Below are 60,948 nucleotides of genomic sequence, written 5' to 3' on the forward strand. Positions count from 1 at the left end.
ATAACCAAAATATTTTTAAAAATATCAAAATTGGGTGTACTTCCTGTGACGACCGGAAGTTACGCCGGATAAAACAAAATAGTGTTAACACATGTAGATACATAGGTCTATCATCCCACAAAGTTTGGTAGTTCAAGTCGTTCCCGTTTTTGAGATCTCGTCGAAATGAGATTTTTTGTCTCGGTACAGGAAACGGGAAAACGGAAGTGTTCAATGTAAATTGTATTAAATATTTCTTGTATACTTGCCTTTTGTACATTAGTTTTCATTTATCTAACTAAAAATATTAAAGGAAAACAGTTAATCTGATTAACAGATCGATTTGTTTGAACTCTTCCGGTGTGGACCGGAAGTGACGGAAGACAAAATGAAACCGGTTAAACACATCTTCAATCAAATGTCTATCATCCATGATAGTTTCGTGTCTTGATCAATTATAGTTTCTGAGATCTCGCGGGTACAAAATATGTTTTAAAAAAGCTACCTGAGATGATTGAGATGTCTCACCGGAAGTAGAATTTTTTTGTTGATTTTACATCGCATAGATGACATATTTAAGGATCTATACTAATATCTTTATTTTACGGAAAATAAATTAAATACCTAAAAACAAAAAAAAAATTGAAGTGCTTCCGGTGACGACCGGAAGTTACGCCGAACAAAACAAAAATGTTTAAACACATCTACATCTATAGGTCTATCATCCCTCAAAGTTTGGATGTTCAAGTCTTTATCGTTTCTGACATCTCGATGTGACAAGCTTTTTGTCGCGGGACAGGAAACGGACGAACGGAAGTGAATTTAGAAAATCTTTTACAAGAAACCTCTAGATGTTTATATTTTCAGTCATTCCTGAAAATGTTTTAAGAATTCATCAAGACATCTCTGAGAAATTCAAAAGACAAAAAGGGGAAAAAAATAATAATAATAATAATAAAAAGAAACATTACAATCACTATAAGGTCTTCCGTTGGAAACGGAAGACCTTAAATATTTATTAAAGATTCGTGTTTATTTACATGTATAATGCATTGGTAAGGTGCTGGTTATTTTGTCAGGTGAAAGTTAGATATTCATTACACGGGTTGCAACTGACCGATGTAACCGCCGAAAGTTATAAAAGCGCTTAAAGGGCTTTTTCAGTGCATATAACTTATATCCCGTCTCATCCATCATTGCTTCTTTTGTTTATTGAAATACCATTTTGAAAATCTTGCTTTTTTGATAAGGAAGATATAGAATTATTTATTAGAAGTTAATTACTCTATCAGAATTCTTATAAGTGTTTGTGTTTAATGTAGAAGCAGAAATATTCATTGAGGATTTAATTTCGTTATTTTCGTTGGCAGTATAAATTAACAAATTTTGCCTTTTTGATAAGAAAGATATAGAAAAGATGTTTTTTATTAGAAGTTAATTACTCTATCAGAATTCTTTTAAGTGTTTGTGTTTAATGTAGAAGCAGAACTATTCATTGAGGATTTAATTTCGTTATTTTCTTTGGCAGTATAAATTAACCACTTTAAATACAAGAGGAATTTTTAACCCAAGTATTAATACAAGAGATAACGATATAACGAAATTAAATGTCAACGAAATTGTATTTGATTTAAAAACAACGGAATTTGGACCCAAAGAAAATATGTGCTTCTACAGTATTATATAAGTTATCTTGGTTTGTTTGAGTAAAGCGAATAATAACATAAAATTCAATATCAACATCAGGTCAAAAATATGTTTTCTTTCTATGTATAAATTTTGCAACACATCATGTTTAACAAATTTCCGTTTCAATTTTTTAGGTAAAAACTCCGAAATACATACTCCGAGCATAAAAATATCAGATATAGATAAAAACAGTATTTGGATATAGTGTTCAATGTTCGAAAATAAATCAGCGTATTGAAATACATACGTTTCAGATCCATATGCATTATTTTTTTTCCCGCCAAGTAATCAAGAACAGATGCCATCTGTTTGGCGACAATCCAAATCAATGGTTCTTCTATCTCTATTCCTTCTTGAACGGTTTTCTGGACAAATTTCTCCAAATTCAGACCTGCAACATAAAACTAGTATGCATGAGATGTATGACCTTGTACATAATGACTTAACTAAGTTTTAAAAAGATATTACCCAACGCCAATTATAGTGTCATTTCTTTCGGGTTCATTTCAAAGTTTATTTTTTTTGAAACGTCATTGGAAATAGCGAAGGTGAGTTATAATATCTGTTATTTGGTCAATTACAAAACGTTACCCTGCAAAATATAAGTTGCTCACTTTTTCCATAATTATAATATTTAAAATACAACAATGGTGTTGTGAATTTATATAAAACATAAAACTATTCAAGGCATGACCAGTGATTTATAGGATGAGTCCGTTCCCAACCACTTTCAAAAACGATGCAACGTGCCTGTCAAGGTTTTAAAAGTCTGACCTGTGTACTCCATGAATATTTCGGAGTATCCTTTCCCTTTGATATATCCAAATAGTTTGGGTATGCTCGGGTGTTCCAGGAGAAGCAGACATTTTACTTCATTTTCTCTGAAACCCTTCTCAATCTTTAAATTAGATAACATATAAGAAATGCATGATAATATGAAAAAGAGGAGTAAGACATAATTTTTAATGGCAAATGTTTTATACATATTTTACCTTCTTCTTTACAAAATACAGAGTCATCCCAGAGTTTTCCATAACACACAAGTCAACATTTCCATAGGCACCGGACCCAACTTTTCCAATAATTCGACATTTTGCTAAATCTATGACCTGAAACATACACCAATAATTTCTTAAGTTATGTCTCTCAAATAAGACAGAACACTCTGTGATTAATGTATATCTGATTAAAAATCAATTACGGGTCACCATAAGGCAGTCAGTAAGTTATCATTAACTGTGCGTTTCTGTCTAGTAATTATAAACAGGTCTTGTTCAACCAGATGTTTTATCTATACAACACTATTATTGTATGAGGTTGACACCTCTTTGCTCATATGTCTGTTGGTGGAAATTTTAGAGAATGTAAATTTCATGTTATAAAAGCATTTTTTAAAATTTAAATTTTTTTTTTTGGCAAAAAGTAAACTAAATCATTTCTTCCACCGTCCAGTGGGATTCACATTGAAATTTTGGGCCAAATATTGTGCTATCACTAGCTGCTCTAGCAAAGGCAATTGTTACAAATGAAGTTCCAAGAAGCAAGTCGCAGACACAAAACTGATGTAATTGTGCTGCTGATTGGACTTGTATTTTTTATACAATGTTTGTGATCTAGTTTTACCCTGTCCTTGTACTTGCGTGCTGTTACAGGCGCGCTATTGGAAGTTTAACATCAGATTAACTTGCGGCAAGAGCGCTTTTCGTGTCCTTATAACTATTGACATTAAGTCGTGCTTTAAACCTGATGCACTGCAACTGGCGTCAGAAGCGGGATCCGAGCGTCACATACATGTACAACGAAAACGGATATAATAGTTGTTTTCAAAGGTTTTTCTTCCAGTACTGGACAACCGATACGCTGAGTCTGACACAGTGTCGTGGTAATGTACGTGGACAAAAAGTGGGAGTATCTCGAGGTAAAATCGATTAGATAGATATTTTTGGTCAATATTCATCACGCTGTATGTTTTTCGTTCAATGAAAAAGTAAAATACTCTGCAGATGTAAACATTGGTACAGGGTGTCCTTAAAGGGGCATGGTCACGATTTTGGTCTAAATTTATTTTCTGTTTTTGTTATTTGTAATGCTTTAGGAATGCATTTGTAATAATTACACAAAATTTTAGAGTCGGTTGTAAAGTTATAAGCAAGATACAGTGCCCACAGGTCTTTGTCATGTAAACATGGCTTGTGTCCTGTTTTTGTTTACAAATGTTCATACATAGTCAAAACGAAATATATCCCCCTTGAGCGTTATAACGTCATTCTAAGAGTTTTATGACGTCAAGTTTAGTACTCAATTTGAAACTTGTAGTATTGTTATGAAAGCTTGATTTTCATTGTGTTTTTTTTTTTTACTTTTTATCATTAAAACAATGGCCATTAGGAAGATATAATCGTTACATGGTTTGTAGTTAACCTAATATGGCTAATTATACATGTTCAGTAAATTCTCTACGTATGGACAATTTCTAAAACAAAGCAAGCTACTGACAAATAAGTTTATAAAAAATTAATCAACAGTCTCGACTGAAGACATCATTTTTAGCTTTACTATTTAATACTTTATAGTATTAGGCGTTGCATTTGCAAGATATGAATATGAAAAGATGTCTCAGACACTGTGGGATATCTTTTACTTCAAGTTAGCTGGGACATATCGAGTCGATGTAAGAATGCAAGTAACAATTGTTAAATTATAATACGTCGTCGATATAACTTAATGTCTAGCTGAAGGCCACAGTGAGTGGTTTCTTTTTTTTATGTATAAATTTTTCGAAAAAAGTCTGCTCAACATGAATAAAGAAATAGGTCTGTTAACAATGGCGCGCAGTTGCTACCTATGAGAATTTAAATGTGCTTCCCTAACGTAAGTGTTTCCTATGTTGGTCTCATGCTTTCCACAGCAGTCCTGAGTTGTGTAACAAAAGTGTACTTTGAATTTTGATAATTTTTTCTCTTTTTCTTGCATGATTTGAAGTATTTGACCGTAGGGCTTAAAAATAAACTGTGAATAGCTTTAAATATCTAATTGCCTGGAATATTTTTCGTTAAATATTTATAATAATGCGTTAATAATATCTATTTTTTGTCATAGGGTGATACGTTTAAAAAAATATGCGTGAAACTGGAAGACCCTATTTATCAATAAGATTTTAATATACATGTGAAATAAGTATTCTAAAAAAACACCCGCTTAGAACCGATATCGCAACATATAAAAATGGCCCAATGCAATGTTGAAGACTTAAATAAAACATATATATTACGGGTAATAAAAATATCAAAAGTTATTCACATAACTTTTGATATTTTTATTTTATTATGGAATAAGGCTACCACAAAAATCGACTTATAGTAAAACAGAGGAAATTCGGACTACATTGGGCAGATTTTGTTTTCCCCTTCAATATTTTTGGCAGTACTGTTATGTCAAATTCAAGCATTAGCAAGCAATGCAAAAATATTGAAAAATGCTTACAAGCGATAAAAAACACCAAATCTTAAAAATTGTGATCGATGACCTCATATTAATTTTATGCCAACAGAATAAGGTCAATATAACTAGTTAAATACTATTTAAGTATTATATTTTAATTATTCAATTTTCTTTATATTGAATAAAAATTGGTAAGCATTTGAAAACTGATAGAAGAAATTTGGACTTGAATATTTTTGAAAGATTGTTACTAAAAACTTATTGTTTTGTATATGTTAATTGTCACTGCCATTTATACACTGTATTTCATTTTTTAAAGCATTAAATTATTTAAAGTATTTTCACAATTCATAAATTTTCAACCGAAGTGTGAAATTTCAAGGGATTTTTCTAAATTTTTCAAAAAAATATTCAAGGGCCATTTACTCAACAAGAGGCCCATGGGGCCACATTGCTCACCTGTTCAAAGGATATTGTGCCATATGGCCTCTCGGTAGAAAAAAAAAGAATACCATAAAGTAAACTGTATCAAAATTGACACTGTACCCTTATGAAACAATATTTTTACCAAAAACAAGATTCTCTGCAAGATATAAAACTAAATTTTTGACAGTGGTACACCGTTAACTTCCAATTCCTTTTATTTCAGCCCCCCCCCCCTCACTTCATAAGACGATCAAATTATATATGAGAGTATGCATATAGGTACATGATTATCTTCAACTACCTTGTACTAGCTAGTTATTGTATTTTATTAAAAGGATTTTTATATATGATAGAAATTTGTACCTCAACGCGCTCAAATTAAGAACATTTAATGCACAGGCGTCGGAACAAGGGGGGGGGGGGGGTCCATAAACTTTTTTTTGCAAAGTTAGACATAGCCGTACTCAAAATCATTTCTGATAAGGGTAGCCCCCCGCCCCCACCCCTTTAATGAGCCTCCGACTGCAATGTATTGACAGGTATTGACATTTTACTAAGGCCCACTCTTTATTTTCATCTTTATTCAAAATCAACGTTAACAAATGGCTACAAATCAAGATGATTTTCCGCTGTTATACTTTCTTAAGAATAACGATTATACATTTATCCTCGTAACAGTAATGTTTTAAATTGTTTTAAAGAGGTCGTTTTTATTTAATTGTGTCTGAAAAACTATAAAAATTGGTGTAGATTCATCGGATAACGAGGGGCCCTAGAAAGTTGTTGCAGCATATCATCCTTTTAATTTTTCTGTACAAGTATTCAACGTTTAGTGAGATATTTCTAGTGATAAATCAAAATATCAGTGTCAATAATATAAGCAAGATGCAGAACTCACAATTCTGCTTGGTTTGAGTCAATTTTTGTTCACAAGACTTTATTACATTCAACTTAAGATTTTTAAACTTGGTATTTCCTATTCAGAATAAACAAAAGCATGGCCTCAGTTCTGTGAGCAAAGCTCTGCATCTTACTTATAATTCGAAACTTGACAAAGCTAAATATGGTCAGTAAAGAGAAAATTGTAAACAATTAAAACAGAAGAAACATGCACTAAAAGTAAGAAAGAGCACAATTTATTCTTCATAATATATATATATATATATATATATATATATATATATATATATATATATATATATATATATATATATATATATATCAGCGAAAACAATCTCCGTTTAGACTGAAAATGCAGAGCATCTTAGCAATACACGTTGCAGTAATCAACCATTACGTAGAGATAGTACCGAATTACCAATAGAATGTTTAGTATTTATAATATAATACGTTGTTAGTGCATCAGATTTTGGTCATTTTGCGCAGGTAAACAATTAACTGTCTGATTTACCGAAGTCTATATTTGATTCAATAGGTTAAAATTCCAAAATACTGGCGATAGTTTTCCTCAAGTTAAAAAGCATAATTTACGAAAATGAAGCGAAATTCAAAACAATATAAAACCACTGTCTCAAGTGAAAATGTCAACGCATTGAAAGATTTAACCTCAATTTACTTCACGTAATCAGCACAAATATATTTTCCATGTTTCAAGTATCCCTTCGCACGCAAACTGTTGCACGTCTTTGTCAGTTTAACCGTTTGTCATGCGTAAACATTCACATATGGCTGCTTTAAAAAAAGAACTCTCGTTTTTGATATGAAATACCGGACCTGAAGTTATAAAGTGATTGACCGCGGTTATCTCTTTATTTTTAAATTCATAAATTACTCAAATATGAAACAGAATTCGACGATAATTTTTGCAATTTATATTTTCCTTTCCATAAGGATTATTTATGCTAAATTACGTTGAATTTCTTAAGAAGAAGAATTTTTTTAAAATGCGCCCCCCCCCCCCTTTTCTACAATTTCGAGGTTTTTCCGTTTTAAATAAAAATCGGTCTTTCATTTCTACAATTTATAATGACCTTTTTATAGGGATACTTGGTTGAAATTGGCCAAGTGGTTTTAGAGAAGAAGTTTAAAATGTGAAAAGTTTACAGACGGACGGACAGACGGACGACGGACAAAATGTGATTAAAAAAACTCATTTGAGCTTTCAGCTCAGGTGAGCTAAAAGTAGGCCATTGACCTACTATTTTGAAAACGTAAAATAACACTACAATCAAAGGTCTATAACATACAATTGATGGTTTTTCATTATCATCAGTGGATTTTTTTTTGTTATTTTGATTATTCGACATCCTTAAACTCTAAAAAGTCAGGAATATCATTGTATTTTGTTGATAGATAAAGGCATATAGCAGGTTACCCTGCAATCAATAATTTAAACAATTGAAAATTATTAGCAAGAATTGCAAATTGTTAGAACACAATTTGATGAGGCAAAACCATATTGCAGGCTACCCTACAATCAATAATTAAATCAATTGAAAAAAATCACAAGGATTAATTAGAACATAATTTGAATTGGCAACAAACCGGGGAAAGAACTCCAGTTGGTAACTTTTTTAAATTGTCGCCATCGTTCAAAAGGTCATAAACGGCCCTTTGTGAACCATATACCAATTTCCTAAATAAAGATATAAAAAAGATATTGACTATATTCCATTTAAAGGCAAGACTATTTAAACATGATAAACAAAATATTAAAGAATGAAATCAAAGCCTTTAAAACCCGGATAATTTCAATATTGTAATCTATGTCTACGATAAAACCTTTTCAACACATTAAAAATACATTAATAGCCTTTCATATTTAATTTTTTGAATATATAAATGTCAGTGTTTGGTCAAGTCATTTAAATAAATGTAATTTTTTTCAATATTTATATCTTTATTGAATATTGTCCTATATAGAGCAGTTGTATTTATACTCATTTTTCATGATTTTTTTTCTAATTTCTTATACAATTGCTGGCCAGATAACATTCGAGAAACAAGAGTTTTACATAAATACCTATGCCTTTTTGTTACATAAAACAGCTAAATATAGCTGCGTGCCAAGTGACCAAGAGTATATACTAGAAGCAAATTTTCAAGAAATCTAATATCTAGATTTACCCTTCTTCATACGTTTCCTTGATATGTTTTTCCTCTTCTATGGGCCTGACTGATTTCGATTTGACTGCTTCATTTGAAGGACCCTGGGGACAATAATCTTTGGTATCATTGATGGCCAAAACTATTCTTTTTTCATCGTTATTTTCCGGTTGCCGGTGATTCAGTCTCCATGAAAAATTTTCCATTTCTTTGAACTGTAAAAAGATTTTAATTCTTGCGTTATTGCGTTACAGAATCTATTATTTTTTCCGTTGTTTAGTTTACCACACTTTTATAAATATATAAAATCAAAGTAGGACAGCTGCTAGGAATGGGGCCATAAGACCAATTATATAAAATAGCAGTATACTACTGCATTTTGCAGAAAGCATATTTATGTACTTTTGTTTCTATCATTTAGTACATTGCTTAAATTACATTTGCCAAAAATTAACATTTTAATTGGAATGGACAAAATATTGATAAGAACATTGCATTTTGATTGAAATTACTTATTTTTTATTATTCTGATTACCAAAGGAGAATAATAAATAATATCTGTATCTTCAGATATAGATTTTGTTAACATTGTACTGTGGTTTCATTAATATTTGAGGGTATCAATTTCGTGGATAAAGTGAAAATCACAGTTTCAAGGATAGGTAAATTCGTGGCCAATGGCCCTATTAATACAAAATGTTAATAGAAATTGCACTTTGATGAACATTTAATTTCATGGATCAACTAATCTACGAAATCCACGAAAATTGGTATTCAATGAATATTGATGAAACCACAGTAGTATTTGATTAAGTATTTGTCCCTTGATAAAATACTCAGTATATAGATTCTCTTTCAAAAACATTGTCTGAGTTATTGCATTATCAAATTATAACTATTGTTGTTTTGTCCTTTTTCTCATTTTCTTATTGTCATAATGTAATTGTAATACCTTACAATTATTAGTTAAAAGCTTTTAATACACAAAAAAACAGCAAGATATAAACATCTTTGCTTTAAAAAATGTAAGAAAAAGATTTTTTCATTCATAGAGAGCAAAATAAAATAAACCAGATGTCGAAATAATCTATAACATGCTTTGTTGGTATCAAAGTTATATCTCGTTATACTTAAAAATTCAATGTCCTTATCAATTGTTTTGTGGATGAAATAAGAATCAATATTTATAGTTTATGTTTTTGGAAAAATGTAGTCTTTTACAATGCCTAACGTTATTTTGGCAAAAAGCTACATTCCCATTTTATTCATTCCATTTTACAATTTCGATGTGCTGCGAAATTAGCGGAAATCTTTTAATTAGTTACTCAATCATTTTCATTTTTTTCTATTTGAATAACGAAACATATTATACTAGACTTTTGGAATGCACTTGTTTTCGACCTTTTAAATCGACACAGAGAATTTCTCAAGCGAATCTTCTATTATAAAGTAAACATGACAGGGTACTTGCAATGTAGTAAATATAATCGCTCTTTTTTTAAAACATGTGATCCTAAATGAACGAAAAATTAGCCGTATGTGGTATCTGAAATAGGTATACCATCCAGACATATAGGCACAACATGTAGACTGATACCTGACCTGCTGTATTGTTTTGATTTAAAAACGAGCTGTGTGTTTGCTTAAACTAAAGGTATATTATTCTTAAGATAATAAATACCGAAAGGGGACACGATATTAATGATTTAAGCTTGTAAAACGTACAACGTTACTATTTAAACATTGGAAAATAAATATATCAGAGCAATGAAAAGACGTCTCTTACCAAAGTTCGCCCGGAAGTGATATAATCGTTTGTGAAAATAAAAATAAAATGTATTGTGAAATACATCCGGTCACTTTTAAAAATTTTCATTTTAAATCTGAACTTTTAATTTCAGCAATTTCTTAAAAATGATCGTTTGGGTTTGTCATAATTTTTTTTTGTGATAGTTTAATGTGCGGGTGCGTCTGTTTACCCCAATGAACCCAAATGTACATCAATCAACCAATATTCATTCCTATAGATAAGGACATTGTGCAAAAAACTACGAACTTCTAGTACCGGAGTAACTGCTAACACCTATTTACCACGTGTGACATGATGTGCGTAAACTATAAAAAAAATTTACACGATGGGTATTTATTGCGACCTTAAAAACCTACTTTCATTTTCGATTAACCATGCAGTCAAATGAGAGTAAGGTGGTGGACACGCGTTGGTGGATCTAAGTCAGTGAATTCAAAATATATACATGCATTCCTCAATTGAAAATGAAATAAAAAATTAAATAAAAATAACGACTACTCCTTTTCATATGTAAGCTGTGAAAATAATAAAATTTATAAATACCTTCCCTGTTTTAACGACATTTTATGCATGTGTAGTAACTTACTGGATAGCTATCCCTAGCAACAGATTTGGATCAATGATTATGGATATTGCTTATCATCGGCTTTTTAAACCAACACAAACAGAAAATACCGCTCACGCAACACGTTATTTTTTCAAACTTCAGTATGCCAACAAGGAAATCGATGTTGTTAATAAAAGCAATATTCTTAATACCAAAAAATTCAATCCTGTATTCCGCCATATTTCAAGATAAAGTCAACCCCTTGTATTTCCTACAATTATATTCAACCATTGCTTCCAAAGTCTTCAATTTCAAACAAACTCTAAAAACCTTACTATCGAACAGCTGAAAGATTATCCTCCAACGTGCTCATGTTCTTCTTCGCCTTACAACTACAGTCCTGTCGGAGACGTCATTACTGGTGATGTTAATTTAGTAACAAGGAAGATCTAAAATCACCTTTTATGAAAAGACCAAAATTTAGGGAACCTAGATCCCTCACATTGCGTTATATTTTTTATACATATTATGAATTCTGTTGAAGATTACGCCAAGCGATGGGCAAAATCTGGAAAAAGAAGACCTCGATATCTTGTCAGAGTGGGTTAAAAGCATCAGATGTATATTAAAAAATCGTAATAAACGACTGAGAGGTCAAATTAAAACCATCTACGCTTCTGCTTTCAATAAAGCAGAAGTGAGAAAAGAACTAAATAGATTACACGATCAGTATGTATTGGTCTCTGCTGATAAGGCGAGTGACAACATTGTCTTTCTTTGTAAGGTGCATTATATTAGTTGTATTTTCAAAGAATTAGGTTTCGATTCTACAAATGGTAGTCCTACTTACACCCAAAGCAGCGTTTCCAAGCATGAAATAAACTTTAAAATCATAAATCAGTTATGGATATATTTAATATCCCCAATAAACAAAATGAATCTGATTTACCTTATTTTTACTGGATTCCAAAGCTTCACAAAAGTCCTTACAAACATAGATATATAGCAGGTTCCAGTAAATGTTCTACCAAACCTCTCTCTTTACGCCTTACTAAAATTCTTACAGTAGTGAAGGGGAAACGTCAAGAGTACTGTACAACAAAATACTCCAGAAGTGGTGTGAATCAGATGTGGATACTAAAACACTAAAAAACTAAGAATTATTAGAAACTTTGAGGTCGCAAAATCTCACCGAAATCAATACCAAAAAAACCCTACGATTTTTCAACACTTTAAACAACCATTCTCAATGACAAATTATTATCTAGGCTTTTTGATATTATTAACAGTTGCTTTTTTAACAAAAATTGAAGTCGTAAAAATGCTAACATTGTCGTAGGAAATTTAAAAAATATTTTTTTTAAAAACCATTCTGATTGTACACACAAGTTCTCTGAAGTCGACATTAAAAATATGATTGAGTTTCTGATAGACAACATCTATTTAGTTTTTGGAAATCAAGTCTTCCAACAATCTTTTGGAATTCTCATAGGTACCAATTGTGCCCCATTGTACGCAGACCTATTTTTATAATTTATGAAGCAGCATTTATTCAAAACTTGTACGTGTTGTGGCCTTCAACTCACCATTCATGTACGAGGGTCAATAAAAAAATACGAAGACAATGTGGCTCTCTATCATATATATTTCAAGAAAGTCATACTTAACAGATTAATATGTGCAACAACACCTATGTTATTGATATGCGAAGTTTAAGTCCATTTGATGAAACGGTATTTTTTACCCCTTTTTAAAAACAACATGTTTTGTCACCACGGCGCACGGTAACGTTCAAAACATGATGTCAAGATTAAACCTGCACAGTTTAAAGATATATCCATCTTTATATCACGCTTAGTCTCTTTTGCCTTTCTCCTTACAATTTTAAATTGCACTGAACCACTCAACATCTTATTTGCACACATTTGTTCTAGAATCATAAGTTAGTTCTTCAAAGTTTTCATTTTCTAACCGTGTATCTATTAGTTAGCAGTAAGGATTACCCTGAACGTTGGTTGAGGTTAATTATTTTTCGACCATATGTTTACAGATATTCTACTCTCTTTCAGATTGTTTTATATTCAAAATAACAATTACCACCACCCCCACAAAATTTATTACAGTGAAACACAAACTTGAAAATAATTGTTGACTTATTTTTGCACCATTGAGCATTTTCACAGCTTGTGTCGGCTTTTACCTCGGTTAAATTCATTTTGTTTGTACCTGTCGTTGCGCCGTGACGTCCGGCGACGTCGATGTTTTTAGTCAATTCTAAAGAGGACAATATGTCTTTAGATACTAATATCTGTTCGACAAAACAATATATCCCGTCATTATTTGGAACATAGAATACCAAGACAAAACTGAATTTGAGGTTTTAATATTATTTGGTTTTAAGCCCAATTTATAGAGATATTACTTTCAACATTGTATGGTTTATTGTTGACATAACACAAATTTTGACCGTGCGCCGTGACCTCATTTTGGCAGGATTAGATTCTAAATAATTCTTAGAAAAAAAGGAATTTATTAACTTTTTTTCTTGCAAATTGTTTGAAACTATTGCTAAATTATGTCTACCAAATTTAGTAATGATATGACGTTAAGTAACACAGCTATGACAAAAGTCTTCGTATTTTTTTATTGACCCTCGTATATCGACGACGTATTATCAATGAACAATTGTTATTTCCATACTTAAGTCGACTCGATATATCCCAGTGAACTTGAAATAAAAGATAACACAGAGTCTCCGTCATTTGTTTCATATTTGGATATTTTATTGGAAATGGACATTAAGGTAACCTAACAGCAGAACTTTATGATAAACGCAATGACTTCAATTTTTCTATAGTCAACTTTCCTTATTTATGTAGCAATATACCTTCACCACATGCATAAGGTGTTTTTGTCTAGTTAATTAGATACGCAAAGGCATGCTATTCGAATGAACAGTTTTTAAGGCGAGGCAAGCTACTGACAAACAAGTTGATAAAACAGGACTATCAACAGATTTTTTTGGGGGGAGGGGTACTTTAACATTTATACCAAAAGTAACATCATAAGAGAGGAAGGCAAAAACCTTTGAATTCTTAGTCAAATAACATGGCCATGTGGATTTACATAAGTGAAGGGTTGTTTTCAAACTTCTAAAGATTAGAATAATAAAATTTAAATGTTGCGTTACAACCACTTTAATTAGCAAATACCTATAGAGGTTCTCTCCGCTCTTTATGTTTAGATCCATAGGGATATCGGGAAAATGACGATGAAATTAAAGACTTTTCTTTGATTTTATTATCAAAATAGTTACGGAATTCATTTTTTTCCAAAGTTTAAAGGTATATAAAAGACACCTACTAGACACATTATATTATTTTAAGAAGTAGATTCATTCTAATAGAACATTTGAAAAAATATTCAATCAAAAATAAGTTTAGTTAGCTAGTTGTTCCTCTTTAAATTTTACCTATAGTAATAAAATAATAACCTGCCATTGGGTTAATTCACGTGAATTCATGTAAAAACCTCTTAATTTGTTGGTTATATTCCTCAACTCATTGAATGGGTCGAAATGAAGTAGTCGAAATAACCACCCCACGAACGTATATATAAGCATTTATTTCATATTTCTTAAAATTATACCTATTACCCAACCATGAAAATTACACCATTACGAACCAGGAAAATGTTTTACTTTCATTCTTTCAGTATAAATATTATCAAAGCCAAGAGATTACTTACATCAAAGTAAGGGGTAATGCATTATTTACAAACACAAAATTTACAATTAACAAGAAAAAAATGGAAAAAATCTATAACTACGAAAGGAATACTACACGTTGGCAACAAGTTTGAGGTGCCCAGTAGGGTGTAACGGTTTTCTGTACCTGTATGACAGTGCCCCTGTATGAGTTGTGTTCAGCTTAAGATATGAAAATAAATGGATTAAAACAGAAGAAAGAAAGCCAAATGTTCTTTTTGATGTTTATGTTGATACATACCGTAGGTTTTGATTAGTGCTTTAGCTTATATTTATATACATGGCATTCCATATCTAAGATGCGTTAGAAATTTAGAAATAGCTCTAACAAATGTCCAAGACATTATTCTTTCTTTACATTTTTATTCATAAGTGCTAACAATAATAAACGTTTGGTACGGCAATGTATGTTAATATTCAATGTTGCATTTCACAATAATTTCAGAAAATCACTTATATTCCTTAAACACTTCCAATCAGAATTCAATCCAAAATGTAATGCATTTAACTTCGCAATTGAAAAAAAATATTTTCCTTTAATATTCTATTAAATTCCTATCACAAAAGACCTTTAGATGTTAGAGTTAAGACGCATGCGGGATTCTAATTTGAGGTTCAGACCATTTTTGTTTAATGTCATGTGAGAGCTCTGTAATTTATAAGATTAGTTCACTATTGCTAAGCAATTTTTCATCGTTCTGGAGATAACTGGGTAAAAAGTTCAGAAGGATAAATTGTCAATAATTTTCTTTAATAGATAATAATTTTAGATTAACAAACAATATTTTAAAACTTTAACTACATATATCTAAATAAGATGTCGGTTTTTAAGAAACTTGGATGGTCAACAAATTAAACATACATTCCTCTTAAGGGCCAGATTTTTTTTTCTTACCTGAACCATTTGTCGTAGTAAAAACGTGGCATATTGTTAAAAATAAATTAAATTCTAAGAATTTATATTCTTTAAATCGCTTTTTAAAATCGATATTTAGACAAAACATATTTTTCCGTATAAATATTATATCTTATTAAACTTTTAATTTAATTTCATTATGTTTTTCATAAGTTTATCAGTCGTTATTGATAAGATTATATCATTTATAGTCAGGATTCTAACTACCAATGCATTTTATATTAAATGTATGTAGTTTATCAACTATGGTAACTACAATGGCTCCTTAATGTTCTTTTGTACACCACATGTGTCATCTGTTGATAACTTCAAAAATTGGATTTATAAATGCCAAAATGTTATCCGAGATACTTTGTGAAAGATTGAGAAAGTACAATTATGCTATTGACGGTCGTCGAGTTGAAGTTAAAGTAAACTTTAATTTGTGGCACTATCGCGAATGACGGCCCATGGCTCAGGATAAGGAAAGATCTTACTAGATTTAAGTTAGAATTTTATTCATTTACCAAATACGAGGCTCAAACAAAAATACGAGGACTAAGTGGCTGTCTATTATATATCTTTCATAAAATTCATAACTAGGAGAATAATTTATGCACTAACACCTACCTTATTGAAGTTTCAGTCCATTCAATAGAACATTATTTTTTGTTACCTGGTTTTAAAGGGGCATGATCACGATTTTGGTCAATTATTTAAGTTACCAGTTAGGTATTGCTAACAGTCAACCATCGTGTGATTAGCGGTACATAGAACTCACAATTATTTGTCATGGTCACAGAGCACGGCAACATTGTACCATTAAACGCACGCACAGTTTATAGAATACCCAATCTTTTTAATACGTTCAGTCTCGTCTCTTGCGCCGTTCACCACAAAATTTAAAATGGCACTGTACCACTTTTCATCTTATTTGCTTCGGGAATCATAAGTTTTTTTAAACGTGCGTCTCTTAGTTTACATTAAAAAAACTCCAAACTTGTTTACAGATATTCTATCTCTTTCAAAATGTTTGATGTCCAAAATATGATTCCCATCACTGGCATTCACAGACGAGTTAAAAAAGCTCGTAGAATTATTTGACGATTTGCAACTACCTTAATTTTTATTAAACAGCGAAACAGAAGAGTCCTTAGGCAGGTTGGTAAAGTTACAGTTGCCAAGACTTTAATTATTCCAAAATTAAAAAATCTTATTTTACTTCTCACGCCTAAATAAACACTATTTACATTAAATATAGCAATTACTTTTATATGAAAATCGATAAGGTTAAAACTTAAAAGGTTAAGACAAATAAGGAGGTTTAAAATTGTTAGATGTTTAAAATTTTGTATCTTCTCTCCAATGTTTATTAATTTAATGACTAACTCTTAAGTAAAGCCGTGGATAAATTTTTGGCAATTAATGGTGGTGATGTTAACAAAAATGCTAGATTTTGTATGATTTTATTAAAAAGATAGTAGAAAAAATAATGTTTTTCTGCATGCTGATTTTTAGTCGTAGGTTAGGGTTATAAGTATGACGAATATACAGTCGGATTACCTCAAGAAACATATTCCAAAAGTTCCACACTAGTACAACTCCTGTATTAAAGTTGATAGTAAATCTTTGTTTATAAATATACATGTATGGCACAAAAAGAAGTATTATATTAGTTAGATATTAGTTCGTTTATTTGATAATGACAGTTTAATGAAATTAGTGCTATGTCTCAGTTGCTAAAATTTCTTTGAGTTTAAAAATCAAATATTGATAAATTTTACACTCCATTTTGTCAGGATGTTTTGAAATGATTTTAGTGAACGAAAATTGTACTAAAGTAATGCATCATGATATGTTAAACAAGGTTTCGGTTTGTCGATGACCAGTTTTACAAAATATATTAATAGAAGCTTCTGTCTCCGTCTCAATATCTAAACCTCTCAGTGCAACCAAGCAACGTATATTTGGTTATAATATTGTAATATTATAATATATTGTGGTTGTCACGGTCTAAAGCTGGCTGAATTAGCTTCCATCAAGTCCATTACTAGACGCTGAAATGGTACATAATACGAGTTACGCCTTAGTTGTGATTCTTTTATTATTTCTTTATATTTCATATGATATGCTATTTAATCAAGTTTGATATTTTAATATTTTAAAAGGAGTTAACAAGATGCCTTAAAGTGGCTGTATTGAGATGGTAGATTTCTGTTTTCGAAAAAAAAACAACGTTATTTTAAAAGGTTTAATATCAAAGAGAACACTTACACCCTAATCTATCTTTTATTATATCATTACAAAGAAAAACAAAACAATCTTTTAAGTTTTTGGGATTTTTTTTAATCGAAAAGTGAATTTCGTTATTCTTAAGATTTTTTATAAATGACATTTTAAAGACTGATTTAGGTCTGTTGACCGTTGAATCAAAATTTTAATATCTTATTAATAAAGATGACACAAGTTTCAATGTTCAATAATTGGTCCACCTCAATACAAATATAGTGTCCTTAAAAATTCCTTGCTGAACTCTTTGAATATTGTAATATGAGTAAAATGAACATAGAAATTTTAGACGTGACGTATGGGACTTTTATGTTTCACGTAATAGCTTTAACATCTATACAGTTTATGTTCAAAAACATATGCAAGTAGACATTTGATATAAAAACCATGGTCTTTTTGTCGTATTTCATACAAGCGAATAGTAATGTACAATTTTAACAATACATCAAAAGTTGTTTGTAAAATTCAGTTATGCATATTTACCATCACTTTAAAAGGAAAAGAAACTGAAATATCTGCTCTTTCAATTAATATTGATCGGCCAAAATTTAATATTGTCAAATCAGTTGTTTACAAATATACTGGAATTTCTTCTCTTTACCTTTTCACAAACATATTGCCCCTGGGGCCCGTTTCTCAAAAAGGCCTAAATGTGGGCCTAAGTTAGTCCGACTATCAAAGTTACGCCAAAATTTAGTCGGGTCTAAGTTGCGTTTCTGAAAGAGGCGTAAGTTAGGGTTTAAATATCCAAGAACTTAGACATCTCCGCTGAGTACTAAGCATGCGCATATCGTATTTTGTTTTGCTTTGAGGCTATGATGATAGGTGGTGGATCAATTTTCCAATTTATATTATATATAGTACATGTACCCAAAAGTACGAACGTTATTCTATACCACTGTGCATAGTTCAAGTCGTTCACAACAGTGTATATTGATGAAAGTAGAACAAAATTTAATGCCTTTACACTTCTTATCATAATGAAATTTTAGAAAGAAAAAAACCAGTTGATATGAAAAAGGCATATATAAGAGGTTTCAGAAACCAAATATATGACAATTCAATGCATTGTAGATGATGTTGAGGCACAATCGTACATATTAATTGAACGAAACAATACATAGAAATTAACTCCAATGTTCGTGTAAACTTCAAATATTCCAGTGTAGAATACAGGGACAGGGTACAGTAGATATGTCCGCACACATCTGCAGAATGATAAGTATGCTTCATATAGATATATTTAGACACTTTCAGATGCTGGGATAAGGCTTGATTCCTTTTTACCATATCACTATATTATTTATAGAAAATAATAAGACCAGTTTTTGGTTTAATCGATTGATTGTTTTGTTTTGTTTTTTCGGGGGTGGGGTTGGGAAGTTGGGTTGAAAGTAATATATACTGTATACAGGGAATTATTCGCCCCCGTTTAAATTTCAATAATTTAACCCTCGTTGTCAGCGGGCAAATTTAAGACTTGTTGATTTTTACTGTCTAATATTAATTAACTTAAGTGACAACTGTGACTTGGCGAATTCATGACAGAGCGAAACTGTTTGCAAGTGTAGAAGGGCAAAAATTACACGAGACGAAAATAACCCTGTATACAGTATCTTGATTAAAATAAGTGTAACCAGTGTAAGTAATTAATATATAATGTTTGTCTATTTGTAAACGTAATTGTTTCTGTGTGCATGTGTGTGTGTTTTATTTACATCTCCAGGTGAGATTGTCCACGTGTAATTCTTTATTTTTATTTGACTATTCGACTACCCGTTTGACCTGTCTGACAACATTCTAAATTTAACTTCTACTAACCAATCTTCCCGCCTAACTAACCAGGCCCGCACACACTTTGTCTTGCCTTGAGAGGAGACAGACCTGTATGCATGAAGATTAAGCGCAAGCTGTCTGCGATTAGCTGCCGGTGTCTGGTAATTCTTGTGTAATTTATTACTTATAAATATATTCTATGTTTATAATTTAACAATTCCATGCTATATATTAAATAATCTTTATCCAAGTTATTGTACCGTATTCTGAGATAATTGTCAAATGAGTCAATGTTGTATGTTTCAGGTTTTTCGTATATATTGAATAAATACATTGTATGACCCTCACTGGTGTTCTGTCTACTGCCTGGGTTACATAAGTATGACAGATGCACGCTAGCTAAATTTGTAAATAATGCACACTGTTGTAAAACTGCTTAACCAACGCTTTTGTATTGCAAGTCGACAACTTCAAAATAAAAAAAAACACACTTTGATATACATACATCTAAAATATGATGGAACAAAACTATCATGAATTCAAGTAATTAAAGATCAATTCAGTTAAATGAATACAAATAAACAACACATATGCATATGCACGAAGATCATCCATAGTACATTTAAAGCAATATGAGCTGCATTTTTCATGTTGAATTTTTTTTTTTACTAAAATGACAAAAATATCATGGTTTTTAAATTTCTGTTAGCCAATGTTTTGTGGAAAAGGTTGTTAAGAAGCCTTATTTCGAGCAAAATTTAATTATTGTCGTCCTGTACAAAAATTAATTTGCTATATATTCCTAAGAAGAAAAATATTCCCTTTCACAAAAGTTAACGATTTTTTAAATCTTATTTATCATAAAAGTTTAAGTTATATGCAGACTAAGCATGCTAGCGGGTTTTTGCAGCAAAATAAAGTTTTAAAAAATACAGCTCATATTGCTTTAAACCATACCTATTTAAAAAGAATAACAATCGATGTTTAATATGAAGTCAATTGATCACTTAATCCTAGAGTTAATAAGATTAATGAAACTGAGCTCCGAAAATTCAAGGTGTGCATGTGAAATTTTAGAATCTTTAAGAACCTTGACAAACGCTTGCCAATAAATCTAGAATTGATACACACTCTGCACGCTTCTAAAACATACATGTACATGTATTTTTAAGTAATATTTTTACAAAAATTGATTGCACATGTATCTAAATGCGAGTTCATAAACATTCAAAATACATGTAGCTTTCATACGGTTTTGTAAAGATACTAGGAGTAAAAAAATGAAAATGAGAATGTACACGTGTTGTAAAGTTGTAAGTAATATACATGTAGGTAAAGAATATACAACAACACACAAGGACAAATTACAACTGTAAACGTTTTGAGTTGCTCCTATTTAAAGGAGTATTCTCAATATTTTAAAACCAGTTTCGTTTCATAGGTTCAAATGATTAGAAACATTAAATTCTAGTCTATGCTTACTGATTATTGATTTAAAAATCAATAATCTATTCGTACTTATGTATACATCTACATGTATCTTTTTTGGGGAATATATTTTTAATAAAGAATTATAGCATCTTTTTAATTATTGTGTTTATATCGGTTATCGGGGTATACCCATCTTTTTTTCATACTTATAGTTTATTTCATTAACGAGTAGTAATGTATATTATATGCGTTTAATAAGGTAAGCCCATTAATTATCAAATTGATTTAATCTGAATTTATTTAGAAATAGGAACAGTTATCGAACAATAGGTATTTTTTTAAAGTTATACGTACATGTACAAATATTTCAATAAATGTGAATGTTTACCTTAATAACACGTACAACAAACCAAAAATTAAAATTCTCTGTTTATTTTGCCTTAATAACAAAACACTTTTTTGTGCACAGACTAAGGACTTACGCCTACCCATTAGCAGGCGTAGATTTAAACCTAAATTTAGTCCTGACTAAGTTTCCGCCTTTTTGTGAAACGCAACTTAGTCTGGTTTTGAGGTTTAGTCCCTGATTTAGTCTGGACTAAGCTTACGCCTGGACGTAGGCCTTTTTGAGAAACGGGCCCCTGGTGTCGACACAAACACCATATGAATCGATAAAACCACAGTCTATGTAGCCTAGTAGCTGTCCGCCCTGATTCAAGATTTGGATGAGGTGGATATCCTAGTCGGATGCCAGTATCCAACCCTTGCTGTGTGTTGTGATTTCGAAAGGTTTAAATTGTCTACAACTATTTTCAGAGTAGATACCATTGTATCTAAACCGAAATTTACCGGTCTGATTGACCACCACAACCGCCCCACCAACGCAATCAGATATACAGATATCCATTGATGAATTTAATCGAACCAGGCTCCGATTTCACAAAAAAAACTTAAGTCAAATCTCACACTTAAGTCTGAGTTTTTTCTCAAATATTTGAGTTTTTTCTCAAATTTGAGAAAACTCAAATCTCTGCATTTCACAAAAAAATCTTAGTCATGTTTTTTACGCAATTTGAGAAAAAACTTAAGTTTACTCCATAGCAGACTTAAGTCAAATCTCAAATATGAATATGTCATTAACATCATTAATACAGTATTATATTGTCTATAATGTTCATTTCTTAGATCTATTCCACTCAATGATCAGCGTATATGCAATATTTCATGCAGGTTTGATAAATATTTTTTTCATTAAAAAATAGTAATTTTGGCGGAGTTATCTCCCTTGACAAAAATGTAAACAAAGGGAACTAATTCATTTGTTTGTGTTAAATGGAATAACTGTGCAGTGATTCTACTTTCTATTGATTTTAAGGTAACCATTATGTATTAAATGTGTTCATTTGTTTGCTATATAATATATAAGATCATGTAGATATGTCATCTATAACTAGCATAACAAAGTGTACATTTCATGACTGATTAACATTTTATGACTCTCGTTATTTTAATCCGATTTTCCTCTGTTGAAAACATAAGCAGACGTTTGTTTTTATTGAGAATAAATAAAAAAAAACAAGAGAAGTTATAAGGGGCCACTTGTGACAATGAAAATTCTTGACTCAGCTAAGTAAAAAAATCAACTCAGCTGATAAATGACTAAGTTTGATTTGTGAAATGCAATTTGAGAAAAATCTCAGCTGAGTATATTCTCAGGATTTGAGTTTAAAGTTTTTTTTTTTGTGAAATCGGAGCCAGGGGATCTATTCACAAAAAATCGTACGTGAAGCTTAGACGTAAGTTTGACGTACGATTTTTTCGGAGGATTTTGGCTATTCACAAAATGTTGTACGTGTGACGTTACGTAAAAAAACAGTCGTAAGTTTACGTCTACGATTGGGTTGACGTAAGTCTATAATTGATATGTTTATAGTTGAGTTATGGCAATTCTACCTTCTTTTTGTAATAAGCAAAATGAAGAGAAGAAACTCCTATTCGATAATGCTCTGTGGTTAGCCATGAAAAAACAGTGCCGGAGATCCTTTTGTATCCCGTATTGCAAAATATGTTAATAGTGGTTGAAATTTATATTTCTTAATCTTATTTGAAGCTCAATTATAATCATTTAAGTATATAATCCAAAATCACCATTAAAAACCTTACTCATATTGGAAAAGATATATGTTACGCGACAGCAATGCCGGTGTAACGACGAAAAGTGACCCCCATAGAGTATTGACCGGGGGTCATTTTTCGACGTAGAAAAATGACCCACTTCGTTGTAGAATACTTGGATTACATCATAGGAATTATGGCCTGTGGGTTATTATTCTCCGTAAGAGTTGTAGAAAAATGATCGTGTAGAATATCGACTATATATTATTATTGTCTTTAGGGTGGATGCAGGGGTGGTGCTGGTGCTGGGCCGGGGGGGGGGGGGGAATTGCCTGTTTGATACTAAATTGTTCGAAAAACTAGCTTGAGTACGCTTTTCCGATCACCTGTTATTGCTTATCATCGTTATCTTAGTCTGTTATTTAATTTTTCAAATTAGAAATGAAAGATATAGTCACGTTTAGTTAATTAAAGTACATTGATGAAAAAATGTTTCCCTCATATTAAATCAAGGCAACAGAAGAAAAAGACGTACCTTAGAGAAATAGATAGTTAAAACAGGCGCAAATCTAGAAGAATTTTTTTTAAAAGGTTAGGGGAGGGGAGTTGCGGGGGGGAGGAATGACATATGTTACATTGTCAAACCATGACTAAAAAGGTATGATAATCAATCTGAATGAATAAAAAACACGCCCTTATTGTATGCAGAAAAAAAAAACGGAAAGAAAAAATGGGTGGGGGAGGGGGATCCGAGGGATAATTATATTTGCCAAAGGGAGGGGGGGGGGGCTCTAGGCCTATTATCGGTCAATTTGATGAGTGAATTTAAAAAGTTTGAATTTGCCCACTCCTTAAATCCACGATTGCATGAATCATCCCATATTGATTTTTCTAAGAACAATTATTTTTTTGTTACAACAGGTTTACTAATAAGAATATATGTTAGACAAATACAATGCTTGATAGAATATAATAATACAGTCAATACTAGACACGATCTCGTTGCGAGCAACGAGGAGGTCTTCCGTTCGATTTTTAGAATGAAATATGACATCATCGACTTTGATTTTCGACAGCAAACATGTTATGGAAAAGGAGTGAAGTACTTATGCTTTATTGTATTGTTTTTGTATAAGTTCTCTTGCTTTTTCAACCTAATCTAGCTTTAATAACCTTTTACAAAATGGGTTTCATTACAGGGCTATAGATAAAAGATTTTAGAGCTCTTTGATCCCCTAAATTAAGGGGCAAGTCCCTTTTTCTTGGATTCAAATGAAAGGACATTTAATTCTGAACACATTTTGTCAGCAAGTGTTTAGAAAATTGTTGGCCCTAAAAACCCTTAATTACGTAACACATGATAAAATCATTACATTGCTTGAATATATAACGATAAGATAAACACATTTGCTTCTAGAACATTTCACAAAATATTTCTCAGTAAAGGGCTACAGATTAAAGACTTTAGAGCCCTTTGGTCCCCTTTTATTAGGGGCCAGCCCCTTTTTCTTGATATGGAATGAAAGGTCTTTTAATTCTAAACAAATTTTGTTCAACACATGTTTAGTAATTCGTTACCGTTTTGGAGATAGATGAGAAAGAAGGTTTTAGGGGCCGGTCCCTTATCTCCTTTTAGGGGGCGTTTAACGAAATTTTGACGGTTGCATTTTGTTAAGAACATCATTTTGAACAACTTTTCTTCTGTACTGCATTACAAAATATTTTTCCTTTCTGAGATATGGGTGATCGAAATTTTGGACTTTTGGCCCCTAAAAACCCTTAATTACGTAACACATCATAAATTCATTATATTGCTTGAATACATAACTGTGAGATTAACATATTTGCTTCTATAATCTATAACAAAATATCCCTCGGTAAAGAGTTATGGGTAAAAGACTTTAGAGCCCTCTAGGTCCCTAATATTAGGGGCCAGCCCCTTTTTCATGGTATCAAATGAAAGGTCATTTGATTATAAAGACATTTTGTTCAAGAAGTGTTCAGAAATTCGTTACCATTCTTGAGATATCTGAGACAGAGTGTTTTAGGGGCCGGTCCCTTATCTCCTTTTTGGGGCCGCTGAACCAAATTTTTTAGGTTGCATGTTGTTAAGTACATCATTTTGAGCATCTTTTCTTTTATACTGCATTTCAAAATATTTTTCCTTTTTGAGATATAGGTGATCAAAGTTTTGGACTTTTGACCCCTAAAAACCCCTAATTACGTAACATATGAGAAAATCGTTATACTGCTTGGCTTCATAATTATAAGATAAACATATTTGCTTCTATAATTTATTACAAAATATCTCTCGGTAAAGAGTTATGGGTAAAAGACTTTAGAGCCTTGTAGGTCCCTAATTTGAGGGGCCAGCCCCTTTTTCTTGATATCAGCAGAAAGGTCTTGTAAAAATAAATTTTTTTACATTACATGTTTTAACAAAATATTTTCCAGAAAAGAGATAAAGAGAGAAAAGCACAAAAATTTACGACGCTTTTTTAATGTCAATTTTCGAGCCATAGCGAGCTTTGGCGCTAGTAGTGCTAAACATACAAAACAACAATCATGCAAAACTTCAATCTTTCCTTTACCTACCGTAAAAATTTGAGCTTAATATCTCTTATAGTTTAGGAGAACAACAGAAGACAAAATACCCATATAAAAATTAAAAAAATCTCAATATCTCAAAAACGGATGTGACGTCATCAATACAAAAAATTTCCAATCAAGTTCAGACCACTATCTATCAAGTCCTAAAATTTGATTGAAATCGGCCGAGCCGTTTCTGAGAAATCGCGTGCACAAAAAAAGGCAGAAAAATAATAATAATAATAGGGAAAAAGAAACAAAGCAATAACAATAAGGTCTTCCGTTGGAAACGGAAGACCTTAATAAACGTCACAAATTCCAAAACTTATTTAGAATTGAACCAAAGAAACCAAATTTTTTACAGATGATTCTGTGTGAGTTTGAAATCGATCACTATCGTAATCAAAATTAAAATGTACTTGCAAACTTCGGTATATAACAGTGATAGCAAATCGCAAAGTAACAATGACACTAACAAGGGCTTTACATGTAGCATTGACTTTGACTCCTATTGAATTCAACCACGGTACTTACATGTATAAACGACATCTGAATCTAGCAATTAATATCGACATATTCTGACTTAACATTAAACTCTCCTTTGATTTAGCACAAACATGTAAGTGTTCCAGGCATTTATACTCAATCTAGAATATCTAGAAAAAAAACAGCGGTTATTTTATTAATATTCTTGAAAAAGTGAACTCTTAACTGAGTGTTAATAAAGTATATCATCTATTGAGATATGTTTGCCGATAAGTAAAAAATTAAGTCATCGTCAATATGTTGCATACAGAAAGTCCGGAAGGGAAGTCCTTTACAGTTTATTTGAGGCAAAATGTATGATCTGTCAGGTAAAAAGCATTCGGTCTAATACATACATGTGTAATGTTTAATAATTTAAACAATATTTTATTATGTGAAGTATTACATGTAAATACTGTAAAAGTATTACATTTGGCTGTGTATTCTATTTAGCGTTATTGGCGGAATGCGGCTTCCGCTAAATCAAGTAAATCGCTAAATGTCATACATATATGTAAAAGAATTGTCACATTCAGGAATACGCGAATTCAAATCTACACCGACTTGTTCATAAACTAATTTCCGCCAAATATCGTTCACGCCAAATATAATACGTTTACAGTAGCATAATATAATGTCATTTGTGAATCACTGCAAAATCGCATCCTCCAATAACTTGTTTCAGCGTTAATCGTTATCTTTCGATTAGAATTAAGTTTCTTGCACGTGTTGTTTGTATATTAAGGAAACAAGTTTTCTCCTATGGGGGGAAATTTGATATAAGAATTTGAACAAAGCAAACCAGTTTGCGACCCTTCGTGTTTGTTGGTATACACTAACTGGTCTCTGCAATTATTTTTTTCTCAAGTAGAAACTTTTTGATGTTGTTTTTAAGCGAGGTCAAATTTGATTGGGCCAGTTTTCAAAGTGTGGGGGTCGTAGATCTACAGATTTGGAATGGTTTTCTACTGTAGAAAAAGGACCCTACTTGTCATAGAATACTGACCCTGGGTCAGTTTTCTCCGTAGAAATTTGACCCCCGGGTCAGTATTCTACAGGGTCACTTTTTGTCGTTACACCGGGTATATCGAATCAGTATTAGTTAAAACTACGAAAATTATTTGATACTATAGGCGTTTTCTTTTATTCCTACAAAAGCATTAAATCAGTTAAACAGTAATCATATGCATACACACTAATAAGATATCAGTATGTAATGTAATCAGCGTACTACATATCATGCATGAATCGGGGGGGGGGGGGGGAGTCCATCTGGTCCCCCTAAAAAATTTTTATTATTTTTGGTAGACCCAGCCTTTAAGATTTGTGTCAAATCAATTTTTTTTTAAACAACTTTTAAACTTATTAAAAAGACCGAAATATTTATACCTTTGCACGTTGATTTTCCTATTGTGAGCTTCAGCTCACGACAAGATCCAAATATTCAACCGCCAAATATTAATACAATGAAGCATGATCTCAAGATTATTAAATTATGTACAAAAATTCACCATGTTAGGTCATATTTTTAATAAAAATCTAATGAAAGTCATGAACTAAATAACTTCTTATTCACTTTTCTACAGAAAAAATATGAAAGAAATATTACATTTATTCTTCAGACGACCTTTTAAAATATCGAAAGGAAAATTATCAATGGACACGCCGACCTGGGTAATAACACTTAGTAACTTTATTATCGCCGAAACAGACAAAATAAACCGGCATATGTAGAATGTACATGTAGCGATAAACTCAAAGTGTTTTTGACAGCATTTTAAAAATGCCACGTTTTATTACAAACAAATTCTGCAGTAGATTTTTTGTAAGTTAAAAACATGACATAAATTTCATACAGAACTTGGATTTTCTCACATGCGTCTGACGTTCAAAAATTTTCTTTTCACAACAAAATTATTCCCAGGAATATAATAACACTATTATAAAACAGGGAAATATTTTATTATAATACATGTACATAAGAAATATTTTTAACGTCAGGCACATGTGGATTTTCTTTCTGTCGACAATTGTAAACATACATACATTAAAATAGGCGTATGGGAAGAAAAGAAGTGACTTCCTTATATACATCTGTGCTCAAAGGCGCTATAAAAGTTCCGCGAATGTAAATGAGCGAAAGTACAGCGTGACGTCATTTTTCCACAATGCCCACTGCGCATGAGCATTGTCGGTAACTAAGAACTTAGACGCACTTATGACTGTAACAGACGTACGACAACGTTCTTATCTTACGACAGCTTTTGTGAATAGCACCATAAACGTAAACGTACGTTTAACGTAAGTTTAAGGTGTAATCGTTGACGTACGATTTTTTGTGAATAGATCCCCAGGCTCCGATTACACAAAAAAAAGTTTTTACCTAAGTTTAATCTCAAATCCTGAGAATATACTCAGCTGAGATTTTTCTCAAATTGCATTTCACAAATCAAACTTAGTCATTGCTCAGCTGAGTTTCGTTTTTATCAAACCTGCATGAAATATTGCATATTCGCTGATTATTGAGTGGAATAGATCTAAGAATGAACATTACATACAATATAATACTGTATTAATGATGTTAATGACATATTCATATTTGAGATTTGACTTAAGTCTGCTTCGGAGGTAACTTTAGTTTTGTCTCAAATTGAGTAAAAATCACAACTAATAATTTCACAAAACAAACTTAAGTCAAATCTCACACTTAAGTCTGAGTTTTTTCTCAAATATTTGAGTCTTTTCTCAAATTTGAGAAAACTCAAATCTCTGCATTTCACAAAAAAATCTTAGTCATGTTTTTTACTCAATTTGAGAAAAAAATTAAGTTACCTCCATAGCAGACTTAAGTCAAATCTCAAATATGAATATGTCATTATCATAATTAATACAGTATTATATTGTCTGTAATGTTCATTTCTAAGGTCTATTCCACTCAATAATTAGCGTATTTGCAATATTTCATGCAGGTTTGATAAATATTTATTTCAATAAAAAATAATAATTTTGGCAGAGTTATCTCCCTTGACAAAATGTAAACAAAGGGAACTAATTCATTTGTTTGTGTTAAATGGAGTAACTGTGCAGTGATTCAACTTTCTAATGATTTTAAGGTAACCATAATGTATTTAAAGTGGTCTTTAGTTTGCTATTTAATATATGATCATGTAGATATGTCATCTATACTTAGCATAAAAAAGTGTACATTTCATGACGGATTACAATTTGTGACTCTTGTTAATTTAATCCGATTTTCCTCTGTTGAAAACAGAAGCAGACGACTGTTTTATTAAGAATAAATAAAAAAAAAAAACAAGGAAAGTTATAAGGGGCCACTTGTGACAATGGTGAAAATGAAAATTCTTGACTCAGCTAAGTAAAAAATTCATCTCAGCTGAGAAATGACAAAGTTTGATTTGTGAAATGCAATTTGAGAAAAATCTCAGCTGAGTAAATTCTCAGGATTTGAGATTAAACTAAGGTAAAAACTTAAGGTTTTTTTTTGTGTGAAATCGGAGCCTGAGGCAGTGAGGTTTCCACCCCTCTAGTGCAATCACTGGCTCTATATCATCTGTATCATTTACCAAGTTCACAGTTCATCTAATACGGGATCTAATACGTAGACTGAAGGTTCTGGAACTTAAATTATCTACAGTAAACAAGACTGACGATGAACATGTTTTCCATTTAGCAACGAAAAGGTTGCTTCTAGGGTCTAAACAAACATAAAATTCATGGGCATTGGAATGTTATTATTTTTCTTAACACAAACTCTATATAAAAAAGAATTGGTTTCTGAATTGTGAAATAAAAGTTTCGTTTTGTTTTAATTATTACTAAGCATAGGATGACATTAAATTGTTTTCGCGCTCTTGTCTTTGTTGTTATATTGATAAGTTTGCCAACAAATATGAATTAATTAAATAATTCAAGATTAGATGTTATTAGCATCGAAATCATTAAGAAAGACACCGTTACTCGAAAGTAACTAAAGACAAAGTCTTATTTGTGTACTTTGAAATGACTATGTTTATACATGTACATTAAACGAATACATATCAAGCACTTATAAGCACAAAATGCACAATAAAACTGTTGACCATTATTAATTCCATCATAACATTTGATCACAAATTCAATGCCTCATATATCATATGACAAAAGTTTTTCTCAAATGTAGACAAGTTACAACCCGTATCACCAAATATATACTACTTCCAGAAATAAATATGTACCTTCAGACTACCTTCAAAAAACCACGTGACTCATATAATATAGCAAGCAAATTTTCGCATATTGATTTTGTAAAGACAATGGTAATAATATTACGATATATTTAAGCTTAGCTATCGATTGAAATCATTTTCAAGACGAAAACACATTAATTCGATTCTCAGAATATGCAGGCTTACTATAGGACACTAAAGACTCGTGGTTATTGCTTATTTGAGTGTAATAAAATCTGGGTCCGTAGAACAACGCATGATTGTTAGTTGGACTCTTATTATTATGCTAAAACAAAAGATTCAAACGTATGAAGAATCTCAGAACAACAACAACGGTGTTTTTTAAACAATAGTAACAATAGTTCCAACAATAGTGCACTATTTAATAGTCAAAAGACATTATGTAAGAAGGAATTATAAAGGTAAAGTCAATGATTTAGTAAGGTTACGATCATGCGTAAAATTGTCTGTAAAGCCGTCGATTAAATAGATCTCAGAACAAACAAAAACACCAACAGGGTACAATATCATTCAAGAAAGTACAAAAACATAAAGTAATACTTCATTCATCGAAAAAATACAATTGTTATTGAAGCATTCATGCCAGTTTTGAATATTTGCATTTGCAATCATGCTTTTTATATAAAACTAAAGAATAACGAAATATTCAATTCTGTGTGAACTTTTTAATGACGTCACAATGATAACCACACGCGCTTATCACTTAACAGTTGCATCACTGTAAACATTAAAATCACGATTATTTTTTAAATAACTGGCTCCGATTTCACAAAAAAACTTAAGTTTTTTACCTAAGTTTAATCTAAAATCCTGAGAATTTACTCAGCTGAGATTTTTCTCAAATTGCATTTCACAAATCAAACTTAGTCATTTCTCAGCTGAGATAAATTTTTTACTTAGCTGAGTCAAGAATTTTCATTGTCACAAGTGGCCCCTTATAACTTTCCTTGGTTTTTTTTTATTTGTTCTTAATAAAAACAATCGTCTGCTTATGTTTTCAACAGAGGAAAATCGGATTAAATTAACAAGAGTCATGAAATTGTAATCCGTCATGAAATGTACACTTTTATATGCTAAGTATGGATTACATATCTACATGATCTTATATATTATATAGCAAACAAAAGACCACATTAAATACATTTTGGTTACCTTAAAATCATTAGAAAGTAGAATCACTGCACAGTTATTCCATTTAACACAAACAAATGAATTAGTTCCCTTTGTTTACATTTTTGTCAAGGGAGATAACTCTGCCAAAATTATTATTTTTTTAATGAAAAAAATATTTATCAAACCTGCATGAAATATTGCATATACGCTAATTATTGAGTGGAATAGACCTAACAAATGAACATTACAGACAATATAATACTGTATTAATGATGATAATGACATATTCATATTTGAGTAAAAAACATGACTAAGATTTTTTTGTGAAATGCAGAGATTTGAGTTTTCTCAAATTTGAGAAAAAACTCAAATATTTAGGAAAAAAATCAGACTTAAGTGTGAGATTTGACTTAAGTTTGTTTTGTGAAATCGGTGCCTTTTTTAAACGTAAAAATAAGTAATAAACAACAATTATAAAAAGTTCACAGGGATATGGCCATTGTTGGTACGTGATAAAATCATCTTTCGGGCTTCACAGAATTCGATCACAGGCCCAATACAAATACAGATGTGCAGCGACTATTCTTACCTACAAAATGAAAAAAAAGTTACTCTGCTTACATTTATTGTGTGTAAACATGAGTTCAAACATTAATTCGAAAATAATAATTTGGAAATGTATCATTATAAATGTAAATTGATAAAATTTCAAAGACTCCTTGTCTATGTATTGTATGCGTAGGTGTGTGTGTTTGTGCTAATTTTAATTTAAATAAGAAGTGAACTCTCCATTCGCGCTTTCCAATTCTAAAGTGCAGACTCCTGAAATGTTGATATCCTGTAATTTTAAGTTATTTTTTTCTTTGTTCTGTGTCCCTTTACGATAAGTCTAGCTTACTCTAAATAAATTCCGTGTTCCTTATCATGCATGTGTTTGTGCAGATGTAATCTTATGTTTAAATATGCGATGACTTAAAAGGGCCATAGTAACAATTTGGGCTAATTCTCTTGTTTTATAAAATACAGCTTTATTTAAAAAAAAAGGAATAAGATTCAATCTTAATTCAACTCTTATATCAGTATTTGTCGAAGAATTTCATAATTCAACAATCATGCACAGGTACTTTTTGATAAACTAGCAGAAGGTGAATACAAGACACTAACAGGAAAATGTCTTGTGTCATTCTGTAGAAGATAAGAATGCACTTACTTACAATTATCAGTTACATAGAATATATGACCGCCATGTGTAGTGCTTGGCATGTATTGATTTTGATTTTAGGTTTTGTAACTCAGTCTTGGGCTTTTTTGGAGGCATTGGAAGATGAACTCTTTTTGTTGAAGGCGGCATTCTACCGGCAAACAGATGAAACCAACGAACGGTTGATAGTTCTCCAAAAAGAAGTCGATGATTTGAAAAGAGAAAATCTAAATAAGGACCAAGGTAAAATCGATATATGAATATGTTTAGTGTTCACACTACACTGTAAAAGTCAAAAGAATTGGTTCAACAATTGATGAATATCTGGAAAACAAAATTCATAATAACAATAACATTATTTTATTTCAGTCATTGGTGATTTACAGATGACGCTTAATGACATTTTCGAGACTCGAGACAATACATCATATAACATCGAATTACACACAGGTATTTTTATGTTAAACGGTTTATTTCTTTTAATTTGCTATAGCTAATCACAGTTAAAGGATCAAGAGAAAAGTGTGCTTTTTCTTCTACAATTATTTAAAAATATCAAGATGAATGTCATTAATTAACCTGGATGTCTAATAAAAAGTTTATCTTACTCATGCCACAGAGTGACGATCACACTTACTTTTATTTTTTTTTCAATTGTATTTCATTTAAATAGTAGTAGTGGTAGTAGTAGTAGTAGTAGAAGTAGTAGTGTGTAGGTGTTTCTATTTTTATGAGTTCAGTCATATGATGTGAATAGAACCGAACATAAATGCTGTTTAAAAAGACCAGCTGAGGTTTAATAGCAAATGAATTGCAAATTCATTTATAATGTAGCGGGGGGAAATGCTTACTTCCTGTTCTGAGAACCTTTTAAACTTCAAGAATAAGCATATGTTAGAGCACAAAACGTATTGTTTTGTTTTACAGCGAAAGCACAACCGAGAACTTCAGAAACTACAGTTGCATTACATACGTGTTTCACAAATGATGTCCGCTTCCTTGGACGAAACCAAATCTTGCTTTTCAATAAGGTTGTAACAGACACACAAAACAGATATACCCAATCCACTGGAACTTACAGTATTCCATTCACGGGATATTATGTAATAACTTGGGTAACTCCTGCCGTCGGTAATATTCCTTTGGAACTGGTTGTTAATGGTGAACCAATAGGTCGCACTGATCCCTCAAGTACTGGTAATGGCGCATCTCAGTCCACCACTGGATTAGCGGTGTTGAGACTGTTTGAGAATGACAATGTCTCCATTCGCACCCATACTGATGCTACCCCTACTGGAGCTATTGTAAACAACATATGGCAAGATTCTTGTTTCTCGCTGTGGCAAATTTAACAATAATCATCTTATTAAAAGCTATCAATGAAGTATTTTCCAGCGATATATATGTTGTGCTTTTATGCGGGTTTTTTAATGTGCATGCTTTGCGCATTCTCATAACACCGTGTTTTTAAACCTTTTCAAATATGTTTATACCATTCATGAAATTGAACACAAACACAAAATACATACAAAATATTTAGATTTGAGAAAAATTCATTTTCTTAAACCATTCTTTTTGTTGATCAATAGGTGAGCAAGAATTATGCTTTTATCGAGTTATAATACAATGAAGCTTTGTAGGACTATGTTAGAAAAATTAAAAAGGCGTAAGCCTTAGAAATGTTACAAAAATAATGCTATTCTTGGAGTTATTTTTCAATGAAACCATTGTATCAATCAACTTGTATAATGCTCGAAAAATGGTGTATTTTAATATCTTAAGATAACCATCTTTAAAAAGAGATGGTCGAATTTTGCGTTTCTTACATATCGGGTAAACAATGGTTTTACCTATTACATATAACAATATTATAATATTAAGGAAAATGTCTTTGGGAGTATTTTATAATCTGCTTTGAGGTGCGAAAAATTGCAATTCCCTTAATATTTCTTCAGCAAACGTTCCTGTACTTTGAGATGATCCCTACCATGGATTTTTGGGTTTTTAATGAACCATTTAAGATACAACAGAGCGGGTTTATACTTTATATGGTTAAAAACCTTTTTTAAACGCAAATCGGTATCCTCAAAGAGCAATAATATACTTCGTATCTTCACGTTTCATCTTTAAAGCCATTAAAATCATCTGCAATTACATGTGTTAACAATTAAGTTTGTTTTGAACATGGATTGAACATGGATAAGTGAATATATAAAAAGTTCAGTGTCACTTTTCTTTTAACAGATTCCTAAATTAAATAGTTTATGTACATCAGTACGTTAGCTAAAACAAATAGCCAAGTTGGTGGGTTTTTTTTTTTGGGGGGGGGGGGGGGTGGGGGTGGGGTAGGGTATGAGGCTGACATCATCATGATTATTTCGTGCAGTCCGTGAATTTTCTATGGTTGCTAAAGGTTTTGACCGATCGATAATCTTAATAGTATTGGATCGTGTAGGTTTCAGATCCGCCAGTTTGAAAAATCTATTTAACAATCGATTTTCATACGAAATAGAAAAGAAAGCACTCTGTAAATGTCAATGTACTATACTATAACTACAAAATAATATCCATAATAACTTTATTATACGTTTGCATAGTTCCAACGTTGTATTTAAATGTGAGGGAAAGAATGAAAAAGAGAGAAAAAATGATAGTATATAAATAGTGCCTGTTTGGGAGGGTAACAGTTGAAATTGACACCCCGAGAAAACCATTGTCAACCGACGCGAAGCGGAGGTTGACAATGGTTTTCGAGGGGTGTCAATTTCAACTGTTATCCTCCCAAACAGGCACTATTTATCTTGTTATACTGAATGTCTTAATTTTACTGCTTTCATATAGGAATAACGTGAATTCTACAGCGAACCGTACGCGCATAATTTTCGCGCATGTAACAATTTTTAATGTTACCCTTTGCTAAGTGCGTTGCTAACGCTGAGGGTAATAGAACGGATTATGAACTGCGTCTTAACCAATCAGATTTCAGTATTTGACATGAAAGTATAACAATGTAAAATTAATTGTATATACTACATAGATGTGATGTTTATTAAAGTATACATCAATCGACAATACATATGCTTGGGGGAAAATACGATATCATAAGTAAACCAATTATACGTAGATAAAACTAATAAACTAATATTCATTGTTCTTCGAATAATCATATGAGTTTTCATCTCCAACTATGATTTTTAAAATACAAATATCGGTATTCAATGAATAATTTAAAAAAAGTTTTAGCGTACCTACAAAGACAAAAATAAAATAAATGGGTTGAGTAAGTATTAACAGAAAGATAAACTTGCTGCGTTCAATTCATATCGCGGGTAGTTGATTTGGGATGATGCAGACAATGTTGATCTCCTCTCTGTCAAGGCAAAATAAGGTAAATATTCATTACAAGCAATTTTGTTTCATAAATAACTCAAATGACTTATCATAGAGCATAGAAGATAAATTGAACGTCTTAATAGATATAACTGTGTAATAGCATACAAACTAATCCACACTTTACAAAAGTTTTGTTCCTTGGCCGCCATCTATGGGGAAAAAACCATTCGTTTCTCATAGTAGCCCTTGTAGTTTAGAGGTTTATAACTTTGTCATTTGAAAATAAAATTCCGTTTCCATTGTCTATATTGATTGCCCCAGGACGAAGCAACCCACACAACGAAGGTATAAATTAAATTCAAAGAGAATTTATCACAGGACGCCCAAACATTTGGTAAATAAAGAAGGAAAAAGTTTGGTTTTTCCCCCTTTGACTTTTAGGTTGACCCAGCAAAGGGAAACAAATTTTTGCAAAGTGTGGATTGGACTATTTCATACAAATCAAGTGTACAATTTTACATATATTTTTTTTGAAAAGGTAACTTCATTTTGATTTATTAATAGCATAGAAAGATAGATGTCGATTGACCAGCTATGATACATAAACATGTATGTGTACTTTTGCCAACATTATGTACAAAAAATCAACAAATATCACAATACTGTAATTAAAAAAACCCGCTAATAACAAAATCTTATGATCCGTCACTAATACCCTTTACACTTGTAAGAGTGTGCCTGAGTAGTGTTTGAGCTTTATTACAGTTCTTAAATTTCATTGCTTAAAGCTTTTTTCACCAAAAATTGGACCTGAGATAAAGACTGTACAGTTCTTGATTTTTTCATAAGAATAATATAGCATGTACTTTCTCTTTAGATTGTAACAAAGAAATATGTAATCATTGATTTTTCTTTCAAAATAAAGAGTTTTCAATTAATTTTCTGAAACATTCATTTATTCCGAGTTTACAAACTAAATTTAATATATATAGAATGTGAAAGATGTTAGAGTGAATGCACTTATTTCTTTTCAGTAATATACTCATATAAGACTGTGTTAAAGGCTAACATGTACCATACACAGATAGAAATATAACTCTGTTCCATTAACCGTTCTATTTTTCTTAATCATATGCAAATCAATTAAAACTTATACTCTTTGAAAGAAATCAAATTGACTATTTAGATAATCATGATAATATTTGATTAATATCTGAATATGTATAGATTTTTTGATACCATATAAGTATTCAATGCTTTATGAAATGTTGTGACAAGGGGATAACTCTTGGATACTGTATCGTTGACCTATTATGCATATTAATGATAATAAAACTGATTATTATCATATTTGAATTTTGTACCTGAAAGATATTTATGTATATTTACACGGTTATTTGAAAACTAACTACTTTATTGAATAAGTCATACCAAAAACTCGCAAAACATAACAAATACAAGAGGTCTTTCACAGCAAGATGAAATACCTAATAAAACACTTTGCACATTTTCGAACAATTTCAGGTTTTCTGTTTTATGTATCAAACAAATTTGTTTCAATAAAATCGAAAATAAGATTTTCAATGTTACTTAAGAAAACAAAATAATTTTAAAAGACCTATCGTAATCGAGTAATCGTAATCGATTGTAATGATAGCTCTTTTTGAAGTATTCCACAGTAATCTGTAATTGAAGAGAGTGATCGTAATTTAATCCATTACAGCTAAACATTTCAGTGTAATTAAAATTACTTTTTCGATTACTTCCGATTACTCTTCACATGAATATTTTGTGATGCACATATTAATAGATAAAAATACTCTACAAGTGTTATCTATGATTTTATAATTAGAATAAAATTTATTATAATCATGTTGTTACTATAATTTTCCTTTTTCACTTAAAAAATATATTGTGAGAGAGATTTATTTCTCGGTGGAACTGTTGAATGATTGACCATTATTGAGAGAGAAACAGAGAGGGGGGTGGGGTATAAATGTATTTGTCACTAAGGACTAAAATTAATTACAAAATAATGACAATCATATTACGTATGCGGAGAAAAATACCAATTTTATGTTTTGACCTTTCGTGACGGGCAAATGATGTTTGATTCTATCTGTGCTATTGATGAGAAGACATATCAGTTACGAAATGTTGAAAATTTCATATTATTCTATTTCGTTATTTCAAAATAAGTCTATTTAGTAGAGTAAACAGAAGTTTTGTTGAGTGTTAATATATATAAGCAAAATCACTCAAAGTTTTGTATCTTTTAAAACAAAAGCAAAACCAAGTTATCAAACAAATTCTATTTTTGTTTGTTTTTACTTCGATGAGAACATATATGTAAAACTTTAAAAATTAATACATGTATAATGGAACGATAAGCACTTCTATTCATAAACAATGTAATCATGATATAACTCAGTTTACTCTGGAAATGATAACCTTACACGCGTAAATGAAATAACCAAAACATCGTCACCTTTTATAAATATCACTGATCTTCTGGTACCAGAGAGACACGCGCATGTCTTTTTAGTTTATCGAGTTTTTGACATAAATCTGGATTTGCCTCGATTAATAGCCTGACCATAAATGTTGTGTTTCTAGTCATAAAGTGTTCGAAAGGTATTGCCCATCATGAGCTCCTATTTTAACAAAAAATCCACCTTCTTTCTAAAAAATATCGGATACGATTTCATCTTGTTTGGCTTGGGAATGCTGCTTATCTGCATCTTTTATTTTCTGATAAGGGAAGGGGCGTAAAAAAAAGCCATCAATACGAGACGCTCTCTCTTTTCCACGACATTAGGTTCCGTATGACAGTTTCCCTCTTGTTTTACACTTTTCGCCAGTACGAACAAACAAAACACCGGGAGCCCATCGGTATTTGGTGTCACTATCGGCATATGGGAAGGGATTTCATTCTTTATCAAAATCATAATTTTTAAATAATAAATTTATTTATTTACTATTACCGGAACTTGCATGTTGCCTTCATTTTTAGATGGGGTCACGTGACCCCGTCTACTGGTTTACTGTCTGCCGTAGTCTCAAACCGGAAGGCATGCGTAGAACACATGAATTGAGTCTACGCGTAAGAAAATAGTGCAGAAAGTTTTCATGCATTTCAGTAAATATGTATTATAAAAACACGCATTAAATCTTTTTAAGTCCTCGGTGTATTAACAAAATTCTATTAAGAAAATAAACAAATAGTTTTATTGATCAAAATATTCTTACTCGGGTTCAAATGTGGAATGAGTTACGTCACTGAATGCACGACACCGTAGAAGATTCAGTTGGTGTATGAGCTCATTAATCAATAGAAGAGGTTGATGGTGGAATCAAAATTAAAGTTCCAAAACGCAATGTCCCATTTTCTAAAAGTTGTGAATTTTATTTTGACAATCTTTCACCTTAATACTACCAAACTTCATGCGCAAGCCGAAGTTAAAATCGGGACGGGTTATACACAGATGATTTACAAATTAAATAGATGTTTCATTGGCTTCCAGTCTACTTGCGGTATGACTGCTGTTCGTCTCTAAAGGAATTTTGTACAAAGAAAATAAAAACAAGCCTGAATTTGCCTTCTCGTTTATTGGCTCTTTAGTTTATTAAACTGAATTTAAATTTTAAACCATGCATTGTAAGCAAAATCTATAATATATTATACATTTTGGAAGATACATCATATAATATATACAATCTTATCCATTGAAGAACCAACATAGTTAATGTTCATGTTTTCCGGCTTAGTTGAAATCAGGCTTGGGGTGAATTACATAGTAAAGTAATGCATTAAATTACCATTACCATTACTTAATTTTCTTGAAGTAATGCATTAAATTACCATTACATAAGTAAAATATGCAATACCATTACTTTGTGAAAAGTCAATAAGTTTTAAAAAAGTAATTTAAAAACTAAATAAAGAGTTTTTGTAAATATTTCATAAATAAAACATGCTTAAACATATTAACAGGTTCATGTTCATGTTCACAATCAGGTTCAAATTCAAAGACTTAATACAAGATTGCTGTTGCACTTGTAGTTCTCAAAGTAAGGTTGGATCCGTAGCACTTACACGCTAATGGCGGAGTTGCCAATCTCTGTTATTTATGTCTCTGATTTTCGAAGTATGGTTTTTAATGAAAGGAACGGTTGTATCCTAATTCGTGTAGGTGATGCACGAGTTTACACAAAAAAGTAGTAAGTGGCGAACGGATTTATTTTTACCTATTAATTTTGCATGAATTGCAAATGAAGAAAATCGTGTCAGATAAGTCGGTCTTAAAAATCAAAATGGCGACCGTGACAAATCTTTTTATTGTTAAAGTTGTTGGAATCTTATTGTAAACAATATTTCCAACGTCAGGTGCCTGTGTTTTTTATCGGTATACAAATGTTCACTTTGTTTGTTAATTCAGCAGTTTTAGAGTTTTCGGGGTTTTCATAAAACTTTTTTTTACGGATACCGATTAAAATTATCCACTTTGATATACATGTAGTTGTTTGATTTTCCCGGTTAGTAGCATCTTCGCTAGCCAAGGGTTTTTGGTCCACTTTGCTCCCCATAAACCGTTGGCGGATTTCATCACGAAAACTCGGTGACAAGCTCCGTTTTATGATTGGCTGCAGCTGCGAGTAGCTGATCCAATCGCAGTGCTTGTAAATATAAACTTTAAAAGAAAACACATGTGTGATCTTTGGTAAAACATTCGGTGCTTTTAACAAGTTGAGACACAAGTTCTCGAGTACAGAGCCTCCCCAACGATGGTCTAACCAGATCGCTTTAAAAACCTATAACTATATTTTACTGGGATTGACCATAGTTCTACAAACTTGTCAAGGCTCGCGTGATATCATGGGAAGTAAACACGGTGAATGTAGAAGTTGCCTATCCCGTTGGTATATACGTTCCTGCTTATGATTATTGCTTTTAAAGGTTCAGTGAGCTCTGTTTTATTTAATTTCTTTGGTCCGCAACATTCACGACAACGATACCTGATTTTATGGCATGAAAGCTTTCATATAAATCGGCGACTTTTTCTCTCCCGGTACAGGTCTTTACAAAACACTATGAATAAAACATTCCCTGCTTTCCCTAGGTTATAACTTAATTCGTATTTAATAGCATCGTTAATTATGTTCCGATATTTGGTAGTCAACATGTTTTCATTAAATTGTATTAATGCTGTAGTGTGTATATAACCTGTTGTTTAATTCGATTAAAATGTAAATATGCAAGGGGCGCAACTCAAGTTGCTCGCTAGATAGCACCACCACATCACCGAGTTTTCGTAATGAAATCCGCCAAGGGTTTATGGGGAGCAAAGTGGACCGAAAACCCTTGGCTAGCGAAGATGGGTTAGTAGTAATTTTTAAAATTTTTCCTTGGAGTCTTTTTTTTTTTTTTTTTACATAAAATACCGTTAAGTCAATTTTCTACAATTATGAAGCCCGGGATTGAGTAAAATTTAGACAAAGTATCAGACAATTGCAAAATAGCCGAATTAACATAGATTGTAACTATTAATTCAAACTCATATTTTTTGGAAGCATATTCGAGGAAATCAAGGACAATTACAAATTCAAACTTTCAAGATCCTGTCTTTCAGTGCTCTCAGTACTTTGATTACTTAACTGGTACAAAACAGTGTTATTTAGGGGCAAATACTGGGTGCGGTTATAGCATCTAGTTTGAAGGATTTCGTATACTATTTCATGCCTAGCCTGCGAATAAAGTTTGTCTTTTTTCCGTACATTTGTTGCTTTTTTTCCATATGACTGCAATAGAAATCTGTTTAGCCGTGGCCTTTTTTGTGGAATTCAATTGTTTGCAACATGTCATCAAGATCAGTTTGGATTCTTTTATTAGCAATTTCAGTTTTGATCCTCATATCATTCAGATAGGCGACCAATAACAGAAATCCAGACACACCAAAGATAGCTTTCATACTCCAAAGCCCCCTCATCTTTATTATATTAAAATAAACAACAAATGATATAATTTTAGATGTAAAATTCCATCTGTATAAAATGATAACTAGATAAAATTGCATTGTTATCACAAGCAGATCTTTAAAATGATTACAAATCTATGAGAAACAATAGTGATTAGTTAGATCTTTCTAATCTATGAATCGATTATCATACTAACTGGAAACTTCCTAAAATATCACTGGGCAAGTGATTTATAATGATTCGTCTTACGCCTGTGTAAAACTGTTATAATAAATATCTTATATTTTCACTGGTTTGTTTGGGACCACGTTTGCTCAATTTATATTTACAAAACATAATTCTTTTAAGAATAGAATAAATGAATACTCATATTCAGGTTCCATCTTCACAACGAAGATGCAGCGAATAATGCCGAATATGTATCCAATTCATTTGATAAGAATCTCAGATAATGACAATTTCGGTCTCTCTATAATGGAGTTAAAAGCTTAGGTTTATCAGACTTTTTGACTGATAGTTTAACTAGAATAAAAACACATGAACTAAATAATAAGTACTTATAACACCTAAACTGATGTCAACGGCACTAAAAGGTGTACGCAATGGCTCTAACGGACGATTCACAGTTATTTGACTTTAGGATAGCAATAAGTCTGATTTTGTTCACAAGAAAATTTTATAATGAAGAAAAAATAAAATGTTTGCTAAAATGAATACGTTAAATTGAAAAAATGACAATAACAAACTTTCAACCATCTCAAAAATCCATAAAATGGAATACAAATTCAGAGCAGAGAAACACGGATCTCTAAAAATAAAGAGGTAGGATAAAGTGCGTAGGAGGAGTGAGCATCCTTTGCTGACTGGTCACACCCGCCGTATGCTCTTTGTCGTAATCGGGGGGAAATCGGAAAAGTCCGTAGACAATTACGTGATTAATTATGGTCTAACAATTAGTATAAAAAAACGTCAGTCAGCATGCGACCCAGTGGAAGATTGTATTTGCTGACAAGGGCGTTGTATCGACCATAGAACTTACGAAAAGATTACTTTAAACAAGACTGTTGATAGTCATCATTTATCAACGTGTTTGTCAGTAGCTTGCCTCGCCTACGAAGGGTATGCCGTTGTGTATCGAATTAACTGAGAGACAAAAACACCATATGCAGGTGATGAAGGTACATTGCTACCTAAGTAAGAAACGTTGACTATAGACAAATTGAAGTCATCGCGGTTATCATAAAGTTTAGTTGTTAGGTTACCATCATTGCCATTTCCAGTAAAATATCCAAATATTAAACAGATGACGTAGACTCATTGGCATCTTTTATTTCAAGTTCACTGGGATATATCGAGTCGACGTAATATACCTGAATCTTGAGTTGAAGGCCACAGCAGAGTGATTTATTTTTTCTTCTGAAAATGATAAATAAAAAATAGTTCATATTTTCTGTTGATTTATAAAGTATTTGAAAGATAAGCGTAATGGGACGCGTGCAAAATGACGTTGTAATACGTTTGCGGTTGCATTGGTCACTAGACATAGGCAAATTTGTCAGCTTACTTTGGATGATCAAATGATGTCATGTACTAGAACATTTTTACACTTGTAAAATTTATCTTGTTGTACTTTCTGGAGAATTTTCAATGGTCCCAATAATTTCCGAACAGCCCTCGTAGTTATAAAGCGCTGTATATACAATATAACTGATACTAATGTTACATTAAAAGTTTAAAATTTATCAATTTAAACTTAACTATTATACTTTTAACAGTTATGATTAACATGAATTTACTATTCATGATATTTTTGATTTTATATTTTGGATTAATTCTTATATTCAATTAAGATTGTCCTCATGTATGAGTAAATTTTATTTAGTTTAATAATATCTACTATTTCGCACAATTTCCTTTTAAGTATTTTTCGGAAAAACTATTTTTTTCCTTCTCTTTGTTAGCTAATTCATTCGCACATCTTTTGTAAACTTAGAATGACATTCCCAGCTGTTAGATATTAAAAAAAACAATCTTATTTCGGTTTCGTTGGAGGTAAATTCCTTTGCGCTTTGGCTTGACACTTCGAAATTCCACATATATAAACTTATTTATTTCATTTCAGCCTCAAATAAAAACTTATTTACTTTGTTTCGGCTTCGAGTTAATACTGTGTTTGTTACAGGCCTTCTCCGCGGAAATACGAGTAATTGTTGGAACACCTTCTTTGGCTTAGCTAATAGTGTCAAGCATCAAAGAAATTTTGCCTTTTTAAAACAAGTTACATGATTGGTCAAAAGTCCGTAGATTGACCGCAATGATAAGTCACTTTTACAAAGTCACTTTCCAACGTGCGGCAATTGAATAAAGACAGTTTTTACTTTTAATTTACGGATTTTATTTTGATTTATTCAGGTAAGCTTGAAATTACTGTTTTATTCTTTTTATTATTGAAGCAAAATTGTTATTTACTTATTTCTTTTAAATTAAGGATATTTTTGAAATATTTATTTTTAATAATTTACCTAGATAATAGATAATTTTTAAATTTCTTTCATTACTTCAATGTTAAATTGTTATTCGCAAAAAAATTGTCCGCCTTAATTTAATAAATTTGTCATCTTTTAAATCTACACTTTAAATTATGCTTATTGCGTATTAATTTCTACTTCAAAATTTATTCTTTAAATATTTAACTTTTCGGCTATTTAAACTTTACCGCGCCTTGCTAGAGAGAACTCTTCTGCGCAAGGAGATAAATATGTTAGCGTAAAGAAAAACGACAAGTATTCCTTGTAAAGGAATGATCGGTTTATAATATCATCGCATCGGTCAGCTCTGTTAATGTTGTACGGAATCTGCAGTGAACTATATATAGCACCGTTTTATTGATTTCCGAAATGGCAGGGCATGAATGAGCTTTACTTTTAGTAGGCGAATTATTCTTCCGACTAATATTCCTAAGCATATGTGAAAAAAACCGTGATTTGAATCATTATGTATGTACTCTATAAATGTTTTATTTTTAGGGTAAACGGATAAGATTACCGTTTTAGTAATCTACGTCTAATTAAAGATTTAAATAAGGTTTTCATTGCATAGTAAGTAAAATAGTGCAAGACGCAATGCGTGCGCAAATAGTTAAATTTGCCGGATGCCTCATACGGACACAACTGTTATTACAAAAATAGAAACTTTTTCCGCAAAATTTACAAGACAAGTTTAAGTCAATTTTTTATTATATTTAATGATATTTTATTATTAATCAACAATGTTCACACTTAGAAATAATGTTTTAGGTAAGCGGATTGCTCGATATTGTTTTGATTTTTTTTATGTCTATTGTTTATCTGTTTATTGTGTTTCGGAACTTTTGTTATTTCTTTGATTTAATAACATGCTATTTGTGAATTTCATTAATTTTCAACACTTTCCAACTTGCGGCAATTGAATAAAGACAGTTTTTACTTTTAATTTACGGATTTTATTTTGATTCATTCAGGTGCTGTGGACGCAAGTTTATTGCAATTAGACACAGGTTAATCCTTGAGCTAATTTCCTCGAACAATTAGTCACGACGGTAGAAACCAGTGTGTGACAATAATAACACACGGGCCAATTAAAAAGGGAAGTCTTTTACCATATCTATTTTATTAACATCATATTATTACTAAATTCATACATAAAGACATAATTTAGCAATAGTTTTAAATGATTTAAAATAGCTCAGTGGTTAGAGTGCTGGCACGGTACGCAAGAGGCACTGGGTTCGAGTCCTGGTTAAGACTTGACTTTTCACCACCTGTTACAAAAATAAATGAATATATCTTTTATTTTTAAGAATTATTATAAATTCAATCCTGCAAATGAGGTCACTGCACACGGAACAATATCTATATTAAGGTGGTATGGTCCATGTTGTGACGTACTTTTTATTAAAATAAAATCAAGAGTAATTTTTTTCCGGTGATAATAGCGAGCGCAGCTCGCCGGCGAGCGAGCAAGCGAGCGAAGCGAGCTCTAAGAACCAGTGTGCGCGGGAAAAAGAACGAGCTAAACCTACAGTTCATCAAACAAAATTTTTTGTCTACGTCCCATAATGCTCTCTAATGTTTTCACCCGTGGTGCTATGCCAAAAATGGCCGACTTTTAACTCGTAATTTACAGTGACTTGAAGTTCGAAGACACGTTTTGGGTACCGCATATGCTTTGGCGAGACTCAAAAGATTTGTTACATGCTTCCATACCTCCGTATTGAGTCGAGAAACGTAAACAAAGACGAACAAAGTCATGGATGACGTCACAGTGCACTCGCGCTATATTTCCCGCGATAAATTTAGAGGTGGATCAAACATCTGTAATGCGTGTACTAGCTATTTCAGTATAGACTGCGATACCTTCCCCATCGACGTATGATTTGTTTTTAATCTTTTTTGATATAGAGATTTTATGTATATATATTAGCAAGAGCCATACTTTACTGTCATATCGATCCATTTTTAAGCTAATTGTGCATCCACGAGTAGGGAGGAAATAAACAATAGGACATTTTGAAATAAATAAAAAGGAATAAAATGAAAAAATAAACAGTTTAAAAAAATTATGTAGATATTGCATATAGTCAGACCATTAAATTTAAAAGTAGGAAATTACACACCTACAAACAGGTACCGGTCTCTCTCTCTCTCTCTCTCTCTCTCTCTCTCTCTCTCTCTCTCTCTCTCTCTCTCTCTCTCTCTCTCTCTCTGGGAAGGGGGTTGCGCTGTATGTATCATAACCATTAAAATTAGTACCTTTGGCATACTTATTGTAGAACAATACTCTCTCAAAAATTCTTTGACGTTCGTTGATACCTAAATAAAACGATAATTAAGTTGACAATGATGCAAGGTATGTGTAATTCTTGCTGCGCTCGCCAGAACGGTAGCACCGTAAAACATATTATTTGGGATAAACAAATGTCAAACGTCGAAGTTCTTATAGAAAAACACATTAGTATATACAACAATCGGCATAATAATAACAATAGTGTAGTTTTGTGATGTTCATGTACCATTCCTAAAAAGAAGTCAGGGTTTAACATATAGTGCACGAGTCCAAGTACATGCACAAGTTAACAAAATTGTATAATTAATTCTGGTTGCAAGGCGGCATTTGATTGGATAAAAAAATAAGTTAATTTTGTACAATTCGGTTTACACGTCACAAGACACATAACAATGCACCAACGTCAAAAACGTACTTATCCGCTTGACGTTACGTTTGAATTTTGAACAGATTAGAATCATTATTAAAGGTAAAATGCACTCAATTTGTACAGTTTATTACAGAAAATTAAATTACAAGAAATAAACTCAATATCTATCCAAGTTTATTGAGTATAAGCTGGGTTGGAACAATTTATGTAATTAATGTAATATCACCATTTATTTAATTAGGAATTATCATCGAATGCATTTTTCCTTTTTATTTCTATGGTAATTGGATGAAAACTTTGACCATGCATGTTTAATATCTAGAATGTTTTTATTCATTGACAATTATAAATTCGTTATTGATAGAGTTTTATCATTGATAGTTAGGATTCTGACTTTCAGACTGCCAATGTATTTTTATTATAAGTGGATACTATATCATTCATGGTTACATCAGTTGATATTTGAGATGAACAAAATTAAGAATAATCATGCAATTAGCATACACAACAGAAGATACTTCTTATATTTTCCATTGTGTGGTATATGAGAATAAATGCACTTTTGACAGCTCAAGCTTTAAGTTTATAAATATTTATTCAATTTGAGGTTTATAAGCTTTAATAATGTCGAAATATGTGGCAAAGTTTTAAGAAAGAAGAATTAGCTATCAAAAACCGTTCCTGGCCTTTTGTTAAGCTTTCATTTGTGAAACGATTCCAAATGGTTATATATATATATATATATATATATATATATATATATATATATATATATATATATATATAGATATAGATATAGATATAGATATATATATTAATGTCAACACTGATCATAGAATATGTATGGTAAATCCGCACACCCCCGCAGTTTGATCATTAACCAAGACAGCATTGTCACGCACTTTTAGGAGTTTACACAGTGAAACACTAAAACGTGAATTATCTCTCTTTTCTTTATTAGAACATACCGTTACAGCTCAATAAGATATTAGATAAAACAGATTACAACAAACAAACAAAAAACAATAGATGAAAATTAGATGACTATCAATATTATCAGATATATATAATTATAATTGATAATATTTATAGATAAATTTTAACATTATTTCAATATCGTTGTGAAATGCTCTTTGATACATATATATATACTTACATGTACATACATATACTTACATTTAAGACAGGATTTACATTTACAGTTTTCAATACGGTTGAGAACAAGTTTTTTTTGCTTAAATATGTGAAATAAACGATTAGTCATTGAAAAGACAGAGTTATTATTTATCCTGTCGATAGTCTGTGTTTTTTCCTTTCTTTCTTGGGTTTATATTATTTTGGTGAAAATAAATACAACAAACATTATAATATATGCAAAATATACTTCATATAATTTTGTGTTAATTCTGTGCTTTAATGCAACCGCTATCGGAATACAATCAATATTAAAACTAATTATTCCAATTGTATTTGGTATGTATTTCATTAAAAATCACTCTGCAACCACTTTTGAAATACAACCACTATTCAAACAAATTATTTCAGTACTGGTTTGGGATGTTTTTCATTATATATATAATATGTTTTACGGTGCGACCGTTGGGGCGAGCACAGCATGTGCTCAAACAACGTATTATGATAAATCAATAAAAATAAAATTAACAACGTAAATTAATTGCAAAATAAAATGAAAAGTATTTATTTTTCAAGAAATTTACATTATTCATAGTTTATAAGATTTGTTATAAGTAGAACAATAGTTCAATATCAGATACAATGTTTTTTTAATAATAAAGATTTTAATGTAAATGTTCATTGCACTCTATCTCCTCTTTTAAAGTGATTGTAACGTGCGTCAGTTCAACCCCTTTTTTTGCAGTAGACATTTTTTAAACAAAAATTGACTTATCATAGAGCCCCCCCCCCTCCCATGTTAATTTTTTTTAATTTGCACATAGAAAATTGACTTATCATGGAGTTGCCCTCTCCATTTTACAAAAAAATTAATTTTATTCTTTTTTTAATTTACGCTTAAAAGATTTGTGTATCATATTTTAAAAAGAAAATGGAACACCACCACCCCCCCCCACCCCCCCCCCCCCCCACACACACACACACACATTGGGATTGGAAGCATGTAATAAATGGAAGTGAAAATAACGAATACATTGAACTGCTAAAGAGCTGAAGTATTCGAATTTTCTTTTATGAATTTGAGAATTATCATTTTTTTCCTTGTCAAGATTTTTTGAATGAGGCTGTCATCCACCCACCTAACCCCCTTTTAAAAAACGATGCTATGTGTACATTGTACGTTCCTGGAAATTAACGTTACCGTAATTACAGTGAATAAAATAAATGTTAGCATTCATCCAAATGAGAGCAAGTTACAACTGTTTCCTACATCTGAAGAAATGTCTTCATTCTTTAGCTTTGCAAGATTTTGAGAGGAATTTCAGCTATATACAGTAACTTTAGTTAGAGTTATTTCCCCTTATTGTGATGTCAAAGTTCACGTTGGTTTTTAAAGTGTCGTCTGACTTTGTAAATTAAAACTCCCCTGAGAAATAAAAGAACGCGAAGAATACTGTTTTATTTACTTAAAAAGCATGATGTTCTTAAAATTACACATTTATATGTACTTTGATTCTCGCGAGAACGTGAGGTTGGAAGCCATTGGTACTATGAATTGTGGGTCAAAATTTACTGACGCCGAAAAAATCTATCGGATCAATCTGTAAACCTTTGTGACGTCACTCGATTATCTTTGATTAAGAGTGTACTGAGGTGAACTTTAGAGGTACCATTGACTGTATGTCGTATACATCGTTATTGTTTTTATTGTCTTGCTGATTCTCGTGAGAGTGTGAAGTGTTGAAAATTGCCATGATTACAGGGAACTACTGGGACGATTAAAACAATGCATTACTAGTCCGATTTACTGACGCCAAAAAATCCATTGAATGAGTGTGCAACTAGTCCGAATTTTCTATTCACACACGCCTTGCCGGTAGAGCTCGCTTCGCGCCAGCGCTGCGCGCCGGTGAGCTGCGCTCTCTATGAGATTCACTTTGCATCCACTATTGAAATGCAATCATTTTTGTATTGAAATAATTATTACAATAGTATTTTGGAATGAATTTCATTATAAATATCACTTTGAATCAACTATTGAATCACTTGCATATTGTCTCCACTTTTAGCTAAAGTGGGGATTATATTGATACAGATGTATCCCTACCAAAAATTCACCATCAATACTGAAACTGGCTTTTATGGAGTCAATTTTGCTTTGCTTTGAAGGTCTCATAACGCATAAAAATGTGATTATCCCAATCAGGTATGTGATATCCGTGTTCTTTTTCATAATAAATTCTCTTTGCCAGTGGTTTTAGAACACTAGTTGAGAGCTTGACAGACCCTACTGACCCTTGTTTTAGAGGATCTGCTTTAAATTTTTCAAATATTAACTCCTCCTCTATCCAACATTGTTTCACTAAAACATCTACACATACATTTTCTATAAAAAATACTTCTCCTTGGCCCTTAATGTAAGAAAGTAAAAATCTAAACAATGAACTGTGTCGAAAAATGTAAATAGTGTCATTTTGTCCGCAAATAATTTGATACAAGCAACTTCTCAACCTCTTGTTTTCAAATAATAACATTTCAATTTCCCGTTCAGATGGTTTGCTCTGAATCAATTCAGTTTTTGCACTAAAAGAACATTTGTATTTATTGCAAACTTTGTGAAACAAAGAACCAGTTATTGGACTTTTAAAGTCTGCAAGAGAAACCTTACCTCCGAGAAAAGCTGCAAAAACAAGTATACAAAAACTTCTATTTTGATTGATGTCGTCTTCTTTTAACCAATTATCAAAAAATATTTTTAATATGCGCAAGAATCCATCCTCCAAAATTAGCGGTAGTGCTCTTTCCAGTCTTTCATTTGCACAAATCAAATCAATCATCACTGGGAAAGAAAACTTCAATTCATTTTCGAGTTTTACAAGATTGGCGGCAAATTCATCTCTTGAATTATTCTGTGTAAAAGAATTTTCTTTTTTATTAAAATGTTTAAAATGGCGATGAATTATATTTTGCTTCTCCTTTTTAGTAATTTTTTGGAACTGAATTTTCAACAAAGATTGTCTCTGGAATAAATCACAACTTTTTAGAGATCCTTTTAATCTACTCCAGATATCTTCTTGAGCTGTTAGAATGAGATAAACCTCTCCACTCCGTACAAATCTATTGTAAACAGAACTCAATAAATCGACGGCTGTATTGATTTTAAATGGATAGTATACATATTCGTCTATCCAGTCATCCACTATTATGCAAACACCTTTATTCTTGTTTGCTTTATCCAGTATCTCCTCCACAGTCTGACAAAAGTACATCTTTGATAGTCCACATTTCCGATATGCTAGTTTGCCAGCAGTAATAGTTTTCCCTGATCCAGGTGGTCCAATTATTGTTATGCAATGATGTACTTCCAATACACCAATGGCACGTTCATAAGCTTCGCTTGAGGAAAACACGTCACCATTCAAGTAATCAATTGTCTTCTTGAAACCTGCCAAATAAAACATTTAATCATGGTACACACACAGACCAAAAAATAAACATATAGAATTGATAATATAAATAGTAATAGAAAAACCCAAAACAACACTATGGAGAAACTACTATAACAATTCTTTTGTAGTGTTCGTTGTACCGCAAGTTTCTGTTTAAATTTTTTTTTATTCAAATATTTATATTTTGTGTCCTCAGAAAATGACTCGGTGTTCCGAAAATTTGACAATAATAATTGTTCATGTCATTTGCCATTTTTATGCTTTAACTTAGTCTAACTCATCAAAACATATTTAATGATTAATTATTATTTCTTAGTAAGTGTGATACAAATTTACCCAAAAACTAATAAATATATATTCTAAAATATTAGTTAAGATAAAGTCCTGGTATACCAAATCATCTATAATGAACTTAAAACAAATTGATCTAAAACAAATAAGAATCTTTTAATTTAAACATTTCTTGCATAAATAAATTATAAAGGTTTGGTAATTCCAACGTTAGAAATTATTCTCTTACCAAGAGGAATTTCATTTTCAACGCCAAGAGGTTCCAGTTCATATGCATTTTCTTTGTGTACGTCTACGAATTACAAACACAATTTAACTCAAATAACAAAACAATGGTATTACAAAAACGTGTACTTTTAACCATAACATTGATGATAAATAGCTCATAAACAAGAGAATCTTTAAAAATATACGATTTTTTACGACCTAACACCTTCAAAATGATAATTTACACAACAATTTGAATGTCCTAATTTCAGTGGTTTCTGTGAAACATGTATAAAATGTACTTGAATATCTTTTGAGAGTTTTATACATTAATATCCATAATTGTTTTCTTACTTTTTCTTCGCATGATACGGCAAACTATGCAACACACAGCAGCAAGAATAATAACGATAGCAATTGCGACAAATATCAGTGGTGATACTGGACTGCTTTCCTTTCCCTCGTGTATTCTGAATTTAAACTTAATAATAGTTATACTTGAACATTTTTAAAATCAAGAAATGATATGGCAGATAACAGCATTACAAGTAAAAAGACAAGGCACATTTTTTTAGGATTTGTATTTTTCATAAAAATAATTCAACGTTTCATTGCAAAGTATTCAAACAAAATTTTTAATTTAAATGCACCTAAACACGATTTGAGCACAACATTTTCAAATTTATTTTTCCATTTTTTATATCTTTATATTTTCAAAATTTTAATGTCATCTATTGAGTTATAAGCGAGTTACAGAGCTTGCAATTCCTCGCTATGTAAACAAAACGTTTGAATGATGAAGTGAAAATTCCAGTTTTAGACCTTAAATGAATTTGTTAATGGTTAGGAACTGTTTATTTATGCTTTAAATGAATAAGAATATAGACAAATCATCTTGAAAAAAGAATTTTACTGGTATATTGAACCTATGTAAACAAAAACAGGGCACGAGCCTTGTTTACATGACGAAGTATTGTGAGCCCTGTATCTTGCTTCAAACTCATTGACGGGCACCCAAATTTCATTTGATTATTAGATATGCATTCTTAAAGCATTGTAAATAATAAAAACAGAAAAATAAAATTTGACCAACATCGTGACCATGCCCCTTTACAGGGTATTGCATTAAAATGGGTGTTGGAAAATAGGAGAATCTTTCAAATGAATACAGGTATAAAATTAAATTTGATACTTGATCATGATAATTCTTTAAATCATATCATCTAATTGGACTAGACAACACAGCAGATTCTGAGATGATGGATCATTTGCGCTTATGTATATACATGATTGTATGCAATCTTATAATTTCTATATATGCTGAACTTTGAACTTTGAACCTTTCCTTGGTCCCCATATTGGTCTTGATGCTATTAATAATGTATGAATTAGACTTTATCAGAATGATTCTGCAGGGTAACAATGCTTCAGCCTCAATTTGAACTAAAAAATAGAAAATGTGGAAGGCCACACCAATTAAAGTTCCTTTTCATCGGGTCCTACACGCTCGTGTTTAAATAAAAATTTACAAATTATATCATTATGTACCGCCTAAAATTTCGGCTACAAAAAAATAAAATCTTATTATTTTATTGCTCGCCCGCTCGTACCCTTTTCCACTTAATGTCCGACGAGCAAGAAATTATATTGGTGTGGCCTAACTAGGATATGTATATTTGTTCATGTAAAAATGTTAAAAACATAGATAAGGTATCTATACCGGTATATATAACAACAAATATTCTTATTCAGAAAAATCATTTCAAAAAATATTTAAAACAAAAATTTACTCAACCATACATTCATAACTTATTTAAAAACTCCGTCATTTTAGAGGACTGATATTTTCTGTGAGGCTTGTTGTATATAAGTGTCATAATGATGATCTCAACTTGATCTACATCAGTAACCTCATCAGGGTTATAAAATAAAACAGACTTCAGACAGATAAATGGATGGACAGACAGACATTGATAGACAGAAATGATGATTTGATATACTATGCAATCATAAAATTAAACATAATTATAACCATAAGACATATATTTTAGAAATCAGTTTTTCTACATGAACAGTAAACAGTATATAGTCATTACAAACTTCATTACTGCACTTGGTCAGTACTTTTGATATTTATCAATTGTATTTCTTATAGCATATGCATGTATCATAATATATATTCTTTTACAATAATAATTCTTCATTGTATGCATTATATGTCCAAATTATTTATGACTTTTGGAATTTCAGAAATATTTTTCAAATCCAAGTAAATGTAATAAATCATTAATGGTAGATTATCACTGGTTTGGTTCAACTTCATATTTCAGGATATGTTGTGTTGCTTATTAATTGTCTTATTATATTATATCATAAATGTTCAAATAAATATTGTCATCCTTAAATTATCAAATAAATGATCCAAGTCATCAATCGGGAAAGGCTTTATCAGGATGAACATAAGATAAACAATAATCTGATTATCAGCACTTCTCTTCATCACTCATGGTTTCAGTTCTTTACATTAGTCTTATATTTTTCGGCATTGTGTCTTGTATTAGGAATGACCTCATTAACATATACCAGTGATGTTCTCATCTCTTGGAGGTTTAAAAAATCTGTATTAAAAAAATTCTTTTTCAAATCTTATATGACTGTGTTTATTTAGAAATCTTATGTTTTCATGATTTGAAAATAATGGAAAAAAATAAGAATTTGTAACAATAATGAACAACATCACATGAAATCTAAATATGATGTGAGCAATTTTATCAACCGATAAACCATGATATACTAATTTTTTCTTTCAACTGTACATTGATTTTTACAGTTCAATAAAGGTGAATATCAGTCCGCTGTTCAAATGGTTTTGCAGTACAGAGAATCAACATTATCAGTTATTAATAGTGAATAAAAGATTAATTCTTCATGTTATGATCTATATGTGCTAACAAAAATCATCAATACAAACATATAACCTATTCCTTACAAATATACCGTTCAAGCTAATGTGCATGGAAGTGTTACACTAAAAAATTCTCTTGTGAGTAAATGTTGGTAAATAAGCTTGTCATATGTTAGAGTTAAATCAGGGCCCTCTACGCTAACAGCTGGGTATATACGCGCCTGGTTAACCTTACCATTTATCATGGTTAATTTCATTTGAGAAAAATCGAACTAAAATTGTGATTATCTTATATAGAGTGACTGAATTAACAATGAATAATTTTTATGTTTGAACAAATTAGGATTATTGTTTAGCTATTCTGCATATAGGCAAAGCGATATTGTTTTCACGTGGATAATATACGAGCATAATAATCTGTAACGTTAACATAATACAATAGCACATGTCATGATAACACACCTACCATGCTTACTGCATGCAAATGACAGGTTTAGATCACAGGGAACTAGGTTATTGTCTCGACCTTTTTTTCACTCCCTATTTATGACACCCGATATCGGTTTTTATTCGCAAAATTAGTAGTCATACACTAATGGTATTCATCAGTGTTTGTCATTTCGACATGTTGTTTACATCGAGAATTGGGAAATTACCGGAAATCGGCGGAAGTATGTCGTTAACTCTATGTTTGTAAATAATTAAGATATAAATGTTGATATCAATGATATTTTATGCAAGTTCATAAGCTAACACACATTGTATCACTGTTTTAAACCTTACATTAAGCAAATAAACCGTCGCTGTGGAGATACGACAGCTCATCGCCAGACGACAGTTCGCGTTGCGCAATGAACTTGTTTTTGGCAGGTTCACATATCCTTAAGACCAGAAAATCTTACCAAAATCAATAACATCAACATGTACGACCTTTCAATGCTTTATAAAACAATCCCCTTAAAAAATTAAAATCTGGACTTTTTGATATCATCGACGGTTGTTTCATTAATATATATGGAACTTGTAACTTTTCTTACCTTTTCATCGGAAATCTAAAAAATTATTTTGTTAAAAACCATTGTGATTCACACACAATTTCTTAGAAACTGACATTAAAAAGATGCTTGAATTTCTGATTGATAACATCTATGTAGTTTATGAGATCAGGTCTTCCAACAATTCAGTTGGAATTCCCATGGACTCAATTTGTGCTTCTCTATTGGCTGACCTATTTTTATATTCTTATGAAGCACAGTTCATTCAAAAGCTTGTGCAAGAAAAGAATAAAGCTTTTGCTGTGGCCTTCAACTCGACATTTAGATATATTGATGATGTTTAATCTATTTACAACTTTTACTTTCACTCTTATGTTAACTCAATATATCCCAGTGAGCTTGAAATAAAAGATGCTTACTCCTCCTAGGCACCTGGGGTCGTATGCATAAACGTTCTAAGAATTTTCTTAAGTTTATGCTTTCTAAGACTTTCTAAGAATATTCTCAACTAAGCAATAAGCAATATGCTTAATTTACGTTGCATAAAACTTCTAAGCAATATGCTTAGTTGTTCTTAGCTAAGCATATCACAATCTGCTTAAGTATATCGTTGCTATGTAAAACGTCACTTCCGCTTTCACTTTACTGTAAACAAATAATGCATGTGACAACAATTTGTCACTGTATTATTTGAAAATAGATTAAGTAATTATAATAATTAATATGCTTTTCTATGTTGTATTATGTTTATGGTTTTTGTAATACGGATAATCACTACGCGATATTATCGTCTGCTTTTGACCGGCGTTGAAAATGGCAGAAAACAAAGATGAGAGCTCCATATGTAGCGTACCGAAGAAGAGGAAACCAAACTCGACGACAGACGAATGTTTATATTTAAGCAAATTGGTTGACGATAACAAAAGCGTACTTAGGTCTAAATTTGGGGCAGGGGTAACGACAGTTAAAGAAAGGGAAACCTGGGGGGAAATTACAGATGCCATCAATGCCACCTCCTCGACCAAACGTTCGGTAGAGGAAGTTGAGAAAAAGTGGCACAGTATTTAGATGAGAGGAAAGGCGGAGATTGCCGACGCAAGACGCAGTGCCAAAAAACAAGTAACGAAACTATACTGTATTGTATCACCTCTATCTTTTTAGAGGTCCGTGTTGCTTTGCATTAAATTAGCGTTTTATGGATTTTTTTAGATGGTTGACAGATTGTTATTGTCAATTTTCATCTAAATGGTTTACAAGAGTATTTCTGGGTTTGTTAAAATGTAAAAGTCAAATATTAAGGTACTAGCTATATAAAGGATTTGAAATTCTTTGTTATGCAAACGAAGCTCAATTTTTGTTATTGTTCAGATTTTATGTATTGGTATAAGTTTCAATCAAATTTTGATATTTTTGGACCTTATTGCTTATGAAAACATTAAATGGGTTAATTTTGTTTTCCACTCATCATTTTGTAAAAAATGTGTAGTTTATTTGCATTACATTATTTGTAAACAAATATAAGACTCGAGCTTCTTATAACAATGATTTCTTGACTCTGTATTTAGCTTGTATCTTGACTTCTAAAGTTCAAAGTTTAGTCAGTCATTTTAAATGCAATAGTAAACCATTTTGTGCATAAAAATAAGGTTTTGATTTCAAATCGTGTCTAGGTGCATTTAATGAATCATCACATTTAAAGAAATCACAAGGATACTTTGTTTTATAAGCTTAATTTTACGTGATTTAAACATCCTCTGCTCAGTTCATGGTGATCGTTTGTTTTGCATCGGAGTCTGTTGATTTTGCAATATTTTATTTTTCATATTTTAGATTGTTTTTAAAAATAGGTTATTCATTTTGCATGAACGTCTTTTTTACTCTCTCTCTCTCTCTCTCTCTCTCTCTCTCTCTCTCTCTCTCTCTCTCTCTCTCTCTCTCTCTCTGCCGCCCAATCATTTTCGTATAATATAAAATTTGATCAGCATAATATAATATTTATACTTACCCTCCGCCGTAGTTATTGTTCGTTTTATTCAAACAAACGGGGTCTAAAAGACAAATAAATCCTTTAGCATCTCTCAATACAGTGTCAGTTATAACAAACCACTTGCAATGCATTATTGTACATCTTCTTAACACACACAAAACAATTATAAATAATAATTTAAATTACAGCAACATATGAATATTGTTTTATAATTTCAAATTGATTTTTAGTTACTTCCTTTAGCTATCTTTTTAACTTAGATCTAATTAGTAAAAATATGATCTTACAATTGTATACTTCATTAGACCGAAATGGTACGTCTGGGCATCCTTTCGATATATTACAAGGAACAATGTTGATATCCTTGGCACCAGTATTGTATTGTGGACAGAACGCTAATGAACAAAACGTTGTTAAACAGCTATGCATTTTTACTCAACAAGTCATATTTAAGATTTAACATTTTTTTAATACTGGAGTAAGAGTTGCTTTGCCGGACTTTTACCTTTAGAAACTTTTAATCCCCCCTCCCCCCCCCAAAAAAAAAACTGTTACAAAGAAACAAACACAAAATAATGTAAGTTATTACAATATAATATAATATTAAATAAAAATAATTACAATATTAAAAACAATATTTAAAAAGGGTAAAATCAACAATTTAAAGTAGATCCAGTGTTTTGTGACGTCATCCTTTTTTGTAAAACTTTGAGTTCTTTAAAATTAGTTAAATAGATAGTTTTATTTATTTTATATGAATATAATCACATGGATGTAATTAGAAATACTGTAAAGTTCAAGATATTATCGCAGCTTAATTTTATCATTTTCCATTTTTTTTATACATTTTATCGATGCTAAGGGGAAATAACTCTTTTTCTGACTTTTCTTTCAGTTGTATGTCTAAATGCCATAGTTTTTCTTTTCCCAACGATTAATTTTAAAATATTTTTGTAGTTTTAGTTTTCTGAAAAAGTTGACAATAAAATTAAACAAGATAAACAAATTTCTGCCCACAAAAATGTTACTTTTAACCAAATAATACGGTTTTCTGATGCTTAAATATGCTTCAGTTTATGTTTATCTCGCATCTTAAAAAGTGTTATGACATGTATATTTTTTTCTAACAATTGATGAAATTTAGAAATAAAAAGTCTATTAAGTTGAAACCAGTTCGGTTTTTCAACTTTTATCAGAGAATTTTACGAGTATGGAGTTACCTTAAGGCATTTGTTGTTGTAAATAAAAAAGTATATCGAGGTAATAGTTAATAAAACTATGTATCAGTTTTTATTCTTTTTAGGGAGCAGACTTAAAATGCTTCCTTCAATAGTAAGGTAAAACGTTGTGCCTTGCATGCTCTATAAATAAAAGGATGTTAAAGTCAATACATTTCTATTTAAACCTTATCATTTAAATGAATACCAATTTATCTCTATCCTGTTTTTAAGAGACATAGTCACGAGTGTTCTCAAATTTCACATTTCCAATTTTAATGTTTCCCATGATTAAGTAAGGCAAATCATTTTACCGTTAAATGTCAAGTTATAAGCGAAATGCAGTCCTCAAGTTCTTAATAACCTTGAAATCTTAATGTAAACAAACAAAAAATGGCAGGAGCTTTGTTCACATAATAAAGAATTTAGAGTTATGAATCTCGCTTAAAATTGGATACTGATACTAACATTATGGTTGACCATCGTTAATACCTAACCGTTCTTAGGTATTCAAATATTGAAATTTAAAAAGTAAAATTTCAAAAAGGTCATGAACATGTCCCTTTAATTGTTAAGGCATGTTAAAACTCGTCTCATTCTAAAAATGAAAGTGTAGAAGTGTAGAAAGAATAATTCGCAAAATCCTAAATTAGAGAATCGTCTAATTAACAGTCATATTAAATAAAATTCTAGGGACACCAATTTATGAGTAGAAAAAATATGCATCGATAGAGAGGCCATGATTTTAATATAATTGAGTCCTACCTTTTGGGACCCAAATAGGCTGATGGCACATTTCTCCTGACCTGTTCCTTTCGTCTAGGAGACAATGATAGACATCGGTAGTACCTAGACAGTTAAACGAGTCTTTCTCCTGTTTCAGTGTAGTCTTGCCAAAAGGACAAGGTGTTTTTCGTTCCTTAAACATGGCTACAATATGAAACAGTGCAAGACGTAAAACAAGGAACTCGCCTTCCTTTGAGAGCTTTGTTATCTGCAAGTCGTAATTTAGAATGTCATATGAAACGCCATAGCGGTCTGAATGATATAAATTGCTTAATGATTTTTTTTTTTACTCTAAGTTTGTTTAGCAGATTATATCTACATAACACTTAGAAAAAAAAGATGTTAAGTGTCGTCGAAACAACATATTATAGGTCGTTGGTTAGTTTTAACATTCATTTTATAATGTCAAAGTATTACTCTATAGAATAATTTTTCTATAGCATTCAGTCCAAAATTAATACTTTAATGTCAAATAACCATATATATATATATATATATATATATATATATATATATATATATATATATATATATATATATATATATATATATATAATTCAGTCTATTTG

General features: G+C 31.2%; 1 protein-coding gene and 1 long non-coding RNA gene across 2 annotated transcripts; one reads left to right on the forward strand and one right to left on the reverse strand.

The window, feature by feature from the left end:
- Window positions 1–32,992: 32,992 nt before the first annotated feature.
- On the forward strand, window positions 32,993–34,294 carry LOC117684721 (uncharacterized). The gene is made up of 3 exons (XR_010714259.1): window positions 32,993–33,148; window positions 33,275–33,355; window positions 33,833–34,294. It is a non-coding gene; the product is annotated as an uncharacterized lncRNA (long non-coding RNA).
- Window positions 34,295–50,031: 15,737 nt separating this feature from the next.
- On the reverse strand, window positions 50,032–60,587 carry LOC136275769 (uncharacterized). Its single transcript, XM_066085699.1, has 6 exons — window positions 60,359–60,587; window positions 58,664–58,771; window positions 58,395–58,437; window positions 52,844–52,959; window positions 52,512–52,574; window positions 50,032–51,987 (listed from the first exon to the last, which is right to left on the reverse strand). Exons 1-6 carry the CDS (start codon window positions 60,519–60,521, stop codon window positions 50,690–50,692), a joined length of 1,791 nt encoding a protein of 596 aa, XP_065941771.1. The 5' UTR covers window positions 60,522–60,587; the 3' UTR covers window positions 50,032–50,689.
- Window positions 60,588–60,948: the final 361 nt, after the last annotated feature.

This window comes from Magallana gigas, chromosome 5 (genome assembly GCF_963853765.1).
Source record: "Magallana gigas chromosome 5, xbMagGiga1.1, whole genome shotgun sequence".
In the NCBI taxonomy this organism is placed as follows: domain Eukaryota; kingdom Metazoa; phylum Mollusca; class Bivalvia; order Ostreida; family Ostreidae; genus Magallana; species Magallana gigas.

Coding starts and splice junctions, on each gene's coding strand:
- LOC136275769 (XM_066085699.1), bottom strand. CDS start 60,521: ATGTTTAAGGAACGAAAAACACCTTGTCCTTTTGGCAAGACTACACTG. Junction 58,438..58,663: donor GTCTAATGAAGTATACAATT/GTAAGATCATAT, acceptor TTTGTCTTTTAG/ACCCCGTTTGTTTGAATAAA. Junction 52,960..58,394: donor AACAATAACTACGGCGGAGG/GTAAGTATAAAT, acceptor GTTTAAATTCAG/AATACACGAGGGAAAGGAAA.